Source organism: Hibiscus syriacus, unplaced genomic scaffold, assembly GCF_006381635.1.
Source record: "Hibiscus syriacus cultivar Baekdansim isolate YM2019G1 unplaced genomic scaffold, ASM638163v2 tig00110114_pilon, whole genome shotgun sequence".
NCBI lineage: Eukaryota > Viridiplantae > Streptophyta > Magnoliopsida > Malvales > Malvaceae > Hibiscus > Hibiscus syriacus.
In genome coordinates this window covers 831,510-903,598 of record NW_024062594.1, presented here as the reverse complement: position 1 = coordinate 903,598, position 72,089 = coordinate 831,510, and the positions used below count along the sequence as shown (strand labels likewise).

At 35.1% G+C, this 72,089-nt stretch overlaps 6 protein-coding genes across 8 annotated transcripts; 3 read left to right on the top strand and 3 right to left on the bottom strand.

Annotated features, from left to right (window-relative positions):
• Positions 1-17,201: 17,201 nt before the first annotated feature.
• LOC120215236 (dnaJ homolog subfamily B member 1-like) lies at positions 17,202-19,744 on the top strand. Its single transcript, XM_039212963.1, has 2 exons — positions 17,202-17,932; positions 19,001-19,744. The coding sequence occupies exons 1-2, from the start codon at positions 17,442-17,444 to the stop codon at positions 19,446-19,448; spliced, it is 939 nt and encodes a 312-aa protein (XP_039068894.1). The 5' UTR covers positions 17,202-17,441; the 3' UTR covers positions 19,449-19,744.
• A 2,447-nt stretch (positions 19,745-22,191) lies between these two features.
• On the top strand, positions 22,192-26,964 carry LOC120215235 (protein PTST homolog 2, chloroplastic-like). Of its 2 annotated transcripts, none has more exons than XM_039212961.1 (8): positions 22,192-22,917; positions 23,376-23,541; positions 23,798-23,978; positions 24,100-24,290; positions 24,937-25,082; positions 25,230-25,377; positions 26,540-26,608; positions 26,696-26,964. In XM_039212961.1, the coding sequence occupies exons 1-8, from the start codon at positions 22,349-22,351 to the stop codon at positions 26,789-26,791; spliced, it is 1,566 nt and encodes a 521-aa protein (XP_039068892.1). In that variant the 5' UTR covers positions 22,192-22,348; the 3' UTR covers positions 26,792-26,964. The 2 variants fall into 2 exon arrangements, with proteins under 2 accessions (XP_039068892.1, XP_039068893.1); XM_039212962.1 differs by having other exon boundaries at positions 22,193-22,917; positions 24,109-24,290.
• A 10,152-nt stretch (positions 26,965-37,116) lies between these two features.
• LOC120215395 lies at positions 37,117-40,461 on the top strand (the record flags this gene model as incomplete). Its single annotated transcript, XM_039213109.1, has 1 exon — positions 37,117-40,461. A coding segment is annotated over one exon (3,345 nt), but the record flags the coding sequence as incomplete, so codon positions are not given.
• Positions 40,462-48,307: 7,846 nt separating this feature from the next.
• On the bottom strand, positions 48,308-49,479 carry LOC120215231 (homeobox-leucine zipper protein HAT5-like). Of its 2 annotated transcripts, none has more exons than XM_039212957.1 (3): positions 49,262-49,479; positions 48,841-49,190; positions 48,308-48,718 (listed from the first exon to the last, which is right to left on the bottom strand). In XM_039212957.1, the coding sequence occupies exons 1-3, from the start codon at positions 49,302-49,304 to the stop codon at positions 48,362-48,364; spliced, it is 750 nt and encodes a 249-aa protein (XP_039068888.1). In that variant the 5' UTR covers positions 49,305-49,479; the 3' UTR covers positions 48,308-48,361. The 2 variants fall into 2 exon arrangements, with proteins under 2 accessions (XP_039068888.1, XP_039068889.1); XM_039212958.1 differs by having other exon boundaries at positions 48,841-49,148; positions 49,262-49,478.
• A 5,936-nt stretch (positions 49,480-55,415) lies between these two features.
• On the bottom strand, positions 55,416-57,138 carry LOC120215232. Its single transcript, XM_039212959.1, has 3 exons — positions 56,943-57,138; positions 56,089-56,294; positions 55,416-55,782 (listed from the first exon to the last, which is right to left on the bottom strand). The coding sequence occupies exons 1-3, from the start codon at positions 57,042-57,044 to the stop codon at positions 55,515-55,517; spliced, it is 576 nt and encodes a 191-aa protein (XP_039068890.1). The 5' UTR covers positions 57,045-57,138; the 3' UTR covers positions 55,416-55,514.
• Positions 57,139-59,322: 2,184 nt separating this feature from the next.
• LOC120215233 lies at positions 59,323-61,071 on the bottom strand. Its single transcript, XM_039212960.1, has 4 exons — positions 60,961-61,071; positions 60,371-60,606; positions 60,210-60,273; positions 59,323-60,042 (listed from the first exon to the last, which is right to left on the bottom strand). Exons 2-4 carry the CDS (start codon positions 60,556-60,558, stop codon positions 59,764-59,766), a joined length of 531 nt encoding a protein of 176 aa, XP_039068891.1. The 5' UTR covers positions 60,559-60,606; positions 60,961-61,071; the 3' UTR covers positions 59,323-59,763.
• Positions 61,072-72,089: the final 11,018 nt, after the last annotated feature.

Genomic DNA, 72,089 nt, shown 5'->3' with positions numbered 1-72,089 from the left:
CTAGTTGGCCCAAAAAGATCTAAATGGATCAATTATAAAACTCTACTAGTTGATACATCATTAATGGATTTAAAAGAAACTCGCTTTTGTTTTCCTTTAGCACAAGCATCACAGATTTTATCATTATTAAATTTAAGCTTAGGCAACCCTCTTACTAGGTCTCATTGAATTAATCGTTGCAAAACACTCATACTAGCATGTCTTAGTCTCCTATGTCATAACCAACTATCATGCTCATCCTTAGCAACTAGGCATAAATTAGTCATATCAAAAGAATCTAAATGCACCATGTATATGTTTCCTATTCTATGACCAACAAGCATAATCCGATTAGATGCAATGTCAATGACTTTACAACCATTAATTTCAAATAAGACATTGAATCCTTTATCGCATAATTGACTAATACTTAATAGATTATGCTTTAATCCATTCACATATAAAACATTTTTAATTTGTATGGAAGATGTATTACCTATTGTACCAATACCTTCAATGTGACCTTTTGAATTGTCTCTAAATATCACTTCTCCTCTATTTTTGGCATTAAGCTCAATGAACCGGCTTTTGTCTCCGGTCATGTGTCTTGAGCATCCACTATCAAGGTACCATGAATTTGAATTTGTTTCTCGTGCCTTGTAGCAATGCTCATTTCCCTACAAACATAGATTAATTTTTTATTTTTGGTACCCAAATTCTTTTGGGTCCATATTCATTAGTTTCCAAAATCCTAGTCCCCTTAGGTATCCATTTGTGTAGGATATCTTTATCTTTAGTACTAATGAGTTCTTTAGGAACCCACATGCTTCTAACGATTTTTCCATTAGAGGTTCTTTGGGGACCTCTATGATTGTAGTTTCTAAAACTTTTTGTAACAAAATTGGATTTTGAATTTCCACCTTTTTCAAAATGTTTTGTTCCAACTTTATCAAAAGAAATTTTAAGATCATCAATTTTCTTTTGATGATCATCATTGATCTTTGAAAATAAATTTTGCAAATCTAAATTTTTCTTTTCAAACTCTTCTAGTTTGATTTGTAAATCTTTGATTTTACTTTCAAGATCGTTGTTGGTTTTGGATATGAGTTTGTTTTCATTTTTCAATTTTTCAATTTTGAAACATCATTTTTATATTTTAAAAATAATTTCTCATAATCCGAAGCCAACCCATTATATTCCTCTAATAACTCATCATAGGATAAATCATCAAAATTGGATGAGTTAGAGGTTACCTTAGAATCTTCCCCGAATGCCATCAAGAACAAGTTAGCTACTTCTTGTTCCTTTTCATCGGAACATTCTTCATCGCTCCATGTAGCCACATGAGCCTTGTGCTTATTCTTTGATTGACCATTTTTCTTCAATTGTGGGCAATCATATTTGACATGCCCCGGCTTTTTGCATTCATAGCAAATGATTGGGTCATTCTCTTTCGGTTCATTTTTGAGGCCTTCATTTCGTTTGAATTTTCTTCCTCGATAAGGTCTCATCATTTTTCTGAACCGTTTGGCAAACAATGCCATTTCCTCGTCATCGTCATTCGAATCACTCTCATCTTTTGTGGATTTAAGAGCAACTCCAATGTTTTTCTTCTTCTCCTTCTCCTTTGGTGTCTCGTCAATCTTGTCGAGGTCCACCTCATCTTCGAGCATCATTTCATGAGTGAGGAGTGACCCAATTAGCTCTTCAAGAGTTAAGGACGTTAAGTCCTTAGACTCGATGATTGTCGTCTTCTTTGATTGCCACGATTTTGGGAGGGAGTAGACTAACTTCCTCACAAGCTTTTCATTTGAAATGATCTCTCCATATGATTTGAGACCATTGACAATCGTTGAAAATCTATCCGTCATAGCTTTGATATCTTCATTTGGTTTCATCCTGAAATTTTCATAGCTATGCGTTAGAATACTAATTTTAGATTTCTTTACCTCATCGGTACCTTCATGAGTGACTTTAAGTTTGTCCCATATTTCTTTGGCGGTTGTACACGATGAAACTCTTCCGTATTCATCTGGTCCAAGAGCACAAAAAATGATATGGATGGCTTTGGAATTGAGCTGGAACATTCTTGTCTCTCATTTACTCCACAACATTGGATGAGTGAGAGGTTTGATGTATCCTTCTTCTACGGCATTCCATGCTCCCATGTCACTTGCTTGAATAAAGTACATCATCCTATTCTTCCAATAGGCATAGTTAGCTCTATTGAAGAAATGAGGCTTGTTGACGGGCATCGAATCGAGACCGGAGTCAAAATTTGAAGCGGAGGCCATTGATGACTTAATAATCAATGTAACTCTTCCCGAATCGACTCAAGAGGCGATTAAACCTTCAAATGAGTGAGGCTCTGATACCAATTTTTGAGTTAATCGATCGACAGAATCGGCCAAGAGGGGGTGAATTGGCAATTAAAAATTTCGGTGGAAGCTTTTGCAGAAAATTGAAAAGATTTACACAGTGATTTAGAGTGATTCGACTTTCTCAATCAAAGTCTACGTCCACTACCTTAGCTATCCACACTAAGGATTTTCCACAAATTCACTAATTTGTCTTTCTTTTGAGGACCAAGAGTAACCTTACAAACCCTCAAGAATTATACCCCAAATTCTTGAGAAAAACTCTCTCCCAAAGAGAACAATACAAATTTGCAAACTTACAAGAAAATCCTCACAAGGTAGATTGTTTGCACAATTCTAGAACAAAGAAAAGAACACTCAAGAATAAATACAATTGAGCACAAAAGTGTTTTTGAAAGCAAAATGAATATTGAATGAAAAATAGGCTTGAAATGCTCAAACTTGAGGTTTGATGCTTTCTCTTTGATTCTCTCTTGATTCTAGTTGCTTGATGTTTCTTGTTATTAATCAATGGCTTCTAAACTTGTTTAAATACTCCTTGAATCAATTCTGAACGTTGGTGATAATTAGTGGAGTCAATAGAGCCGTTATTGTGTGAAAACAATTAATTTTCTGGGTGGGAGCGTCTCATGCATCGATGCATGACCATTATGCATCGGTGCATCAGTGTAAAATTTCAAATATTTTGACCATTGGACTCCTAGTGCATCGCTGTACTAAGAGTGCATCGATGCATGAAGTGCATTCGATGTTTGAAAAATAACCTGGTGCATCGATGCATGGATTGTGCATCGATGCATCAAATGCATTCGATGTTTTAATTAAATTAGAGTGCATCGATGCATGGAGAGCGCATCGGTGCATGGAATGCATTCGATGTTTCAATTTATTCATTGATGCATCGATGCATGGTATTGATGCATCGGTGCATGCCTTTGAAAAATTGATTTAAGGCTTGATTTTGGTTTAAAATACTTTGTGAAAATTGTTTAAAAAATAGTTTAAGTACAAATCACAATTTTACACATTTAGTAAGGATTAAAATTGATCTTCAAATACTTGGAGTAATAATTTGATATTCGATAAATTAAATCGAATATAAATTGTAAAATCATTTGTAAAAATCTTAAAATTCATTTAACTTAATTTGTTATATCGAAATATCAAAAATGTTTTTAACAAGCATGCCACATATCAATGTATTCAACAATATAAGCAGAAGAGGTAGCTTTATTTTCATTAAATTGAGTTTCTATGACAAATAAACCATTGCTTAAAAACCCTTTCCCAACATAATCACCATTTCGGGAAAGTACAAGTTTATCTACCTCAAAAACTAACTTAATGCCTACCTTATTCAGAAGCCCACCACTTATCAAATTTCTACGCAAGGCAGGTACATACAAAATATTATTTAAAGCCAGAGTTTTACCAGAGGTCAGCTTGAGTAAAACCTTACCTTTACCTAGCACTTCAGAGCTGCTAGAGTTCCCCATGTACACACGTTCACCTTCGTTCCCATCCTCAAATTTGGTGAAAAAATTCTTCCTTGCGCAGAAATGCTTTGAAGCGCCAGTGTCAACAACCCATTCCGAACTGTTTTCCACCAGATTGACTTCTGAGACCACCGCAGCAATGATCTCATCATATTCTTCTACAACGTGCATCTGTAGCTTGTTGTCATTCTGGCGATCTGAGCGGTGTTGGCATTGGTAAGCTTTGTGGCCGGGTAAACCGCAGACATAACACTTGAGCGTCTTTCCTTCAGGTTTGGCCTTTCCTGACTTTTTGAAGTTGGTAACCTTCTGAGGTTTCGTCTTCTTGTCTTGATTCTCACATTTCATGATCTTATTAAATTTAGACTCAACCAGGTTAGCTCTAAAAGATAAATTACTCATAGAATTAGTAAGCTTATCTTTTAAACGGTTGGCTTCTTCAATCTTTATATGGCCCACGAGCTCTTTAAGCAAAATTTATCTCTTCTTATGCTTAAGAGAGTTGCGGTAGTCGGACCAGGACTTGGGCAGCTTCTCAATGAGAACATTGGCTTGCAGCACCTCGCACATTTGCATCCCTTCGACGATGATGTCAGTGACTAGGTTCTCATAGTCATGAACTTGATCCATTATCGGCTTGTCATCAGTCATCTAGAATTTGAGCCATTCGTCGACAACGTACTTCTTGATTCCAGCATCGTCCACACCATACTTTTTATCGAGAGTATCCCATATTGTCTTGTCACTCCTTTCTCTAAGGAACATATTAAATAATTTATTTGACATGTGACTGAGCAGATGTCCTCGTACTGTTTTGTTGTCTTTCTCGTACTTCTCATAGGTAGCGAGTGCAGTACCGGTAGTTGCTAAGGCATCATCATTGAGGACCGCATCAGCATCATTACCGGTAGCTGGGGTTGGCGGCATGGTAGGTGGTGGCTTGAGCAGGACGTAGTCAAGATCAAGTTGCTCGAAGAATATCAGGATTCTTTGGGACCACCTTCTATAATTATTTCCATCAAGTGCATCAAGCTTGGAAAGATCGGGTATCAGTTTGCTCAAAGGTGTTGACATGATTGCAGTATATAGAATTCGTTTCTAAAATTGTTGGATATATGAACTATAAAACTACACCGTTAGCACTGACTGGAAATATAAAAAGTAATTAAAAAGAACAGATTCGTAAACCGTGTCGTGGTATAACCACTGCCTTAGAAACGAATTCGCCCTGATGTGTGTAATCGCTGCAGTAGGTGGACCGTCCCCCGAGGTTAACATGTTCGCTCTGAATTCCGTACACCCAAAATCAGAGTGGACTGTCGGTGGTATTGCTCTTCTTATCGGAAAGCACAAAGTGAGTTGAGAAGCTGAACACAGCCCTCTATTTATAGGTTAGAAATAAGGTTAAAATCGTCCATAAAATTTCAGGATTAAATCTCTTCTTTTGTAACAGCTGAAACGTCTAGATGAATCTGACTCAAAAATAGTTCAGGTTCATTGCATCATTGTTCAGCTATTATAACTCCCGAAATTATATCATGTAACCCATGGAATTAAATCAAATAACTCCTGTAACTCCTGATATTAACAGCTTGTCTCCTCTGTACAAAGCTGGAAATCAGTCCAGATACATCTTAACGTTTTTGATTTAATTTAGGAAAAGTTATTTAATTTCAGATAACTCTCATAAACCAGTTGTTATCATTTGAAATTAAACAGTCCTCAGCAGCCTATAAATATCAGTTGAAATCTTTCACATTTTTCCATTTGTTTCTTTCAAAGAGAAATTCCTCAAGAATTTTCTCTAAAACGATAGTATCCGCGCGGACGTGTCGAAGAAACGTATTACCACAACTACAACCACAACCACGACCACGACGGACGGACGACAGCGGCGGTGCGCGAGAGTCCCCATTGTTCTCTTTCACTCAACAAGGAAGTGGGAATTCCATACTATAAATACCCATTCCCAATAGTGTTTCCAATACTATGTGGGATTGAGCATTACCAACAGGAAATGTGGGCAGGATTAATATTGTAACATCCCAAATCAGGGTCAGTGACTAAATTGCAAATTTTAAAAATTATGTGCTCGATTTTGAAACAAGTTAAAAGTTTAAGGACTTAATTGAGAATGTTATTTAAGAGGATTATCTGGTAAATATGAAAAGAGTGGAAGGGTATTATGGTCTTTTTCCTTTAAAAGATATTTTTCCCCTTTTATAAGAGTGAAAAACGTGGGAAGAGAGCTATCTGGAAGCTTTCTTCTTCTTGCTTTCTCTTCTTCACGTGGGGCTTAGCTACAATAGGTAAGTTGGGTTTTTATAATTATTTACTTTAAATATTAAGTGGATTTTGATTCTTTGGGTATTAAATAAGCTTAAGGAAAGCTTATATGGGATTTAAACAATAAGATAAAGGAATTAAGAAGGAATTTGTAATATGAGTTTTAAGATGGAATTTTGATATGGTATGGTTGTTGAAGTTTTATGGATGAATTTGACTTGTCATCAATCTAATTAAGAAGTATGAAGTGTTAGAATTGGAATTAGAACACATTGAAAATTTAGTGTGATTCTTGAATGCCATGTAAATGATGGAATTTTGGGTTTAAAGAAGTGATTATGGAATAGAAATGAGTTTAAATATGTGTATAGAAGTTAGGAATATTAAAGGAAGTAAAATATGAAGGTTTAAGCTGAAATAAAGTGAATTTCGAGCTCAAAATAGGATTTCTGGGCTAGGGGAATCGATACCCATTCAAGGGGAATCGATACCCCCTCAAACGAACATGGAATTCTAGAATGCCAGAGGGGAACCGATACCCCCACAGTAGGGAATCGATACCCCCTAAAGGAAAATGGAAATGTTAATTTCTTAAAGTCGTTTAAGCTATTAATATCAAGTTATAAGGTTAGATTTTGATAGATTGCCTTAAATTATATATTTGTGTAGATACCGAGCCTAAATCAGTTCCGGAATATTTGGCAAATAAGATCGATCAAGGGGAAATATGAGAGATCGGTATTAACTCCGTGAGGCCCAGGTGAGTGTATCTTATTTTATAGGATTATAAGGAAATTGGACTTGTGATAAGTTTATTTCCGATAGTTATTTTGTTATGCATGAAGTGTTGATTATAAGTAGGTGAATGACATGAAATGTATGTATGATTGATTATATGAGCTGATATATTTGTATGTGTTATATAATTTATGTAAGTATAAAGAATATGTCATATGATAAGATCTACATGATATATAGAATTGGAAATATATGTCTATGAAGAGTTATAAGAGAATCTACATAATTCATATGATAAAGGGAGTATAGGATTATGAAATAAAATATGTAAAAATAAAAGAATATGATGAAAGTGAATCCACGAGAAACGATAGAAACTAGGTAATTATGTGGAAATGTTATATGAATAATAGGATTATGAGTTGTACATAGCGATATAATTAATTATGAGAATTTAATATAATAGCGTTATATGATTTAATGTGAATTGAAAGAAACTAAATAAGATTAAATTATAGAATGAAATGAGAATGATGTATCAATTAGGAAACTTGAATATGGAGTGATATGAGAAAATTATAGGAGTTATATGAAATTGAATTAAGTAAATTGATTAATTGGTATATAAAAGAAATAATAGAAGTAATATATATATATATATATATATATGTTTATCAGTATAAAATAGGTTATGTAATATAAGTGCATACCAAGGAATAAAGAATAAGATAGATGATGCGATGTAAATTATATTATGAATTAGTGATATATGAATGTGATATAAGTATGTAATAAAACTTATGTGGTGTATGATAAATATGAACATGTGAGAAGACGAGATAAGATAAGTGACTTGTAATAGGAACTATATGACCATAAATTATGTAAATTAGAAATGATTTATGTAAACATGTTTGATATGTATTACATGTATGTGAATATAAGAGAATAGAACATAAATCATATGAAAAGATATAAGTCCTATGATATTACCTATGTGAATATATGAGAATATGAGTGAGTTTATAGGTTATTGATAGGACATATAAGAATATATAAATGTATGATGATATGAAAAAGGGAACTAAGTTTAATGATGTTGAACCCTATGAGTAGAAGTTATGTGATTATAAGTAACATGATTTATATGATCACAAGATATGATACATGATATGAGATATATGAAAGAGAAAATATATGTTATATGAAATATTATATGACTATGTGATTATATGAAAATGTTCTACGCGTAGGTAAACCATGTGTTTATATGTATATGGAATATGTGATTTATATGACAATGAGCTATGTGAAAGGATTACATGACTATGTGTATATGTTAATGTATGTTAACATAAATATTAATGCCCATGTTATGTGTCATGAGAGCTAGGGGTATAGTTGGCATGCCAAGAGTCGAGGGTCTATGTGGTCCTTCGGGACATATATGTATTCTTTGAAACATGTGTAAAGTCTGGTGAGACACATACTTGATCCTTGGCATATATATATATGATTCTTAAGGAATGATATGTGGTCCTTCGGGACATATATGTATTCTTTGGAACATGTGTGAAGTCTGGTGAGACACATAATTGATCCCTAGTATATGTATATGATTCTTAAGGAATGATATGTGGTTCTTATGGACATTATTATATGGCACTACGGTGCAATTCTATGCGGCACTCCGATGCAATTATATGTGGCACTTCGGTGCAATTATATGAGCTGTGGTGACAGCATTAGTGCACAACCTCTATGTACTCGCATATCTTTAGTTCTCACATGTGTATCATGGGCTATTAAATATATAATATTAATAAAAATGAAGATTATATTATAGTTGCCTGGGTGTACATGCTTTATGATAGTATATATGGTATATATTATATGATATACATGAGTACATGTTAAGGTATATGTGAATGAGTATAATTGATTGAAATGATGATATAATAATAAGTTTATAAGATATATGATATGAACATAAGAGATCATAAGAACATGAGATAAGAGATATGAATGATAATGACATATATGTATGTATATATATTTGTTACATATAAAAGTATGAGTTGTATGAAATGATAGTAGTAATTGTTATGTATGATTATTAGTTACCGTTTACCTTATATGTTTATTGCCTCACTAAGTCTTCGACTTAGCGTGTGATTTAAATGTTTTTGGTTATTTTGAGTATAGTTGGCATGTACTAATTGGTTGAATTAAATATGCTCTGATTGATTTTGGTTATTGTGGTCAGTTTATATAACTAAACCGCTTTTACTTTAATGAAATGTTTAAAAATTCTTTGAATTTTGTTAAGAGTCAAAGTTTGAAAAGTCAATGTGACACCTCATACTCGTATCCGGGTCGGATACGGGTTGAGTGTGTTACAAACATGATCAGCTAAGGGACTCTTTCCAGGCATCTAGGAGTCAAATTAAAAGCTAGTACAACGACCATCACCAATTGACCAGCATCCGTTCTTGCGGATACAAGGCCAGACATGAGCTAGTGACTTCCAAACAAAAGAATCATTCCTTGCTTCGATGTGCATGGGGACGGTCTCCTTAACCTTATATTTAGCTCTCATGATTTGAGTCCAAAGAGTATCCGGTCGCATAAGCGTGTTGAAACCCAACTTAATGAGGAAGGCTTCGTTCTGAGAACGGAGTGAACAGATTCCAAGACCATCATGGTTAGTAGGTTAACAACACGTCTCCCACTTAACAAGGGATGTTTCCGGAGAGTCTGTCGTCCCACCCGAAATGAACCTCCTCATAATCTTCTCAACTTGATCACACCACCTCTAGGGATCGTCACAGTTTGTATGAAATAGTTAGGGATCACTAACAAAATATGCAAAATTGTTCCTAATTGATATTAAAGCCGATAGTAGCTTCGGGCTCCAATGTGGATTTTCTTACATACACTTCGGTGGATTTGGATAAATTACATATTTAGTCACCCAACTATCATTTTGGTGGATTATTTTTTTAATAAAAAATATTTTTTAAAAAATCATATTTAATATTGTGTTTTACTTTTATTTTGACAGTTCGTCATAAAAAAACAGAATTGTTGACATGATATTATTTTTATTTTTTTCAATTATAACATGATTTTATCTTACAGTGATATATCAATATTACCGTTAATTTTTTAACTGCAAATGAAGAAAATATAACATTAGGTATGATTTTAAAAACAGAAATAATTGGATGATCAAAACATAACCAAAAGAATAGTTGGGTGGCTAAATATGTAATTTACCTTAAACGAGAATTGAGAGGAAAATTCCCATCCCAACCAACCCTGTGGCAGAAGTGTACAAGCAACTTGGAGTCCATGATCATGTATGGATCGAGAAAGGTAGATGAGGGTAGTTCTCAAATAAAATTATAGGTTTAAACATATATCAAGTCAGAAGAGGACGGTAATAGTACCAAGACTCGAATTATTTTATTTAGTTTTTGTATGTTTAGTTTTTCTTAACGATAAAATCAAAAGATAATAAGCTTTTAACTAAAGATAGTTGTTTGATTCAAATTCGATGAATTTTAATTTAACCTGATTCTATAAAGTAATGTATTTTTTTCTAAATCCAAGTTCGAGTCAAATTGAGATTTTTTAAAGATAAAATCGTGTTGGATTCAGGTTTAATGTAAAAGATGTTCAACCCAAAAATAACATTACAATTAACTTTTATATTTATGTATAATTGTTATAATGCCCCTCTATTTATATATATATATATATATATATATATATTCAATTAGATCTCTATCCTATTTAATAAAAATAAAGATTTTATATGTATGTATACATGTATATGTGTACGTGTGATCAAGTACGAATTTTTACCTTAAAAATCAATTCAAATTTTTGATTTTCTAAATTCGGATTACATGTTGTAACACCCCAATTTAGGGGATAAAATTAATAAATTATAAAGTGGTGGATTTAATTGGTATTTTGAAAGAAACAGTAGATTAAATTGTAAAATTTCAAAGTTTGTAGACCGTTTTAAGAAGTGTATAAAGTTTAGTGACTAAACTCTTGGTTTACCCAATTTTTATATAGGTTGAGTTATAAAACTCTTCCCCGTGCGCAGTTCAGTATAATTTTCCAGTTTTGTCTTCTCCAACTACCCTCCTTTCAACTCCGATCTACTCGCCGTTCGACCTCCGATCGACGGGCCGAAACCACCATCGTGTTCATTGTCAACCGAGGAACAAAACCCCTCAAACCTTTCGTCGTGAATCGTCTCCGTTCATCGTTAATTTCAGTCGGAAGTATCGTCGGTAATAATTCGGTTTTAGTTGATTTTTCATCGATTCACGACGATCGGGTCACCCGTTTACAACAGCTCCCGCACCATCATGTTCGTTACATCGTTCCGATTCGCCGGTGTCATCCTTGGTCTCCGTCAACGGCGGCGCGTGAGGAGGTGAAGCAGTCAAAGTTTTCGATTTGTTGAAATCGAGCTCTCCATCGTTCAAAATTATGAACCGAGCTTTGTAAGTATCTCGAAATCGCTCAAAATAATTTTTAGAAATTTTTCCGGGATTTTATCACTGTTCACGCGCCCCCACGCGCAGCCACTGCGCGTGGGGAAGGAAAAAATGACCGGTTTTGGTGCATAGTTGACCGGTTTGACTGGTCATAACCCGACCCGACCTGACCTGTTGACCCGTTGATCGTTGACTCGTTGATCGTTGACTGACGTTGACCACTATTGACCAAAACTTTGACTGGCTTTGACCGGGCATTAAATGACCTTTGACTTCAACCGAGTATACCTATCCTTACATTTTTCGATGTTCCAAATCCGATTCCACTGTCCGTTTTTCGAAATTCGAACCCGAAGGCCTCAAAATTGCCGGTCAAACCCGTTGACCTTGATTTTGACCAAAAATTCCAAATTTCTGAAAAGTCATATTTTATGCTTTCGACGTCCTGAATCCGAATCCGAAGTCCGTTTCGCCAAATTCGAACCCGGTAAGCCGTATTTCACTGATTTATCACCCGATTCGATCCGTTTATCGTAATTAAGCTCCGTTTCTGATAAAATTTATGTTGATATGTATCTAAGGAATTATTGGAAGTTTGAATTGAAGATCAAAGGCGTTCGAATGGAATTTTTATGGTCGATCAGTATTGCACGAAAATCGAGGTAATATTTTACTACCTCTTTATGCTTTATAGAACATGTTGATATTGGTAAATGCATGAATAAGATAATGTTGGTCACTTTTATGGAGTTGAATAATTATACACTCGATATGAATGTGGTAGAAATTCGATAACTGATTACGGATCGAATGACTAATATAAGAGATTGAGGAATTGTTAGATTAAATTACAAGTTTGTGATTATTGATAAAGAAATCAGCCATGTATCTGCAACTTATAATTTATTTCAGCAAAGGTTAAATGTTAAAGGTACTTGGATGAGAAATTATGAGAATACTCTGGTAGGGTAAAATTACGAAAATACCCTTATGTTGTAGGATGACAAGAATTGTTCCTAGAAGTTGGTTAATAACTTTGAAAAAAGACATATTGATCCGATATAACTACTGATGTGCATAAGAAATGTTAGTTTTATTTGGAAATTATGGATAACCGGTTTTAATCCTAGGAGAGTTTGTGAATGATGCTAGAAGTCTGTTAAGAGAACCGTTTCAAGATCAGAGAGTGTTCAAGAAAGCAATTAATCATAGGATCTCTAAATTATATTATTTTTGTTAAGAGCTAATATCGAAATTATCTGGTTAAGAAATTACGAAAATACCCTTAAGAGGTAGAATAGTCTGAGTTGACTCTGAATAAGAAAATACTTAGAGGATTCGTACTTAACTCGATTAAGTACGGATTTAATTGTTAATATCCTGACTTAGTGCAGGAAAATTCCTGATATTCCGTTTGTAAAATCTGAGAAGGCACTTGACCCGGAAATATCCGAGTTATGAGTAAATACCTGAAGAACAATTTGTCGGGGGTGTTCTGTTGTCAGAATTGTTTGAAAGGACTGAAATAAATGATAAGATTGAATTTAATAGTAAGATCGGACGGAAGGAAAGGATTGAAATACACTGTTGTAAAATGACCAAAATACCCCCTGTAATGGAAATGACCCCAAGAATATCACCAAGCTCAGGAATGATTGAATATCCTCGAGCTCTGAAATGAATGGAATAAAACTGAACATCAAAATTACCAAAATACCCTCATGACCTATACCAAGTAAATGCCTTAGATTAATTAAGGAATCCAAATAAGCATAGGTATTGGCCTACCTTTAAAAGTAATGGAACATAATTTAAGTGAGTAGATTAACCCTAAGGCTATGTCAATAACTGAATGGCATAGATATTACTGGAATGCGTGTTTGTCTTCTTAAGTTTGACTCGATGATAAATTTTGGAAGTATTCAACTTAGTTCAACTCTGGATCGCATTCAGTACTAAGAATTAGACGTTTGTTCGACAAATCAACCACAAAGACCAAATTCAATGGAACAGAAGTGAAGCATGTGTCTAAAAATCAGGAACGCTTGAATTACTCTGGAAAATCGCGAAGTATCTGGAATGGACTTGAATGCTAAATAAATTAAGTAACCACAAGGACTGAGGATTGAATAAGTGAGTTGGATAAGTCTGGAAACTCTGATGAGTTTACGTAGTGTACAATTACAATGGGTTATGAACAAATTAATCAAGTACGTCAGTATTTCATGATATGATGAAAGAGTGAACATGAAATAAAGACATTGCAAGATTTATTCAATGTTAATTTCGAAAATGATATATGAACAATAATTTGTGGTATTAAAGAGTAAATACCCTGGAAGAAAAATGAATTGACCAGTCGACATAGATTGTTAAGGTTCTGAATCTTCGTTGTTAAGTTGTTCGATTATCCGCTCAATTGATATGGATGTAAAAGATCCTGAATACCCTTATGATTACGTACAACTTCTGAAAACAGTCCGAATAAGATATGATCCTGATAATTCACATTCTGAATAACTGATGATTCCGTCAGTTATTGAACTTTTCCAACAGTGATTCTAAATTCTGACATTCTATCGGTATACTGAAGATCCGTGTTTCTCTACTTGCTAAGATTATCCAGTACCTCCGAAAAATAATTGTAAACTCTGGTGTGTTCCCTAATCATATAATTATTTTATCTGATTTTCGACTTGAATTCTGTTCTGATACATGACCTGAATTCTGTTCTGATTTCTTATATGGATTCTGTTCTAATATCTGTTCTGAATTCTGTTTTTGATTTTTGATATCTCCGTTTAATGACGGAAAAATGTTTTAATTGGGGGGTATTGTTGAAGGAAGAATTTTCGCAGGTTCCTCGGCTTTGTGCTCAGGGCCTTATATGTTGTGTTGGGTTGGGTGTATGGTTCTGGGGAACCTACACATTATGTTGTATTGGGACAGGGGTATATATAAATATATATATATATGTTTTAAAAAGATCTGAAAAGTTACATGGTTTTTGGGAATACACTAGAAAACCTATTCTGATCTCCTGAACCTAGACATCCGAAATATTTCCATCTGAAATGAATACTATTTGTTACTACCTGAAATATCCGTAGAATCTCTGCTCAGTATAAAGATCTGTAAATGTCTGAATCGATAAAGAAAAATATGTTTATCTGTATCTGCACGTTCTTCAGCATCATCTGGTAATTCTGTATTACTGAGCTTTCCAAAGCTCACTCTATTACTCACCTTTTCAGGTTAAAAGAATTGTACCAGTGCATCTATCGACTTCAGTAAGGGAGTTCGTCCGGCGTTGTTGCAGAGTATGGTACATGTGATTAGGGGGAATGTAATTGTATTTTGATTTATATACGTGTTTGGAAATCTGTTTTATTTTTAAATAGTGAAAACTGATTTTATAAGTTTACATGTTCTGATAAAAAGTTTTAAATTTTCCGCTATTTTTACAGTGGGTCACTCCGGTGGCCCTAATGTGACACCCCGGATCGGATCGAGCTACCCGCATAGGTCTGTGGGGTTACACGAGTGAAGAAATATTATACTTGAATCGAGTTTAGGTGGGCCAAAACCTTAGCCCGAAATGGACCAATGCATTGACTTATCAGAGGTGGTGTGGTTGACCAAGATCTTCTGTATCCAGTGGGGTAATTGAAATGGACTCGGAATTGATGGACCAATGCGTACGACCATAAATTAAAGCAGAATAGTCGGCAGCAATGATAATCTCCACATATAGCAACGGAAGCCACAAACGCCACCGTTTCCCATCCTTTTCTGCTAATACCTATCATCTCATGACTTATCAGAGGTGTCCCTATTTGCTACAACTTAAGTACACGCATCATTTCAATTTCATGTATATTCAAATATCAACATTTAATTTCGTTAAAAATATCCATCTACACCACACCAGTGGTAACTAAATAATTCAAACTCATCCAATTTTGTTTATATTTTTCACAAATATATTTTATTAATAAGAAACGTATCTTATTTAGTTGTTAATTATAAAATAAATGATGTAATGGGTTGGCCTTATTGCTGGGTCCTACCACATGGGGGTTTGCCTCAAAGCTGAATCATCGAATCCCTGTTTCCGTCACCTTTCGTCTTACATGCTTATCTCTAACACCACCAATTGGTCGGTCTTATTAGCTTGCACGTTGCCACTTATACTTCTCCTAATTTTTTATTTCCCTTTATATATGTTAATTAAGAGCAAAGTTAAAGAACCAAATTAAAGAAGTATCTTAATATTTTTAATACTCCGATTTGTCTCTTCTAGAATTATATTTGTCGATAATATAAATATTAAATAAACTTTTAAATTCGTATATTAATTTTGATATTCAAGAGAGAAATTGAAGGTTACACGTGTACTTTAATGAGGATAAAGTGTATGTAATTTAAATTTAATCAAAAATCAAATTGAATTGAATTAAAAAATGATAAAAATAAAAGAATTAAAGATCAAATCAAATCATAAAATAAAACAATTACTTTATTAAAAAAGGAAATGACGTGGTTTTACTTTTTACTTTTTAATTATTTAAACTTTATAAATTTAAGTTAGCCTCGAACTTAAAATCTAAATAAAATTTTAAATTAAACCAAATAACTTAATTTAAATTTCAAATTAAAAAAAATCAATTTGAAAATTTACTCACCTACTGTAGAATTTATATGAAAGAAATTCTTTTACTTGCACCCACCTTAATATTCATTGTAGATCGTCAATGATTATTAGTTATATGATTTTTTTTATATTATTTTTTTATATTATTTTTAATTTTGAATAATAATATATGTTCTTGTGACATGTTTTTCTCTGTTTTTATAGCATACGTTTTTTATGCTATTGTGGTATGATTCTTATGATTTTTAATACATTTTTCGCATACATTTGTGATCGTTTTGGTGCTCGACAAAAGCTCTCGGGACATTTGTTTTTGATCGGTTTGTCGATGATCACGTATAATTAGATCTCATCTTTGATAAGAGGTTGTTTATTGATATAATCAGAATTGTACAACGGAGGAGCCAACCAAATAGTTTGATTTGTTTATCACTCATTTTATCACTTTGTAAAAAGTATTTCGTTCGACATAGAGAAAAAGTTTTATGAAGTTTACTGGATTTTTTAAAAGTTGGCCGGCATTCTTAAGAGAATGTATTGTTTTTCTTTGTATATTTGAGTTTAATATTTTTTTATATGATTTTTTTATTATTGTTCATATTTTTTTATATTTAATTGGATTGTAATTTTGATTCTTTTAATTATTTTTATTAATAAAATCTAGTTAAAAAAATACACCCCGAAAATGCACACAATGTTGATTTTTTATATTTTAAAGGAATAAATTTGAATCTCATATTAAGGTAGTTCTGGCATATAACAGTCTAATTTAAGGCTACGAAAAAGTGTGACCGAAAATGTTAAATCCAAAATGTTAATTCTTTTAACTTTTTGATTGATAATCGAAAATGTTATATTATTTATAACATTTTTTAATTAAAACAAAAAATGTTAAAAAATTAACATATTAAGTTTCACTTAACCTAAAATGTTAAGATTTTTTAACATTCTTGGCATTTTAACTCAATAATTAATAGTTAAAGTAAAAATTAATATATTTAATATATTTTTACCATATTAAAATTATTAAACTTTTTTGTGGACTACAGTATATAAACGTGGGAAATCTTATTGGTTATTGAAGTTGTTACCCTAAACTAAAATCTTGACAGAAAAAATAACAAATACTATAAAATAAAAACAAAGGAATCAAAGAAAATCAAAGGAGCGCGATTACAGCATTAAATCCAGCTATCTCGTTACCTGCTTCCTTTTCCTGTTCCTTAACTCGGCAGACTCGCTTCTCCTACCTTTTAATTACTTTTTTTTTACTTTTCCCACAACATTACATTCCCCTTTAGCACTCAAACTCAGACAAAAATTATTATTTTTCTTCTTTAAATCTTGTTTTTTCCCCCCTAAAAGTGAAGAGGCGAAGAGGGTGAAAAAAATGGGAGTCGACTACTACAACATTCTGAAAGTCAGCCGTAACGCTACGGAGGAGGACCTGAAGAAGTCCTACAAACGGCTGGCCATGAAGTGGCACCCGGACAAGAACCCCATCAACAAGAAAGAAGCGGAGGCGAAATTCAAGCAGATTTCTGAAGCCTACGACGTCCTCAGCGACCCGCAGAAGCGGCAGATCTATGACCTCTACGGCGAAGAAGGACTCCAGTCGGCTGAATTATCGAGTCCCAATGGGTTTAGTGGCGGTGTCGGTGGTGGTAGGGCCTACAGGTTTAATCCCAGGAATGCTGAGGATGTATTTGCGGAGTTTTTTGGAGGGTCGGAGAAGAGATATAGTGGGGATGGTGGTGTTGGGAGTCAAGGGAACAAGAAGGCGGAGCCGGTTGAAAGCAAATTGGTTTGTAGTTTGGAGGAGCTTTATAAAGGTGGTAGGCGCAAAATGCGAATTTCCCGCACCATGGCTGATGAATTTGGGTCAGTGCATGCAATTTTCTCTGGGTTTATTCTTTCATGCTGAAAGCTTTAAACTTTTTCTATTCAATTTTGGATATGATAATTTTGCATGTTGATTTTTTGTTTGTTTGTTGCTTATGTGATCTGGATTTTGCGATAGGAGGAAACAATCTGTGAATAGGTGTTGATTATTCTTCAATTCTCTGGATAGTCCAGGAAAATTCTTAAGATGATTAGAGATTAAGCACTAAAATCCTTTTAGAATTTGCAATTGCAGAGAAATTATTGATGTTGAAAGATGGTTTTCTTTTTTTGAAAAGGATTTGAGGGGTTGACTTCTACTCATGGGTACTTCTTTTTGAAGTTGAATTATGGGTTTTGGTTTACCAATTCTTTTGAAAGTTGATACTTTGTGCATCTTTTGTAAATTGATCGGTATTTGGGAATTTATCGATCCAAAGCTTTATATGTATTCAATTCAAGTTCTTTCATTCCCTGTTTTTGATCAAATTTGCATTGATAATATCAGAATTTGATTGCTGAAATAGATCAGTTGACCTCTGTAGAATTTACTGCATATCGGATTATCCGGAAAATGAAATCGCCGTCGCTTCCTCGGATTTCTTTTAGGTTATCCTAATACTCTAGAAGTGATTGTTACCATCACATGCCAATGATTAGAGAATGGATATTAGGTGTTGTCTTTTGTTTTCTGGAAATGATCTTCAGTCCTAGAATATTAAGCCAGTTTGTTTGTTTGCCAATTTAGTTTCATTTGTTCATATCCGATCCTCGTTTTAGAACATTCTTGTTTGTTTATATATTTCAAGTTTCCGGGCTTGAAAGTAAGAAGAATATATGTGCATTCATGTTTACATCACTTAAACTATTGGTTGGAGCAACATCTTATCCTATCATCGTTTTGGAACATTCTTGTTAATTTATAAGGGTTTTTCGGGCTTGAAAGTAACGTAGAATGTACGTGCATTCATGTTTTCATCACTTGAACTATTGGTTGGAGCAACAACTTGGAGTGATTTGTACTAATGTTTTTCCCCTTTGTTTGATGTATAATTAACTTTCTTGCAGTAAGCCGAAGACGGTGGACGAAATATTGAAAATAGATATCAAACCTGGCTGGAAAAAGGGCACAAAAATCACTTTCCCGGAGAAAGGAAACCATGAACCTGGTTTCATTCCTTCTGATCTCATCTTTGTGATAGACGAGAAACCGCATGCTGTTTTCGAGAGGGACAGGAATGATCTGATTGTCAATCAGAAAATCTCACTTCTCGAAGCCCTCACCGGGATTACCTTCAGTTTGACAACCTTGGATGGAAGGAACCTTGCCATCCCAGTTACGGAAATCGTGAAACCAGGTCACGTGGTGGTTATCCCGAACGAAGGGATGCCGATCTCGAAAGAACCTAGCAAGAAAGGACACCTCAAAATCAAATTTGATATCATCTTTCCCTCGAGGCTCAATGCAGAGCAGAAGTCTGATCTGAAGAGGGCATTGGGGAGAGCCGAGAAATAGTGAAACAGACCGATGCCTGAGACCACAATCATCTATTAACACCGATCGATGTCGATTGTCAAGTTGACGTAAATAGGTTTAATTTTGTATCTCTCGAGTACTAAATGATTAAGGATTGTGCATAAGTAGGAAAGTAAGTGTATGATAGAGAGTGCCTATCTGCTGCTTTGGTCTAATTGGAAAAATTTACACTTGTATTTATTTCTAGTTGTGTTGGAAGTTGAAGGAAAGACCTTTCTGTGTTGCTATATATCTTGAAAATGACTGATTTTATAGTATTTTCTGTGTTTCTGTAAGCATGAAAAATTACATACAATATGATAGAAAAATAAATATTTGGTCCCCTTCAAAACTTTCATGTTCCTTTTCATCCCTTATAAGCTCTATTAAAAAAGGAATATTTATGTTTGGACCCGTACAATTTCTTTAGTTTCTTTAAATACCATGGACTTTTTGAGAATAAGATAAATTTATCTGTCCTAAAATTTTATTTGGATCCTTGGGAAATTTTATAATTTGGTATAATAAGTTTGGTAGCACTAGATTCTCCCTAATTAATATTGTTTTAATTTTTTGAATTTACTATTTCAATTAATCAAATACTATTTTCATTCATTATTGAAAATTATTTTTATTCTCGAGCTCATAAGAAAGAAAAATAAAATTAAACTATTAGAATATTTAATACAATTTATACAATAATATTTTTTTTCTAAACATACTGTATATAATCTTCACTTTTTCTTTTGGATCATTAAATAATTGATGATAATTGCAGCTTAGTTATAATCATCTTCAAAATACTTAATTATATAATCCAAATACATATTTACATTAATTGCAGCTTTTTAGAGTGAATTTTCTTCAATTGTAGCCGTGGGCTTGCGTCTTCTTTGTTACAGGCACTGGGTCCTGTTTCAGCCTATATTCGTGACCCAATTAGTGGGGATATCAATACCAAAATTAATGAGTCTACAATTAGTGTCACATATTGAAATAAATCACTAGCTTTATCGAAACACATCATTAATTAAATTATTATTATTAAATAAATATTAAAAGGGTAAACTACAGGTTTATTAATTAAATGATCACTTTTATTTCGTTTTAGTATCTAAATTTTTTCTTCTTCTTAAAATCAATCCTAATGTTTAGTTTAAGTTTCAAGTTGGTGACTCGCCACTAAAAACTTAATGGTAATATCGAGGTTGACATGTCAAATTTTTTTAATTTCCAAATCACCTTTCTCTTTCTTCATCAACATTTTTAATTAATTTTATTTAACTAATTAGGTATTGAGACACCACCAATAAGGATAAAATGAAAAATATCATTCTTGCTTCTAACATGAATTAAATAAATTATTCTTTTAATTTAATAATAATATAAGTAAGTATTAATCTCAATATAATAAAAAAACACACTATAATTGAGTAATTAAGCTTTTAAAATGTCTCATATTTGAATCTTATAATCATAAAAAAATATTTATTTTGTAGTGATACTGTTATATAAGTAAAATATAAAATGTAATGAAATTAACTCAAATGGCTAGCTTAGCTCAATGATTGACTTCATCTCATGCAAGTGCTTGTAGGGATAGGCACGGGACCCAAACTTGACGGTTTCTGACCCAATAAGCTCGAGTTTTTTTAATAAAAAATTCAGGTTCGAAACGGATCAGGTCGGATTTTTAAGAGGATGAGTTCAGGTCGGATTCAAATCCGAGTTCGTGTTTAGAGTGAAAAATAATTGACCTAACTCTACCCTACCTGACTTGAAAAATAATATAATTATACTTTATATATTTATGAATAATTGTAATAATATTTGTCTTTATATTATTTATTTTCAATTTAGTCCTTATTTTATTAAATAAAGTTAATAATTTTATATAATTTCGAATCGGGCCGATCGAGTTGGAATCGGGTTTGATCTCAAAAGTCAGGTCGAATTTCAGGTAAATTCAAATTTTCGAATGGAGATTATAAAATTTTCGGGTCAGGTCGAGTTGGCCGGAAACCCAACCCATGCCCATTTGTAAGTGCGTGCCCTAGATTCAATTCATGTTAAGAGCAAGAATGATTTCTTTCATTTTATACTCATAGGCGATGACACGTATCACCACCTAATTGGTTGAATAAAATTAATTAAAAAATGATCACTGAGAAAGAGAAAGATGATATGAAAATTAAAAATATACTTAGAACTTGACAAGCCATACAACATCAATATTATTATTAAATTTTTAACGGTTGGATATCAAATTAAAATTTAATCTAAATATTATATATGATTCTGAAGAAAAAAATAAATTTTAGATATTTAAACGGAATAAAAATAATAATTTAAGTATTAAATGTATACTTTATTTTTTTAATATTTACTTAAAAAGAATAATTTAATTAATGAGGTATTTTAGTATATTATGTACAACTGAAGAACTTTTCCTAAGAATATAAATTGTTTTATCTTTTTATGTGTGCTGGATGTAAAATGTAACCTAAGAATATAAAATATGTAAATGCAGTAAGTTTTTAAATTTCTATCAGTTCTGGATCTGAATTAAAACATTTTTAAAATCAAGCTGCAACTGGGACTGACCGATCATGATGGAGTTTAGTAAATAAATATTAATAATCAGAGAAAATTTGCCCGCCCAAAATGTATCTAAAACGGTGCTCCCTCCACCTCCACATTTAATGAGGGTTACGCTTTTCGGTAGTATTGTTCGTTACTTAAACTCTCCAACTCTATCTCTTTCTTTTTCCTTTCCTTTGTTTTTTTTTCTCCTATAATTTCCCTCCCTCTCTATCCACGCCTTTAAAATAGCTGAAGATGGAATCTTTTTGATTTACTCTTTTACCCGTCTGCAAAGTGTTCGGAGAAATGCCTGAACCATGGCCACCTTCACCTCCTCCAGCCATACTTTCATCTCGCCCCATTCGTTCCTAACGCACTTCCGTGCTCGGGTTATCCCCTCCTGTTTCTGCAGGATTACCGCCGGCAACAAAGGGAATTCGGTGTCTCTGAATCTGAATCCTGTTCGTGGTTTGGTGCTCGGGGAAGAGAAGAGAAGGGTTTCTTGTTGGTCTTGTTGGTGCAAGAAAGGGTGGGACAGTGACGGGGATTTGGCGTTGGAGACTGAGATATTGGAGTTCATGAGAAATAGTGACAAACCCGAGGCTTTTCCTAGCAAGAAAGAGCTGATTGATGCTGGGAGGATGGATCTGGTTGAGGGGATTAAGAGACAAGGAGGGTGGCTTTCTATGGGCTGGGACTTGGATAATGATATTGATAACCAACACGGGTTTCAAGAAAATAGTATCAAGGATTGGGACTTTATGGAGAATGAGAAGAAATGGGATAACCAGAACCAAGAAAGGGCTCAATTTGAAGTTGAAAGTAATGGGACTCCTAATTTGGCCTTTAATTATTCTAGCTCAACTTCCTCGTCTGGTAGATCATTGTGAGATATTTAACTCTTCGGGATTTTGCTTCCTTAATGTACTTTAGCCTTTTGACAGAAAACTTATTTTTTGCAGTTGTTATTCGAATGCCTTATTGAATTTTGTTATTTGTAGTTTTACCAGTCTCGTGTTTGGAATAAATAATTACAAATGTTTAATCTTTCTTTCTCGTGGAATAGTGATTTGCTTGGACTTGCTGTTACTTGTGAGATGTTTTTTTGAATTTGAATGTGTTATGTTGTTAGAAGAATCAACCTTGTGGAGTTTCTTTGTAGTTATATTTTTTCTTTCATGTTTGGAATAATCGTAAAGCTATATGCGTTGCTTCAAATGAATTTATAGTTTTTCCTGCAAATCAGTTAATCTCCTTTTGAACTTAGAGCAAAGGGGAGAATGCTGGAGCCTGGGGAGATTTGTGTCCTGGGTAGGTTTTTGACAAATGCTCTTGTTTGTTTAGAGAAGCTGCGGCTGAGAATGATTGGGGCATTAACGGTATTCTGAGTCATTTGGAGAAAGAAAGGAATATGAATTTTGGGATTGGTTTCAGAGACAAAGGTGACAATACCTGTTCCCATACTAAATGTACTGAAGAAGAATATCTTGTCCAAGCCTCAACAGATGTGGTATGTTGGATTTATTAGTTCCGAAATCATTCTTACATCCTTGTATCACTTTTCAGCTTTTATTGGTTACATATTTTACTTATGTGAATAAAGATATTTTATTTACTTCTTTAGGATAATCATATTTTTTTACAACTGTTATCGATGTCTCATCCATTTTAAGCTTGATTCTTCATTTTCTTCCATTTGATCATCAGCTTTCTGGTGTGAAATTTAATCATAATCATAATTTTTTGCATTTGTTATGTTGTAAAAGACAGTTGGTGGTCCTCATAGAAAAGTGTTTGCATCATTCAGCGATAATCCTGGCCTAGTCAATGATACCAATGCCAATTTTTGTCTGAACCAGTCTCTATCAGGCATTGATGGTTTAAGAAATCCAACATGGAGAGAGTGGAGCTTTCAAAGAGCAGGATTTTCTGGCAAGGAATTTGAAGGTAGCCCGTCTACTGTTTTCAGATGTTTCATATCTGAAATTTTAATATTAGATACTAATATTTGCACTAGTGCAACTTACAATTGTTGAAATTATCTCCAACAAAATGAATTGATCAACAGATATTTCAGGGTATGAGTCACTTGAAATAAGAAATAAATCCAAGGAACTAGACAGAAGAAAGGAGTCACGTGCTTCTGGAAAAGATGTTAATCACAATGAAATACGAAGCCGTCTTGAGCACTTGAAGTTGGAGCTTTCATCTGTATTACAGACATTGAGGTCTAACGTTGCTGAGGTTTCATCACGGGAGGTGAGCAAATGATCTCTGTTCCATTTTTATGTTAGATTTTTTGTTCCCCCCCCCCCCCCCCTTGAAATGGAAGCCAAATCAAAGTATTTTTGTGGCTTTGCTTGAGAATTAGGTAATTGAAAGAAAGTATAGCTCTATTTGTAGTTCAGTTTTTCTCTTCCAGATAGTTTCTTTACAAGTTGAACAAGACCTCCTTTCATATTTATTACTTTAGAAAATACAAATAGAAAGAATTGGGTAGAACAAACGAAAAACCAGAGGATGGAGGGAGAGCATTAGAGGTGGAGGCAGCTAGTTCTATTCCAGGTTTATGTTCTGAAGGAAGAGTGATCAAGTGATATTATGCCAGTGCTAAGAATGGAGCTTTTATGTTAATCTCCTTCTCGGGGATCAGTAATTTATGAATTATAGTTATGAGATTTTCTTATGTTATCTTTCTGTTTAGGATCTGTTTGTTTATGGCGTAATTGAACCTAGAGAAGTGCTTTGAAAAAGATGAAGAGAATTGAAGCTTTGTTTTGTCAATATGTGCCGACTCAAGATTTAATTGGACTTCTGGATTAGTTAGAAACCTTCTATTGTGCAGTTACTGCGTATTTATTTTGAGTTATTGATTAACTTTTAACCCTGATATCATAATGTCTAGGGTGATGGAAGCACCACTGAAGATTTCCATAAGCTTTCTGATGCCTGGGAGTTCCAAGAAACTGAGATATTGAATGCCCAGGACAATTTGCGATCACTACGGGCAAGGTTGGCAGTTTTAGAAGGGAAGATGGCATTGGCAATAATGTAAGCACTACTTATGCTAGTTTAAGCAAATATCAACCTTATTTTACTTCAAAATCTGAAAGCACAATTTGTGATTGTTTAAGAAAATACCTACCTTATTTTAATTCAAAAGCATCATATATACATATATATACGTCCCTTTGACAGAGATGCACGGAGGACTGTGGAAGAGAAACAGAAAAAGATTGATCATGCTCGTAGAGCTTTACAACTTCTTCGTACTGCTTGCATAGTGTGGCCTAATTCTGGATCAGTGGTGCTGTTAGCAGGATCATTTGATGGGTGGGCAACCAAGGTTTGCTTGCACCTCAAACTGAGTAGACATAGTTGATAATTACATATTTTTCTTGCTTAGTACATTCATTAATGGTAAAGCATGTACGTAAACTACCTGTTTTTTTTTTTTGCATTTCTCTCGAGTTTATAGTCTTGTTCTATCCATAATTATGTTGATAGACTTTAGGGGAAAACGTTTTGTGATGCTTTGTAGAAAAAGATAAAGGCAATTAAATTGTTGAGGAGAATAAAACATTGAACAAAAGAAGCAACTAAGCAGATTGTTATATGTTTAGTCCCAGAATTCCTTTTAACTTCAGAGTGCTCGAAATACATGCATCGTTTCCCAAAATGGAGCTGTGAATCCTGCATTGGTCATGTACCACAGTTCAAATAGATATATAAGTGTTGACAATGATTATCAAGCTATGAGGCTCCCTGTGTAGATAAAACTGTTGGTGTCAATGGATTGAAGCAGACATACTATGGGCATATCTTTAAATTATGAAGCATTTTGAAGGAAACTGTTAGTCCCTATGGGCTGAGACAGATGACACGTTACATAGTGTGGACTGACATATTATTTACCTGTAATGGTCCTTGCTTTTTGGTAAAGCAAAACAGCGCCTGTTTTATTTACTTTGTCTGTCTCTTGGAGTGCTCTATACCGTATGCCGGCTGTCTGCAATAAACTTTCTTGCAGCTTCTGCTTCATGCTTGGTGGGTTGAGTGCATACTCCCTTGCTTTAAAAATGTGTTCTATGCCATTGTCAACAGGAAGTACCACATAAGTTCTCAAGTTCCGGTGTTTATATTTTCCTTAAGAGAGGAAAGTGTGTTTTCTATACTTTCAGCTCTAGTTTAGCAGTGGAGATGCCAAGAATTCATTCTTTCAGTTCTAATTTTGCAGTAGGATTCTGTAGTGTTCTATAATTTGCATATTTGACGACATCATTTTCACCAGTTTTGTTGTGTTAATTTTATTCAGACAAGTGGTTAGCGTCCACTATAATATTCATGAATCTCACACGATGGTTTTCATTACATCTCCCTTCATGATAATCTTTTTGTATTCTGCACTTAAGCTCACCCATGAGGCAAATTAGTGATTCAACATGCGTGTAAATATGGTTTCTTCTCATTGTTAGGTAGCTTATGAATTATATGATCATATCTTGCAGAGAAAGATGGAGAAATCGAGTGGTGGTGTTTTTTCTGTGCACTTGAAGTTGTATCCAGGGAAATACGAGGTGCGTATTTACGTCAACTTGGTTTCAATTCTAAATTGTTAACATTTACTTACATGATGGACAGCTCAGCACGGTTGCCTCGTGTAGATTAAATTCATCGTCGATGGTGAATGGAAGCTTGATCCCTTGCGCCCTATCGTTAACTACGATGGATTCGAGAATAATCTACTTATCATCACATAAGGAGGCCAGACTTCTAGGGGCATACAGTGGGCACGGCAAGATCATTCATCGCAAAAATGATAGGACATGGGAGTAAATGCATTTGATTTTTCTTTTTAGTTTCCTTACTGTAAACAAGTAGAATAGAGCTGGTAGAAGGTTGATTTTAATGATTCTTTTTCGAGGGGTTCGTATAACGTACGTAAAAAAACCGTATCGGACTACCATCCGATACCCTTTTTCCGTTAAATGTTCTATTTTCCACCTTGTCGATAATGCAAACATCTAGGCGAATAACGAGATTGTTTTTGGACGGTTCACTTTATGAAAGCTTTCATTTTTCAATGTTATAATTATGCAACACGAACAACTCGTCTCTTTCCCTTTCTGAAGACATAGCTGCGCCCTTAGCTATGGATAAACTGACAATGGAGACATGGTGCGCACGTGCTCATCATGGTCCACGAAAATGAACTGCACGTGTGACTTCCTCGTGAGAATAATTTCATTTTTTAAGGAGACAACAAACATCTACAAACAAAGAAAATAGAAGAGAAATGTACATTTTAACAATTATATTAAGTTAAACTCTTTATTATTAAAGGGATTAAAATCCAAGTAAACCATTATTAGATAATTCCAATTAATTCACTGTTCGTCCCTTTGCAGCAAAAACGTCCCAAATTCAAATATTGGAGAGATTTGATATACCCGACTAAGCCAAATCAGTCCCATCCACCGAATTAAAATATAATGTTATCAACTGTATATATGGAAAGTTGGTCGAAAATGACAGTTTGGCACTTGGAAATGGGAAAGCAGACAGGCAATACCCCACTCTTACCTTTCTCTTTAATCTCACCACCCATCGCCTGCCACGTTGCATCGCTCCATTTGATTGATCAAAGCTGGAAACCTGTTGCTTGCTTTCAAGTTTGGGTGCTCGTTTTTCTTTGAACAGGGACCGCACACGTGGATGATTCAAACCTAACCATCACCATGAATACGACCGTGGACTGCGATGGTCGGCAGGGGGAAAAATATCATTCATCCCCCCCCCCCCAATCCTCCATCTTTATAATCTTCATTCTTGGTCAATTTTAACTTTAAATCTCTTTTAAAAAAATAATATTTATTGTTTTTTATTTCATTATTCATTTGTAGCAATATTGAATAATCATTTTTTTAATAATAAAGAAGTGATTAATTTTTTTTCTCCCATTGAGTTTTGAAAAAAAACGTTAATTGAATACACTAAATTTCATCCTTATATTATATAATATATATATTTATTATAAATTATATTTACATTTTTTTTTTCTTCAGGGCCCAACAGTGGACCAAATCCGTCTCCCACGTAACCCTAGCACGCCCCTCATTCCTTGTTCCCAGCCGCTCGAGGACACCACAGCTTGCACGCCTCTCCAACGGTCCCCGAGTCATCCGGCGCAAGAGTCACAACCGTCCTCAACAACCAAAGCAATAATCCAGCATTAGAGTTCCATTAGGATTCAAAAGTGTAATCAAAAATAGGTTTTTTTTATTATTATAAATAGATGTAAACATCCATTGTAAAAGGGGGATTACGAGGAATTTGGTGAGAAAAACACACAATATATTACGAGAGATCAGGGGAAATATAACATTTTTGGAAGCTTTATTTTGTAACCAGTTCAGAAAGAAATAAAGGTAGCATTTTTTACCTCTTTTTTTTGGTTCTTTTCGCCGTTGCATGGTAGTATTCCTCTGCGATTTGTACAAAAACAAAAGAAAGCGTTTTCAGCCGATGAACGGAGGGGCTTGGTCGGGATCTTCTTTTATAGATCTAGCCCCCGAGGCTCGTTTTTTATAAAAAATATTTCGTTTTTCTGAAACTAGATTTAAAAACCTTTGGAAAACAAAAAAAAGAACGGGTTTTGCCGCCGATGAACGGCGGCCGTCGCCGTTCAACGGCGGCGGCGAGGCGGCGCGAGGAGGCCAACGGTCGGCTTCTGGAAAAGGTCGCCTGTGTTCTTCATTACTGAAGAACAAGGCAGAGAAAAGAGAAAGGGGGGGGGATCCCTCGGCTTGAAGAAGAAGAGAAAATGAAATAAAAACAAACATTTGATCTGTTTATATCAGACCCACGTGTTTCTAAATAAATTAGGGTAAACTACCCTTTTGGTCCCTCGTATCTTTTGGAGAGTTATTTCACCCCCCAAATTGAAATTAACCCTTAATATTGCTTTAGAATTTCGACCTCAAACCTGCAGTTCTTTCATTTTAGTCCTTTCTCTGGATTTTAATTTTAATTATCTTTTATATTACATTATAATATTATATATATATATTATATTATTAGTGTTTTACACTCGTATATATGTATTATTAGTATAGTATTATGTCACTTATACGTTTTATTATATATATATATTATTATTGTTATTATTATTATTATACGTATATATGTATATATTTTATTTCTTTTATACTCTTTTACCATTTTTATTTTATTATTATTATTCTTTATATTATCCTTATTATTTCTATTATTACTATTCTTTATTTATTCATGTAATTATATATATATACGTATTTTCTATACATTTCATCTATATACTTAGTGTTAATACATATATATTATTTTAATTAACTTTTTGGTCATTTCTTTATCTAGCTACTACATCTTATAATTTTATACGTTATATGTGTATTTTTTTTATTATTTACCAACCTTACTCATTTTGTCTTATAATTATATTTCTATTAACATTTTTTTGTATTTATGTATATACATATATATATATATATTCATTTTACCTATTATTGATATTTTTCCTTTTTAATACTTTAATATATATATATTTCTCGTTTCATTCATTAATTATTTATTCCACGTTTATTTTATTTATTTCTCCCTTTTACTTTTTACTATTATTATTTATTTATTTATGCTATTATATTATATTTTATTATTACATTCGTGTATGTATTACCTTTTTTTTACCTTTTATTTTTATATATCTTTCATGTATTTTTCATATTTTACATATATATGTATATATATTTTATTTATTATTTTCATCATTATTATTTCATTACTATTTTTACTATTATAACTGTTATTTTTTATTTATATATTACGCATATTTTTTTCTCTTTTCATTATTCATTGTTTTATATTTTATTTTACTCTGTGTAATTTTTTTTTTTGTATGTTTTATTATATTTTCTTCTTTTTCTTTATTTGTATTTTCGTTTGTATTTCTCTTCTGCATATCTTATTTTGTATTTAGTCATATTTCATTCTTTCCTTTTTGTATACATTGTTTTTTATATTATTTCGTTTGTCCGCCTTATTTTTCTATTTTTATTACTTTCATTACCTAACCCTTTCCTTGCCTTTTTGAGAGAACTTCAAACAATCAGTGGTAAGCAATTTGGATCAATATTTTACCTTTTAACTTAACTTTCAATTTTCTTAATTAAAGACAACTGGAAATTACACAGTACCGAAAGGGCAGTTCAAGGGTGCTAGCCCTTCCTTGACTGTAACCGACTCCCGAATCCGACACATCTCTGGTAAGACGCAGATCAGGTAAGAAATAGGATATCCGATCAACCCATTTATTTTTAAATAAATGATCGGTGGCGACTCCAATCCACATTTTTCAAGTTGAAGCCCAATTTCGGGGCCCAACCGAAAGGCGGTTCCGACAGCTTGGCGACTCCGCTGGGGACACAGGTAAGTGAGTCAGGCTAAGGTAATTTCCAGTTGTCTTTTTAACGAAAAAGGTAAGTTTAAATTTTAAGGTAATATTTCGATCCTTATTACTTATTTTTGATTATATTTTTCGAGTAAATAGTTGGACTGACCGTTTTCTAATGATTTCAGCTTTCCAAACATTTTCATCTAAGGCTCTAAACCCGAGCTCCGAACCCTATTTTAAGTGGGGGTGAAAGCGACGCCTTCGTGTGAATTTATTCACCGTGCGGGCCTAGCAAGTAGCCTTCGGGATTCATATACCTTATGTCTTCGTGTGAATTTATTCACCGTGCGGGCATAAGGGAATGTGTCCCCTCGAGTTTAACTTAGTCCATACAAGCCTGTGATGGGTTTAGGACTAAGGGTCTGGCAAGCCCAAGGGGGCACCGACAAGGAAAACTCGGGTACCGTTTTTAAAACCTAAACCGGGAGACCATGAAGAATTAGAGCCTACCCCAAAACCACGTTCCAAAACTTAGGATTTTTTTACCCTAACCATGTTTTTGTTGCGTTTTTTTTCTTCCGTCATTTTTTATTTGTATTCTTATTTTACTAACGTTTTTGCCTTTGTGTTTGTTTTCTAGCATTTGCATCATTACAAGAGGCTATTGATCCCTAAAAAGCGTTTGTTATACACAAAATAATTCGAATTAATGGACAAAGGTGTTGTAATACAAGAGATTGAAAACGCTGAGGCACGACTATGGTCCGAGAAGGCTCAGAAGGAGAAGGGAGACAGTCTTCAGGGAAACTATGTGTCAGAACTGGTTAGTTATGCCGCTGTCAGCCTGAAACAGAATAATGTCCAAGAGCTGCGAAACATTTGGGACAGTTGGAAGAATGACAGAAAGCAGAAGTTCAGCCAACGATATGGTGATATCGCCCTCTTGCTCCATGTCAAGACTGATGAGCCCTTGCTCCGAGCATTAATTCAATTCTGGAACCCGGGATATAGTTGTTTCACCTTTAACCAGGAAGACATGGTGCCTACTATCGAAGAGTATACTACTCTATTGCACTGCGAAAGCATCAAACTAGAGAGGGCATATATTAAACATATCAAGAGTCAGCCCTTCAAGAACGGACTGGCCAAGATTGCAGGGGTTGATGAAAAGTGGGTGACTGATCGACTCCGGCACAAAGGTAGCGGGGAAGGAATCGAGTGGATCCATATAAAGCAACTAATGAAAAACCACCCTGATGAGTGGAAGACTATAGACCTTTTGCACTGGGTCTGTACGGTTTAATCATATTTCCGAAGGCTTTGGGGTGCATTGACGCTGCCGTGGTGGAATTATTTGAGCAACTTTCTAAACGAGTTAACCCAGCACCAGCCATCTTGGCTGAGACCTTTCGATCGCTCAACCATTGCCGAAGAACTGGCGGAGGAAGATTCACCGGGTGCATTCAGCTCCTTCAGGTCTGGATTCACAGCCACTTCTGGAAGACTGACGGGGTTGCCTACCGCCGTTTCAGCACCACCTATTCACCTCTAGGTGAATTTATTACCTTAAAATGGCATGAAGGCGCTTCAAAAGAAAAATGGATGAAGGTCTTTACGCATCTTCAAGACCGAGATATTGTCTGGAGAGCCCCTTGGTTATTCCTCAGTGATGTTCTTTTTCGGTGTGGTGACTCTGACACTGTGACCTTACTTGGACTCTGGGGAGCAGTCGGGTATGCTCCGCTATTAGCACTTAGACAGTATGGAGCACGTCAGTTTGTCCCAGCAACATGCGGTTTAGCTAGGTCAGAGTTTGAGTATCACGGCGACAGCTATAAGAAGATGATCAAAGAAGCAGCCGATTCGTGGAGGAAAGTATTCCGAATGGATGTTGTAGCTGCCAGAAGCATGCTCACTCCAGATTATATGGAGTGGCGAAGATTGAGAAAGAATGACAATGTCCCGGTGCCAGACTGTGATGACACCCGGACCATGGAAGAACATCTCAGGCATGTCCCTTCTGAACTCGAGATAGCCAAGACCGAGTTTGAAGCCGTGAATAATGAGCTGAAGCAAAGAATAAAGGAACTTGAAGCTGAACGTTATCAGTGGAAGCTTGATGCTGACTCTCAGAAAGATCGGGCAGAAAAACTAGAAAAAGAACAAAAAAGAGTCCGTTTTGAGCTCGAAGACTTGAGAAAGGGGTATCAAGATAAGGTCAAAGATAACTCCAAGTTGAAGGTAACCTCTGAATACTGGAAAGACGAAGCTCATAGCCTGAAAAGGAAGTTTGAGGGGCCTGATGAGAAAGCTTGGAAGGAACAGATGAAGACTGCCCAAAGACGCTTGGCAGATAGTCAATATCAGAACCAGCGCTTGAGAGTTCGGATAGCTGACTTAGAAAAAAGACATGAGAAAGATGACAAGACAATAGCTGAGTTAGAAGCTATTATAGATGGGTTCAAGGGGCAAGCAAACGAGCTTCAGATAGTGCCTTTCGACGGAGGATTACAATGGCGTTTCCGTTGGGAACAAGCACAGCGAAGGGTGAGGGCCCGAGACGCAACCATCAGAGATTTCCTGGATCAAGTGCAAAAAGCAGCCCGTCATCTTCACGGCCTAGCAAGGGAAGCTGGTGTGGTTCGACAAGGCATTCTACCAGTGACAGAGGAAGGCAGAAGACTTGTCAACCTACTGGAAGCTGTTCGGGGTCTAGAGGACTTAGTCCGAATGTACCTTTAATCTGTTTTTATGTCTCTTAAAAGATAAGAAATTTTTGTCTGAACAAGGGTTATTTATAATAATGAACACTTTTCTGGATCAATGCCTCCAATTGCATACATCATGCATTGCATTTCTTGCATTTTATATTTCATGTCTGTTATTTTATATTCTTTCCATGTTTTTACATTCGTATTAACTAACAGAACATGTCTCAGACACCGAGCTTACCACCGCAAGCATCAGATACACATCACCCGCACAATACTCGAGCAAAAAAGAGACAAATGGAAGCCAGAATGGAAAAGATCGAAGAGCACATGGCAAGACTTCAAAAGGAGCTAGAAGATAAGATGGCTCAGAACAGTGAAAGTACTCTTGAGTCCATCAAGAAAAATCAGGAGTCCTTGGTCGACCAAATCGTAGCCAAGTTGTCAGGTCTACAGCAAGCTAGTGCATCAGGGGGCATCTCTTCCGAGGGGGTGGCCATACCACCAACCCCGCAAGTGGTTCTCTCACCCGGAACATTACCCGGGGACGCATCTGCTACTAAAGGGAAAATAGCACTACCCGGGGACTCACTCGTTACCAAAGCGAAAGTTGCACCTGCTGCGAAGATGCAAACTTCTACAAGCGTCCCTGATGATCATCCGGATGATTATCATGTCCCAGACTTTGATGAAGAAGATAAAGCTAAAAAGATGGAAGAAAAGATAAAAATATTAGAAGATCAAATAAAGATGGTCCAGGGAGACCATGATTATTATGGAGTGGACGCAATGGAGCTGAGCCTAGTTCCAGACTTGGTGCTTCCACCAAAGTTTAAAGTTCCTGAGTTTGAGAAGTTCGACGGGAACAGTTGCCCTTCAGCCCATATTACTATGTTCTGTCGAAAGATGACAGGATATGGCGGGAATGACCAACTCCTGATCCATTGTTTTCAAGAGAGCCTGTCCGGTTCAGCTATTCGGTGGTACAACCAGCTTAGTCGAACTCATATCAAGACATGGAAAGACTTAGCCAAGTCTTTCTTGGAGCAGTATAAGCATATCAACGATATGAGACCAGACCGGGTCATGTTACAAAGCCTAGAGAAGAAACACAATGAGAGTTTCCGACAGTATGCACAGAGATGGAGGGATTTATCTGTGCAAGTTCATCCGCCCTTGGATGAAAAGGAAACAAGAAAGCTGTTTGTACAGACCTTGAAGGCACCTTACTTCGGGCACTTGGTAGCAATCACGTCGGGAAGTTTCTCAGATTTAGTCATGGCCGGCGAAATGATCGAGTTGGCCATTAAACAAGGAAAGATTGAGGGAGGAGACTCCAGTAAAAAGCCTCCCACGAAAACAAGGAGCGAGAGATCAACAATGTGAACACCTACAACGTCAACAAGGGGGTTACGATCTCAAGCTCAAATTCCACAGCAGCTGTACCATCCGGTACTTCTAGACAGAACCAGAGAGAACCAAGAAGAGAAAGGGAAAGGGAACAGTTTGACCCCATTCCCATGACGTATAAAGAATTATACCAACAGCTCTTCGACACTCATGCAGTGTCGCCTTATCCTATGAATCCAATAAATCCTCCTTACCCGAAATGGTATGACGAGAGCGCTCACTGTGAATACCATGGCGGTGTGCAGGGGCATTCGATTGAAAGCTGTCTCGCATTCAAGAGACTTGTGCAACGAATGAGAAACAAGAATTGGATCACTTTCAATTCCGGGGCACCAAACGTCGCCCAGAATCCCTTGCCCAATCATCAGGAGACAGGAATTAATGCCATTACTACTGAAGGGGGAAGGAGAATTAAATCAAGGGTTTCGGAAATTGAATCTCCTTTGGCTTGGGTATGGAGCCAAATGGTAAAAGCAGGATTTCTTGCACCATGTTCAGATACGATAGAAAATGAAGATGGTAACCATTGTTGTTACCACAAAAAACAAGGGCATAAAGTGCAAGATTGCCCAGAATTCAGATTGTTAGTCCAGCTCATGATGGATCGAAAGGAGTTGGAATTTTACGAAGAAATTCAAGATTCTTGGGAAGCAGATGTTTGTGCCACCGGAGAATCATCAGATAGAAAATTTGGTAGGGGTAGTCCTTTGATAATTACCCCTAAGGCAAGTATGACAGTGACAACACCAGCCAAGGTGGTAATCTCCGCACCGCGGCCTTTTCAATATAAGGACAATCGGCAAGTGCCATGGAAGTACGAATGTCGGGTGAGTACTTCCGGAGGAGGTAATAGTAAAGTGGGGCAAAGACCACTGGAGCCATTCAAAGAAGATGTGCTAGTCGTCAATGAACCTATAAAGGAGGAAGAAGCTAAAGAGTTCCTCAAGATCTTGAAGCACAGCGAGTACAACATTGTAGAACAGCTCCACAACTTACCTACACGTACTTCATTGCTAGCACTATTTTTAAGCTCGGAAGCACACCGAGAAGCGTTGTTGAATGTCCTTAATCAAACGTTCGTGCCTCAAGACATACCAGTCAGCAAGATGGATCGACTGGTAAACAATATTCAAGCTGATAATCTCATCTCGTTTTCAGATGATGAGATTCCATCAGGAGGAAGGGGCCGAACGAAGGCGTTACACATTACCACCTACTGTAAGGGGCACGCTTTACCAAGTATCTTAATCGATAATGGTTCAGCCTTGAACGTGATGCCTTTGATTACATTGAAGAGGCTACCAATAGATACCTCTCATATGAGAGCTTGTCAGAATGTGGTCCGAGCATTTGATGGGACCAAAAGAGAGGTAATCGGAAAGATTGAGGTACCATTGACCATCGGACCAGCCACCTATAATGTCGAGTTCCTTGTGATGGATATCATGCCGTCCTATAGCTGTCTTTTGGGAAGGCCGTGGATTCATCAGGCAGGTGCAGTACCCTCCACGTTGCACCAGAAAGTTAAATTTGTCATTGACGGGGCCTTAGTAATCATCAACGCTGAGGAGGATATTGTGGCAAGCGTGACCACGGAGGCTCCATACATCGAAGTAGACGAGGAAGCGGTAGAATGTTCGTTCCGCTCTTTGGAGTTCGTGAATGCCACATTTGTGGCAGAAGGAAAGAGAATCCCAAAACCTCGACTCTCCAAATGCACAAGGATGGAGATAAAGCAAACCCTAGGCCGAGGCGCCAGAACCGGGAGAGGTTTTGGGAAATATTTGCAAGGGATGATCAATCCTGTCATTCCTATCCCAAAATCAGACCAATTTGGGCTCGGTTTTCAGCCCGGTTATCATGAAAAGAGAAAGGAAATCCAAAAGAACCGGGAGAGAAGGTTAGCCAGATTAACCGGAAACGAACTCCAATGGAAGCCTATGACATTCCCGCCGCTCTTCAGAACATTCAAGTCAGGTGGTTATGTGTTTAAGACCACCACATCCGAGTTAGAAACGGCTCTGGAAGATCTGAACGTTAATGCCGTGACCACAGAAGATGTTGACAACGGAGATAGATCCGGGATATGCCTTCTGCCACATGGGTTCGTGCCTAGCAGTTGGTCGGTGGAAGAACTACCTGTGGTTTACAAGAATCTTTCAGAGTAATATTCGAACTATCCCTATTTGCCTATACCCGGGGCAATAGGTGATCTTTTGTAAGGGTGAATAAATGTTTTGTTTAAGTTTAATAAAGGATGCGTTTTTTTTTTCTTCTTTTCCATGGCAAACAAATTTTTCTTTTATTTATTATCTATCTCCCTCATTCCAGTACTTCATTTCCAGTTACTCTCAAAGTTAGTTCTTGACCATTCCGTGTGGGATATTATCCTCTCACACATACACATCTTCTTCCTTTCAGGTTCCCAGATAACGATAATGTGGGCACTAATGACCCTGATCCGGAGGTGGATTTTGAATCAACCATTTGTCTTGGGGAATTTGAAGAAGGCGATAATGAAGAAGAGTATAACTTGCCTACCGAATTGTTGAGAATGATAGAAAAAGAAGAAAAGCAAATACTGCCACATGAGGAGGCGATCGAAATCTTAAATTTGGGCACTGAGGAAGATCGAAAAGAGGTTAAAATCGGCACAACTCTTTCGACTGAAGCAAGAAAAAACCTGATAGCCTTACTTCAGGAGTACGAAGATGTGTTTGCTTGGTCGTATCAAGACATGCCGGGACTAGACACAGATATGGTAGTTCACAAACTACCAATCAAACCAGAATTCAAACCAGTGCAGCAAAAATTGAGAAGAATGCGACCAGAAATGCTTCTTAAGATCAAGGAAGAAGTCAAGAAGCAATTTGATGCCGGTTTTCTCCAAGTGGCCAAATACCCTGAGTGGGTGGCCAACATAGTGCCCGTGCCGAAAAAGGACGGGAAAGTACGCATGTGTGTCGATTACCGGGACCTTAATAAGGCCAGTCCCAAGGACAACTTTCCTCTGCCACACATAGACACTCTGGTGGACAATACGGCCGGGAACGCCTACTTTTCATTCATGGATGGATTTTCGGGGTACAATCAGATCAAGATGCATCCCGAAGACATGGAGAAGACCACTTTCGTCACAATGTGGGGAACTTTCTGTTACAAAGTGATGCCTTTCGGATTAAAGAATGCTGGGGCAACATATCAGAGAGCTATGGTGACCCTGTTCCATGACATGATGCACAAAGAAATCGAGGTTTATGTCGACGACATGATTGTCAAGGCAGAGACCGAGAGTGAACATGTCAAGAATCTGAGGAAGCTCTTCCAGAGATTGAGAAAGTTCCAGCTGAGACTAAACCCTAGCAAGTGTACCTTCGGGGCAACATCTGGAAAACTACTAGGCTTTATAGTCAGCAGAAGGGGCATACAGGTCGATCCTGATAAGGTTAAGGCTATCCAGAATCTACCTCCACCACGAACCCAAAAAGAAGTCCGAGGTTTTCTGGGCAGACTAAACTACATAGCTCGGTTCATCTCTCAGTTAACCGACAAATGTGACCCCATCTTTCGTCTCCTCCGAAAGAATAGCCCTGGAGCATGGGATAAAAACTGTCAGATTGCATTTGAGAAGGTAAAAGAGTACTTGTCTCACACTCCTGTCCTGATGTCCCCTATCCCAGGAAAACCTTTGTTTTTGTATCTCTCCATATTCGAGAACTCCATGGGGTGTGTTCTGGGCCAACACGACGAATCTGGGAAGAAGGAAAGAGCCATCTACTACTTAAGCAAGAAGTTCACCGATTGCGAGGTCCGATATCCTCCTATTGAGAAGGTCTGTTGTGCCCTGGTATGGGCTACAAAAAGACTTCGACAATACATGTTGTATCACACCACTTTGCTGATTTCCAAGTTAGACCCTCTAAAATACATGATGGGTGTACCTGCTCTATCCGGAAGGTTAGCCCGATGGCAGATGCTTTTGTCTGAATTTGACATCGAATACGTGAGCCAAAAAGCCGTAAAAGGCAGTGCCATATCCGATTTTTTGGCAAGCAGAACTGATGAGAGCTATGAGCCGCTGGACTTCGATTTCCCAGACGAGGACTTAATGGCCATATCTTTAGAGGAAGCAAGCATTTCAACGGACGGTTCATGGAGAATGCACTTCGATGGGGCATCAAATGCACTAGGACATGGCATCGGGGCAATTCTAGTCTCCCCAGAAGGGAGTCACTACCCATTTACCAGCAGACTGAACTTTGATTGTACCAATAACATGGCAGAATATGAAGCCTGTGTCTTGGGAATTCGGGCTGCACTGGGGCAAAATATAAAGACTTTGCGGGTGTATGGAGACTCAGCCTTAGTAATCTATCAGCTCCGAGGAGAGTGGGAAACCAAGGATATAAAGCTGTTAGAGTACCGAAAACTAGTGTTGGATCTGCTCGAAGAGTTCGACGAAGTCACCTTCCACTACGTGCCTAGAGAAGAAAATCAAATGGCTGACGCTTTAGCTACCTTGGCTGCCACGTTCAAGACTGGCGGGGGGTCTGAAATGATGCCAATTAACATGCAGTCGTATGAGTATCCAGCTCATTGTTACCAAATTGAAGAAGTGAAAGATACTAAGCCGTGGTACTATGACATTCTGCAGTATATCAAGCAGCGGTGTTATCCAGAAAAAGCCACCGAAACCGATAAGAGAACCCTTAGAAGGTTGGCAGCTGGATATGTCCTTGACGGAGAGGTTTTATACAAGAAAAGCCATAACCAAATTCTGTTAAGGTGCGTCGATGCTGAAGAGGCAAAAATGATAGTGGAAGAAGTACATGATGGGGTTTGTGGAGCACATGCAAATGGGCATATGATGTCAAGACAAATAATGAGATGCGGATATTTTTGGTCTACACTGGAAAGTGATTGCATCAACTATGCTAGGAGATGTCATAAATGTCAGATTTATGGAGACAAGATAAATGTTCCACCCCATCCACTTCATGTAATGACGTCACCATGGCCTTTTTCTGTGTGGGGCATGGACGTTATCGGGCAAATCCATCCGAAGGCTTCGAATGGTCACCGTTTCATTCTCGTAGCAATTGATTATTTCACGAAATGGGTAGAAGCTGCGTCATACGCCAGTGTCACTCAATCCACTATTTGCAAGTTTCTGAAGAAAGAAATTATATGTCGGTATGGTCTACCTGAAAGGATTATCACCGATAACGCAACAAACTTGAACAACAAGATGATGAGTGCTGCGTGCGAACAGTTCAACATAAAACATCACAATTCCACTGCTTACAGACCAAAGATGAACGGAGCAGTAGAAGCAGCAAACAAAAATATTAAGAAGATAGTGGAGAAAACAACTGAAACCTACAAGGACTGGCATGAGAAGTTGCCTTTTGCTTTGTTCGCTTATCGAACCTCGGTACGTACATCGACTGGGGCAACTCCATTTTCACTAGCCTATGGAATGGAAGCAGTGCTACCCATTGAAGTCGAGATTCCGTCTCTCAGGGTCTTGTCAGAAGTCAAACTAGATGATGCAGAGTGGGCACAATCCAGATATGATCAGCTTAATCTGATAGATGAAAAAAGACTGAAAGCCATTCATCATGGTCAAATCTATCAGAAACGAATGATCAGAGCACACGACAAAAAGGTGCGCCCGAGAATATTCCGTGAAGGGGATCTAGTGCTGAAAAGAATTTGGCCCGTCCAGAAAGATTTCCGAGGAAAATGGACGCCAAATTGGGAAGGACCTTATGTCGTGAAGAAGGCTTTCTCCGGAGGAGCCCTTATCCTGGCTGAAATGGACGGACCTGAGCTGCCACATCCCATTAACTCGGACGCCGTCAAGAAATACTTCGCTTAGGATGAAAACCCGAGAGGGCGTCCTAAGTTGAAAAAAAAAAAAAAAAAAAAAAAAGGTGAAAACCCGAAAGGGCACCCTAAATTGAAAAAGAAAAAAGAGAAAAAAGAAGAGAAAATAAGGTGGGTTCAAGATGAAAACCCGCAAAGGGCGTCTTGCAACTAAGGATGGGTCCAAATTGAAAACCCGGAAAGGGCGATTTGGATATCAACAGTGGAAACATCCCGGCACATGAATCTTCTACGAACTCAACAAATCGGAGAAATGTTGTACCCTCCCAAACGTTGTCGCATCTTCAAAGATCCTTTGGCAAAGGCTACATTCAAGATCACCAAACGGCTTTTCAACTCAGAAGTGCCCACGTTATCGAGATCTAAGACATTCATTTACACATCATTGTGTATTCATTTTCTAGAATGTTTGCCGTGTATTATTTGTTCTTCTCCTCTCTTATGAATAAAGACCATCTTTCCTCCAATTCCTTTTGAGCATCGTGAATTAGATTTAAACCTAATGGTTTATTTATTTTTATGGAAGATAATCGCATATTACTGTACAAAGATTCATTGAAAAGTACAGGTACCCAGAAGCCGATCAAGGCTCATGCACATGCTTGAGATGGTTGAGGAGCATCTTCAAAAAAAAAAAAAAAAAAAAAAAAATCATCAAACATTTGAAGAATTCAAGATCAGAGATCGGAACTTCAAGCTCAAGAATCAACAACGACAGGCCACCGGAGATCGAGATTACTCTCCAGAGCTCAGAATAACATATGTTGCATATGCATTTTAGGCATAACTAAGAGCATGACATCCATAACATCACATATATGCATATCTTTGCAGGTTTTACCCAGAGCCAATTTCAACTTCACAACGAAGGATATTGGACTCCAGACAACGCAAGTTCAACTTCACGACGAAGGGACCGCTGGTTGTCACCAAACATTTCTCAAATTTAGAGCCAATTTCAACTTCACAACGAAGGATATTGGACTCCAGACAACGCAAGTTCAACTTCACGACGAAGGGACCGCTGGTTGTCACCAAACATTTCTCAAATTTAGAGCCAATTTCAACTTCACAACGAAGGATATTGGACTCCAGACAACGCAAGTTCAACTTCACGACGAAGGGACCGCTGGTTGTCACCAAACATTTCTCAAATTTAGAGCCAATTTCAACTTCACAGCGAAGGATATTGGACTCCAGACAACGCAAGTTCAACTTCACGACGAAGGGACCGCTGGTTGTCACTAAACATTTCTCAAATTTAGAGTCAATTTCAACTTCACAGCAAAGGATATTGGACTCCAGACAACGCAAGTTCAACTTCACGACGAAGGGACCGCTGGTTGTCACCAAACATTTCTCAAATTTAGAGCCAATTTCAACTTCACAGCGAAGGATATTGGACTCCAGACAACGCAAGTTCAACTTCACGACGAAGGGACCGCTGGTTGTCACCAAACATTTCTCAAATTTAGAGCCAATTTCAACTTCACAGCGAAGGATATTGGACTCCAGACAACGCAAGTTCAACTTCACGACGAAGGGACCGCTGGTTGTCACCAAACATTTCTCAAATTTAGAGCCAATTTCAACTTCACAGCGAAGGATATTGGACTCCAGACAACGCAAGTTCAACTTCACGACGAAGGGACCGCTGGTTGTCACCAAACATTTCTCAAATTTAGAGCCAATTTCAACTTCACAACGAAGGATATTGGACTCCAGACAACGCAGGTTCAACTTCATGACGAAGGGACCGCTGGTTGTCGATAAACAATTTCCCAATTTCAGCTTCACAACAAAGTATCTTTGGCTAGAAGACGATCCATGAACTACCTCCAGAACTCTGAGTTCGACTTCAACTTCACGAGTTCGATTTCAATTTCACGACGAAGGATTCAGGCTCAGAATCTTCCAGTTTTAACTCAACCTCACGACGAGGGAGCCATCTCGTGTTTTAAAACCAGACTCAACATCGAATTTCAACTCTACGACAGAGGATATTCGATATGGACGAAATTTATGTCTTTTAATCTTTGCTCTATTTTCGTTACACAACAATGAGCAAAGAGGGGCAGCTGAATACACTAAATTTCATCCTTATATTATATAATATATATATTTATTATAAATTATATTTACATTTTTTTTTTCTTCAGGGCCCAACAGTGGACCAAATCCGTCTCCCACGTAACCCTAGCACGCCCCTCATTCCTTGTTCCCAGCCGCTCGAGGACACCACAGCTTGCACGCCTCTCCAACGGTCCCCGAGTCATCCGGCGCAAGAGTCACAACCGTCCTCAACAACCAAAGCAATAATCCAGCATTAGAGTTCCATTAGGATTCAAAAGTGTAATCAAAAATAGGTTTTTTTTATTATTATAAATAGATGTAAACATCCATTGTAAAAGGGGGATTACGAGGAATTTGGTGAGAAAAACACACAATATATTACGAGAGATCAGGGGAAATATAACATTTTTGGAAGCTTTATTTTGTAACCAGTTCAGAAAGAAATAAAGGTAGCATTTTTTACCTCTTTTTTTTTGGTTCTTTTCGCCGTTGCATGGTAGTATTCCTCTGCGATTTGTACAAAAACAAAAGAAAGCGTTTTCAGCCGATGAACGGAGGGGCTTGGTCGGGATCTTCTTTTATAGATCTAGCCCCCGAGGCTCGTTTTTTATAAAAAATATTTCGTTTTTCTGAAACTAGATTTAAAAACCTTTGGAAAACAAAAAAAAGAACGGGTTTTGCCGCCGATGAACGGCGGCCGTCGCCGTTCAACGGCGGCGGCGAGGCGGCGCGAGGAGGCCAACGGTCGGCTTCTGGAAAAGGTCGCCTGTGTTCTTCATTACTGAAGAACAAGGCAGAGAAAAGAGAAAGGGGGGGGGATCCCTCGGCTTGAAGAAGAAGAGAAAATGAAATAAAAACAAACATTTGATCTGTTTATATCAGACCCACGTGTTTCTAAATAAATTAGGGTAAACTACCCTTTTGGTCCCTCGTATCTTTTGGAGAGTTATTTCACCCCCCAAATTGAAATTAACCCTTAATATTGCTTTAGAATTTCGACCTCAAACCTGCAGTTCTTTCATTTTAGTCCTTTCTCTGGATTTTAATTTTAATTATCTTTTTATATTACATTATAATATTTATATATATATTATATTATTATTAGTGTTTTACACTCGTATATATGTATTATTAGTATAGTATTATGTCACTTATACGTTTTATTATATATATATATATTATTATTGTTATTATTATTATTATACGTATATATATGTATATATTTTATTTCTTTTTATACTCTTTTACCATTTTTATTTTTATTATTATTATTCTTTATATTATCCTTATTATTTCTATTATTACTATTCTTTATTTATTCATGTAATATATATATATACGTATTTTCTATACATTTCATCTATATACTTAGTGTTAATACATATATTATTTTAATTAACTTTTTGGTCATTTCTTTATCTAGCTACTACATCTTATAATTTTATACGTTATATGTGTATTTTTTTTATTATTTACCAACCTTACTCATTTTGTCTTATAATTATATTTCTATTAACATTTTTTTGTATTTATGTATATACATATATATATATATATTCATTTTACCTATTATTGATATTTTTCCTTTTTAATACTTTAATATATATATTTCTCGTTTCATTCATTAATTATTTATTCCACGTTTATTTTATTTATTTCTCCCTTTTACTTTTTACTATTATTATTATTTATTTATTTATGCTATTATATTATATTTTTATTATTACATTCGTGTATGTATTACCTTTTTTTTTACCTTTTATTTTTATATATCTTTCATGTATTTTTCATATTTTACATATATATGTATATATATTTTATTTATTATTTTCATCATTATTATTTCATTACTATTTTTACTATTATAACTGTTATTTTTTATTTATATATTACGCATATTTTTTTCTCTTTTCATTATTCATTGTTTTATATTTTATTTTACTCTGTGTAATTTTTTTTTTTTTTGTATGTTTTATTATATTTTCTTCTTTTTCTTTATTTGTATTTTCGTTTGTATTTCTCTTCTGCATATCTTATTTTGTATTTAGTCATATTTCATTCTTTCCTTTTTGTATACATTGTTTTTTATATTATTTCGTTTGTCCGCCTTATTTTTCTATTTTTATTACTTTCATTACCTAACCCTTTCCTTGCCTTTTTGAGAGAACTTCAAACAATCAGTGGTAAGCAATTTGGATCAATATTTTACCTTTTAACTTAACTTTCAATTTTCTTAATTAAAGACAACTGGAAATTACACAGTACCGAAAGGGCAGTTCAAGGGTGCTAGCCCTTCCTTGACTGTAACCGACTCCCGAATCCGACACATCTCTGGTAAGACGCAGATCAGGTAAGAAATAGGGTATCCGATCAACCCATTTATTTTTAAATAAATGATCGGTGGCGACTCCAATCCACATTTTTCAAGTTGAAGCCCAATTTCGGGGCCCAACCGAAAGGCGGTTCCGACATTAATAAAATTTTTATTGACATAAAAAATCGGGAAAGAAATTTGATGCATTAATGGTGGAAATTTAGAAAGATCAAAATTAAACAGATTTAATTGGATTTTTTATTGAATTTTGGAAAAAAATATTGAATTAGAGTTTTATGGGAAATGGAACAATTTATTAATATTTTTAACAATTGATACCTTAACAAACTTATTTTACACTTTTTTTAATTTATTATAAAAAAAAATAAGGAAAAATATTATACTGACATTTTTTTAATATGGGGTCTCGACGAATGCCCCTCCTGCCCTGGCCCAGACCTGAGTTGGTCGTCGGTTACAAAAATGATGAAGAAAAAAAGACTAACAACGGCACAAGAAAAAAAAATCAGGGTTGAAAACTCTAAAATTTTATTTTAGAGCTGTTAAAAATGAAAACAGAGATTTTTTGTGAGACTCAATACAAGAATTATGTTCATTTCAAAAGACAACGTCTACTTCACTAATTATATTGATTAAAATAAATTTATTTTAAAATGATAATTCTTTCGCGACATGATTTATTTCTTTAATCATTGTTAATATTTTATTTCATAACAATCTTATTCCCAATACGTATATACGCGCTATTGGTTTGAATTTGATAATATTTGTAACGATAGACTATATTTTTAAATATATTTTATACCCTTAAATCTTAAATTAAAAAATATTATATGTTTAAACGTATTTAAACCGTATTAAATTAGAGTTGCTTTCAGAATAACATTTAGGGCAGTGAAGTTTTTCCTGAACGAGATGTCGGCCTACATGAATTGAATAAGATTAGCTTTAGAGGAATAGCAACATAACCAAGCCAATGAAAACATGTTTGACTAATTAAACCTTGTTATGAGAAAATGCCCATCCATGGTGGTGCAATACTGCAATGTATCGACTATGAGTTATATTACTCGCTTTTTAAGTGCAGCAACCAACGAGTTGAAATTCATTGTTTTAGGCACATTTAGTTAATGTAAGATCATACCTTTTACGTCAAGAAATTTTAAATTATCATATAATTTAATTTCACAATCAACTCGTATAAAATATATAAATATTGGATGGAGCCTAAATCTTGAGGGACCGTTTGATTCACGGAATGTATGATTATTTTTTAGAATAAGATTATTAGAATGCTACATTACTTAACATATTATTGAGAATATTGTATTATCTTGTTTGATTTGTTTAGTGAAAATGTAAGATTACAATGTTTGGTTGAAGAAATATAAGATAGAAACAGTATATGCTTTACTAAATTGTCTTTGAGATATATATATTAACAAGTTGATTTCTCAATATTAAAATCAAAATATGTACATGAAAGTTTATGGAAAATATATCGACAACCAATTTGTTTAGTGGGATGAGGCACTAGATCCCGGGTTTGAATCATAACATTTACGAATGGAGCAAACTGGGTTGAGAGGGTCGCCGTTGCCTCTATAATACCTGATTCGAATTAGTCGATTAATAAATAAGAAATCGGTGGTTATACAAAAAGAAATCATAGAAAATATAATTTTTTATTATTTCTATTTTATATAGTTTTAATAAAATTTATACAAAAATAACTTAATATATGGTTTTTATTATTTTTTATTTTTTGAAAATATAGAAACATAATTATACCAATATAATTAAGTGTTTATTTTTAGATACTGAGATATTAGGAGATGTACATACTTACACCGATGTAAGTATGTGTTAATTGCTATACTTTTTTATTTTATTCATGCTACGTGTATTAGTTGTGCAACAAATTATCATATCAAATTATTTGACAAAGTTAATATAAAACATAAAATTATAATATAGAAATTCTTTTATGAAAAATAATTTTAAAAAATAAACGTAATAAAACACATAAAAAAATTAAACTTGAATCAAACACTCTTAAACTAAATGTGGAATAAATAATTTTGAAAAATGATTATTCTCTTAATAATAATATTTTTCGAAAATCAAACTGCTTTGCCCAAAGTCGTCTTCCATTGAAAATGAGTTTTCTATTTATATCCAAACCTAAATTTCTGTCGAAATTCTTCATTAAAAAGGAGCAATCGTTGTAGCTTCATGAAAATATATACACTAATATAGAAATAGTATACTAACCTCCAAATTTTAACAAAAAATTGTCCTTCTTTGGTAATTCTTAGAAAAAAACTGAATGTATTATGTAAAAATAAAGGCTGGAAAATATTTTTATCAATATATAGAGAAGAAACGAACTAATTTTTACCTAAATCTAACTCTCATCCGATCTTAAAAAAATTAATAAAAAATTTATCTCATTCTATTCTAAAACTTGGACAATTTTTTCTGAATAATATATTGACCAATTATTGGCATAATGACAAAGTTATGACTCAATGTTTTATAAATAATTATTTTGTCTTCTATAATTTTCTTTTAAAACATTTTAGTCTCTAACATTTCAATTTTTTTTAATCAAAACATACTTTATTAGATAAAAATCGTTACTTGACTAATAGTTCATCGAATGTTATAATCATTTACACACCAATTTTATCAATATTATACATTAATTTATGGAGTATTAATGTTATGCACTAATGTTTATGACTTTATTAAGACGTTTAATTTTTTAAAATTATGACATCGTAATTTAAAATTTCTGACTCTGTCCCTGATATAGGGATAATTGGTGATGCTCCAAAAGTCACGGCATGATATAGGGTTCTTTAAAAAACTATCGTGTGATCTAAACGACTTTCACCATATAATATAACAAACATTCTACTTGAAAAAATATTTTTTTATCCTACATGAACAATTTTTTAAAACATATTATTGGAACAATTTCGCCCTAGAACCCGATTTAAAAAAATCGATCCTACGCATCAAAACTCATAGATTTTAGTGTTGTTTAAAATGCATTTAAAATAATTTTGCATGAGCAAGCATTGGACAAATTACAGCATGACACATTGTGAACAAATTAGCTCCACCAGCATTAATTCACATGATCCATTCCCTGCAAGCATCAGCCAATGAGATCAGATTTTCTGATGATCCCATCAGATCTCTGCAGCTGAATGAATGCCTTGGGAAATTGGAATGACGCAATCAAATAATTTCAATATTTCATTTCTTTTTTAATTAAAGAAGATACTTTTTAACGTAGAGACTAGGAAGGAATTTTTGTCTATTTGCATCATCAAGATTCTGTTTATTAACGGACACCATCTTTTATCAATGAACAAATATGGATAATATCATAAAAGATAAATATATGGTAATTTCGTAAATTAATATTGCTTACAATCAGATGCAGTACTAAGAACATAGTAAAAGATTTGACTTAGTAAAGTGATGACCAAAACGACTGATCTTCCACCGGTAACGAAAAGTTATAAGAAACGAGAGGTGCATCATAGTAAAATCTCGGGGACAACAATGGTAGGTTGGGATCATCCTCTTCTTCTTGTGAGAATTCCGATCGATCATGTTCGAAAACGTTGGACGAATCTGCAGGCTCATTGAAATGTGGGCTGTCGGTCTCGAAGACATCAGTTTTAGTTGAACAAGCTTCTTCCTGTTTACAAGCCAGCAGTGGCACATGTGATGCTGTGTCCGAATTGAGGTTTTGAGGTCCATAGTCGGATGAATCCCCGGTCCCTTTCTCCCTAATAAACAGCTTCTCTTTGAGTGCTAGCACCTGTTGCATAAAAATCGAACCATCATCCAGCACAATCATTGAGCCGTGTTATGAATTTATAATATTTTAAAACATAAAAATAAATTATAAATAAAAAGTAAATAAAATTTTGAAATTTTAACCTCGTTTTGCAAACCATCTTTCTCCTTGATGAGATCGTGGAAGTCAGTCTTGAGCTTATCAAAGCTAGCTCTCAATGAATCATAGTCCTTTTCGAGCTGTTTGTTCTTAGATCGAGCACGCCGATTTTGAAACCAAATGGCAACTTGCCGGGGCTGTAGCCCCAGTTGTTTCGCTAGTTGCAACTTCCTCTCGGAATCAAGCTTGTTTTCCACCTCGAAGCTTCTCTCAAGAAGCTCAACTTGTGCCGCCGTGAGCCGCCTTTTCTTTCCAGCGGGTTGACGGCGGCAACATCCATCGAAGTCCTCGTCTGCTCCATTAACACTCCCGTGCTCCGTCACAGGCTTCTCACCTGACAAAACAAAGCCCATAAATGAAGAAGAAAATTGCAAGTAAAGAGAATAGAAAGGAAAATAGAATCACCCTGGAGAGAAGAGGAAGAAGAAGGTATCCATAAAGACTCCATAGGTGCAGAGGAAGAAGAAAGATGTTCAGTTTGAAGCAAAACGCAGATGTTTAGAAACCACCACAAGATTTGCTGCCTACTAATACACTTATCTTTTGCTTTATTTCTTGTGGGATCACCCAAAAGCCTCAAAAGGTTATGTCTTTGGGAGGAGGAATATGAGTCATGAGTTTAGAGTTTTGTGATTGGAAACAGTGTAATGTGTAAAGTCTGAAAGCAACAAATCCTTAAACCCATAACCCCGAAAAGAAAAGGAGAAAGAATTACTGGTATTTGTTTGGTTTGAAATGCAGTGAAAGTTTTTAGGTTATTTTTTTGGGCAGCTTCAAAGTAGTGTTGATGCCTTGATGCTGGTAAGGGCACAGCGCATTGAGTTTATATCAAAGCTTTGACCGACAGGAAGTGGGGAGCCTTACTGTTTTCTCGGGGATAGTGGACAGCCTTAAAAAATGTTACGTATTACCGTATTTTCGGCAATTTTACCGAAATATCACCTGACAGTAAATAATTACCTTTTAAGCACATTAGCATATGATAAAAAAGATGTTAGATCGATAAAATTAGAAAAAAAATTACCTGACAGGTAATTATTTTTGAATTAATATATTATTTTTTTTGAGTTACTTGCGAGTTTTTCGAGTCGAGTCAAGTAGCTCGTTTCGGCTCGTTAAGAATTTGAATCGAGTTCAAATTCGAATGGAGTCTATTCGATTCAAGTATTGTTCAAACTTTAACCTAATCGAATTTGAATAGCTCATAATCTGTCTCGTCTCATTTACGACTTTAATTGTTTGTAATTTAATATTGATATAAAACTACTCCCATATAATGATAAAAAAAATAAAACATATGCAATAACAATACTACAAAGTCAGTTAATTTAAAGTCAATCCAACTTTACTTTAAACTTTTCGATTGTGTGATTCGAACTTAATCTGAACTTGATTTGATTAACATATAATTATGATAAAAGAGGATAGTTATAAAATTTTCACATGAAATATTACTTAATTTGGAGTAATATTTTTTTCGGTTAACTTAAAAGGTTTATTTAGAAAAATAATATCATTTTAATAAAAACGCTCCACATAAGAATAATATAAAAATATTAATTATGAGTCTAACATATATATATATATATATATGGGACAATCCACCTATATAACATAAAAATAAAAAAGTTTTATATTGATTTAGAATTATTAAATAAATAAAAATTAATGATTGAAGTTATATATTTATTTTTTTTAGATAAATATCCTGATTTTTTTTTATTTTTTTTATTTCAAATGTGGAGTTATTATACTCATCTAATGGTTTTAAATTTATATAAACACAACAACAACAACAACAACAACAACAACAACAACAACAACAACAACAACAACAACAACAAAACCCTATTCCCATATGCAATGGGGTAAGGGGGAGATAGGGTAGTAGGCTGTATTCAACGCCAGGTTGAGAGCAGCTTCCGTGGAAGACCTCCGGTAGTCAGAAAATTAAAAATAAAGATAGAATGCAATGCATGTATAAATAAATAAATACATAGTTGAAACAACCTTCATATGCAATCTACATATGCGCGTCTGTAATGAGAAGTAATCCCTGCAAATAAATCCCTGCGTAAAAAGGCTCTGCATATAGACAGAAACATAAGACCCGACTAAAATTAAAAAGAGGAAACCTGAAGAGAATGATACACAAAAGTCAACGATAGCAAGCAACGAGAATGAATAAAGTCAAATGGGTTAAAACCTAAACTAAGGTAACATTTCTCCGCTACTTAGTTCTAAGCCTTCAAAAATTCCAATGACAAACGTATAAAAAGTATAAGTCATTGAAATTTCTACAAAGACATTAAAAGAAGACATAGATGATACACCCTATGGATGTAACCCGCACTCCTCGACTACCATAGTCTTAAGTCTCCATACTTTCATATCAGAGGTCATGTCCTCGGTAAGGGCTAAATCCTTCAAATCAGATCTCAAGATGTCTTCCCACTTCCGCCTTGGTCGTCCTCTCCTTCTGGCACCGTTGACTGTAATCGACTCTACCCTCCTGACCACATCTGACGGTTGTCGCCTAAGGACATGCCCAAACCATCGTAGTCTTCCCTCCCTCAATTTTTCGGATACAGACACCCCCAAGGACATCCTAATAGCAGAGTTTGGTGTCATGTCCCACAGAGTCCTACCACATGCCCATCGAAGCATTCTCATTTCTACGGCCTCCATCCTCCTTACGGGATCCTTCTTGATTGCCCAGCATTCTGATCCATACAGCAGCGCTGGTCTTATTACCATTCTATAAAATTTTCCCTATATATTTCACTATATAACAGAATGAGAACATTATAATCTAAAATGACTAAAATTATGAAATCTCACCATTTTGAGAAAAAAACACTATTACTGATAATAATATATTAACATTGTTATTGTACAATCCTTACAAATCAATAGTGAAATATATATTTTTTTGAAAAAGACTATTATCCTCGATAATATTTTTGCCGTGAACCAAATGGTTCAAAAACCTTCTTGCATTGCAAAAACATATTAACTACATACCTTGTTGATGTCGTTGTTCAAATCTAAAACTTATGGATGTAATTTGGATGTGGCACTGACTTTGATAGAGAGATTTGATTCTTATTAATGAACAAAAACATATTATCTCCAAGTTCTAAAACTGTCGTGCTTGAGACACAAGTATTGAAATAGAAATAGGATCGCATCCTAGTTGAAAAGAGGCAAGAGCAGGACGAACTTGGGCTATGCCTAGTCTTACTAAACCACAAAAATGAAGCCTTTTTGATTAAGCATACTTCAGTTTTGGCCCATTTTCACTCCACGAAACGAGCATTTGATTTCAAGTGTAGACATGATTATTTAAGTTCCAGTTGACATATTATTATTATTATTATATTAATATTAAAATTAAATATTATTATAATTAATTTTAAAATGTCATTGTCTTATTCTACCCAACCATGAATAAATCTACTTACTACGAAACACTGGTTGGGCGGCCTAATGTTGGGGTGGAGGGTGGCAAACGTGTAAAGCCATTAGCCCCACGCCCAACACATTTGGTTCAGTGTGTCATATCCATCAATTCACAACATTCCTGCGTATAAGCATATATGTATATATAGCAGAGACGTAGTTATTTGAATCTGAAATATTTATATGTATCATAATTGACCTCGAAATTAATGCAGCTTGATGGATAGGTATCCAATCGAGTCGGCTTGGATTTAAATTTGGAGCCTGACAATAATTAAATATCACAATCATCTTCTTCTTTGTTTTGAAATATTCTCATATTCCATATTCACATCTCCATGCATTAAGTGAGTTGAACAACCAGAGAGACATTCCAAATCCAAAGCACTAGCAAACAAATCACCTCGGCTATGATATCAATTGCAGCTTTTTCAACTTCTTTGGCCCATAATACGTGGCCGTTTCGCCCTTCCAAAAACATCTATTTCCATGCTTTGTTTTTATTCATTCTGTCACTTGCTCCTCTTTGTTAAAATATATGCCTTTTTTATTTTCTTTCTGAAGTTTAAAAAACAACGCTAACTATATGGTTATAAACTGTATCACGAACATGGTGCACATGGTGAAAAATTGCATGCCAAAGAAGAAAACTTTGGTTGTAAGCTATGACAGCGAAATTCCACATGGTGCACAAAGAATTAGAGAGAGCTTTGTAACTTTTGAAAGATCCTCTGTTAGTGGGGAGTCAACGGTTGGCTTCTGAATTAAAATTAGTCAATAGATCAGACGGCTAGAAAGCTTTCTTTTTTTTTTTATAATTTCTTCCTGTTTCTGGGGAAAAGGTGAGAAACATGCAACTGCATAAAAAGGAAGATAACTTGCCATATTCATCAAAGCAAGCACCCATTGCAACAAAACGTGTTTGATCATGATGATATTCTTTAGAGAAAAAGGATTCAAATGGAAGTAGATAAAGAAATTCCAAAATACCATCGTTTTTTCCCACCAAAATCTTTGAAAAACACCAGCAAGGTCACGATGAGAAAAAAACAAGGGTATTTTGGATACAATTTAATCAGCAAAATTCAAAAGAAAATGAAGGAGATGTAGGTTAGAAGAATTGTCTACTAGTTGTGGAGAGGGTCTGGGCAACTGGGAACTCTTCGTTTGCTTTCTTCAAATTTTTCATCGGTTCTTCCCTTGAAATCAAAAGATGATGTTCCATTGAAGTAGTTTTGAATATCTTCCCTGTTTTCGACCTTGCTTTCCATCATCTTTCTCATTCCATTTTCCCGGAAAATCCTGATTGCTCCAGCTCGGCAGCAATCAAAGCAAACCCAAATCTGTAACACAGAGATCACCAATACCACAACCATTGAAGAATTCAAAACACTCCTGCTGCTGCTCAAAATTCTCATAAAGATTTGCTTGCCCTACCCTTTCCTTCCCTTACCTGGGAGAGAAAAGTAGAAGAAAAAAACACTCTATCTCTAACAACAATCCGACACTGCTTTTTTCTTCTGGGATTTCGATGGGGAGGAGAAGTATGAGAGAAAGAATTGCAACGGGTTATTGTCATATGCTGATAGAGTTTCAGCCATGGAGAGAGTATTAAAACAATATTATTGTTCCTTTGACTTCGGTCTGTCATCCTGATTAAACTATTTATCCTTCTAGGCCCCAATATGAACCAAACACATAATTAAAAAATGGTAGCCATGAGGCCATTGTGTTTAAAAAATCTGCACCTCGGTGATTAAGTTTGAGGAATCTTTCCTTTTATTAGTAGAAGATTTTTATTGATATTTTTCTATATTTTTTGAACAGATTTTTTTTTAACACAAATAGAATCAATTAATTTTATTAAAAAAATAAATTATAATATAGGTTTAGGACCATAAACATATAGTTAAGATGCTTTTTATAGTAATTGATACAAAAAATTAATCACTTGAGATTGCACAAGAATCTTATAAGGAAAACATACAAAATCCATAAAACTAGAACAAACTACAAATATGAATATACCCGACTATATCGACAAACAAATTAATAAAATGAATCAAATTACTGAAAGATTATCGACAATTATAAATCAGAGTCGAGCGTCGTGAGAAAATTATATCCGAACGCATCCGCTTATACAAATTCAATTTGAGGGTCTAAAGTAAGACATATAAACAGAATTAAAAATAAACGTCATCTCGATCAGTTGAAAAATATATCAAATCCAACAATGAGAATATTAAACGAAGAGAACAACCAAGATAAAAAAGATCGAAAAATATCAAAAGACAAAAAAAAAGTGTCATAAATATAAAGATAAACATGCTATGAAAATAAAGTTAATAAAAACTAAAAAAAAATAAAGATGTAATAAAAGAAAAATAAAGATGTAATAAAAGAAAAATAAAGAATACTAATGATCGGTGATGAAATCCAAAACTAATATCGTCATCAACCAACAAAAATACAGATAAAAGACAAACGACGCAAAGAAAACTAAGAATAAAAAAAATCCACTATTAATATTTGTCATCTAAACCATACTAGTTTCTAAATTTTGAAATTTAATTTTAATTAAAAAAATACTTTAGAGATATATAGATAGAAGATAATATAATTTAAATAATTGTTTTTAAAATAAATCAAAATAAAAGCCCAATGTGCATGATTGAACTAGTTCCCTTAATAAATATCATCAGGTGCCAACAATTAGGTGAGTTGTTCATAGAATGTCAGAGCCTTATCATTGAAAATTAAATTCTATCTGAATATTGATTAAGAGCATATGAAAGTAAATTAAAGTTATTTATAAAAAATATTATTTAATAATATAAACAATATATATAACAAATATAAAACCATAAATTATTTTTTGATTAATATACAAATTATTAAGATTTGATTAAAAAAACTCATGGACAAATTAATTAGTGAAAACATAGGAGAAGCCGATGAAATTGAGAGCGAATCTCGCCAAGGTGTTGAAGTAGGTATGTCTGAATATTGTCCGTACACTGTCCCCGACAAACCTATTGCTTCATTGCTGTCCTTCCATCGACACTGAACATACCGTCACCAGAAAAACACGAGCATAACAAGTACAGTTTTTTATTATAACGTCAATCAAGCTCAAACAATAACAATAAGCCAAACTCATCTGCCTAAATTATGTAATCGTGTAAATTTAATATTATGCATAACCGGTCATCCCAACAGTTAGATTTGCGCGATTCGCCTTGTGAGCGGGTGTCGCGGTGGTTGCCTTGGAGAAGAATATGTAGTAGTATATGTTGAGAACCATTGTCGCAACCACAAAAACTGCTCCGGCGATAAAGACGCCTTTCCTCAATGTTTCACAGGAGAAATTCTGGGCGTAAATCATCCCACGGTATTTGGTGTGATAGGCATTCCTTGTTGCACCCGCTATTAGACATGCTTCGGCAACCAAGAAAGTCAGCCTGCAAGCACAGGTGCACCAACAATTGAAATCTCGAAACAAGCAGGATAAACGGAAGATAAATATATATGTGTGTGATATGATATGAGCAGAATGCCACATAGAAAACGAGCAAGGAAGACGATCAACAAGATTCAAACATAAATCACATTGGTCTATTGGTAGAGAAGGAAGTATTATGGCATATAGATGTTCAGATTCCGGCATGGAGTGAAAAATTAGGAGAGTGACCAATCAGAGATTAGAAGCTCCTTAAAGTGTGATGGATGATGAACATGACGCGTTATGCGGATCAGAAATACTTTACCATGATGAAACAAAATAGATGATAGACCAAGCTCGGTCACCACCCGGTGCCAATGGTCTCCCGAAGCACATGCACTTCGTAACTCCCATCAACAGGGATTCACCTGAAAGAAGAAACAAGAAAGCACCTACTCCATAGCCAGTGGCAACATCCGAGTTGTAGACACAATATGTCTCATTTGATATGTTATCTTTAACAACCGTTCCCTGCAGTGAGGCAAAGTAAAGGTTAGAAGGTCATAAAACAATGCACTTGGTCGAGCCATAGCCCGACGGCCGGGCATAAGGTATCCCCAAAAAGGGGGTCGAGAAGTCGTCAATTACAAAGTCATATCCAACCCCATACAGCCTTGCAAAATAAATAACTACACAAGTAAAACTAACCCTAAACAAAACCTACCAACAACCCAAATTCCTACCATTTCAAATTAAACAAAGAATTCAGCTACATATTAAGAACACAGACATAGACCACAGAACACCTTATTCTTTCACTCTTCTATTAAGGATATGAGAGATGCCAGCATGTATACGTCTTTAGCTTAACATTTTTTAAGAGTAAATTGATGAGCTTTAATTAAATAACCTTAAATGCAGATCTTCAATAAAAAAAACAATAGAAAAACAGAATTTAATAACATATTCTACATGTGGAATCCTACAATAAATAAATAGTTGCAGAGAATCTGAGACTTCAAATATTCCATGCTAACAAAACCCAGCAAAAATTCCCTCTCAAACCCCACAGATCTCTACATATATCACAACTCAAAAACCCTAATTTCCCAGAATAAACAAAGGTGGATTTTTTAGGTATGTGAAGTAGAGCTGAAAAAGAGAGAAAAATGGGCTTACAACGCTTCTTCTTCTCTCAGCAGCAATGGCGAAGCCGAAAGCGACCAAGCTAAGGACTACCACCAGAAGGTGGACGAGGGTGGAGCCCTTTCCTTCTCCCATCTCTGGTTTGTGTTCAGGCGGAAGATTGAAAAGTGGGGGGCAAAGAGAACTGCCTTGTTTGTGTTGCAAAGCAAAATAGCGAAGAAAACCAGTGTTTTAACTTGAAAACAGTGAGTAGACGATAGTGAAAGGGTGGCTATTTTGTTTCTCTAAAAGTCTCCAACTTTAGATCCCACGCCTTTTCTCCTCGTCGATAAAGCACGCGCCATTCAGTACCCATGAATGATTACCATTTACCGCTCAAGTAAAAAACTTTCTTATATTAATTTTCATTTTTTTAATCATAGTAGCCATATATTTTTTAAAAAATAGATTATTTTAAAAATTTTGAGACCACAGATTATCTAGTAAAATAGTTATTTTTAATTTTTATAGAAAAATAAAAAAAGCAGTTAGCGGTGAGAAAGATGTGTGTTCGATAGTTGGGAAGTGGTACAAATCTGCACCCCGCCCCGCGGAGAAAGCGGTTCTAGAATTGTTTGCTCTTCTCGTAGGAAATCCTATTTACAAGGGTAGATTCCCAAGCTCTTAAATGGATGATTATTGTCAATTGAGATGAGACTGAATCCACATACACATATATATACAGGCAAAATGACTAAATTATTGTTTTGGGAAAACTATTTTTTTTAGAGAATGATTATTTTAATTTATTGTTTAAATAGGATAATCTTTATAGTACTGTAAGGAAATTGTATAGCATGTTCGACTTCCTCAGGAAGATGTGTTGAAGTTATGACGTTTTCAACCCTTACATAAGCAGATCTGAGCCTCATTATGTAATAAAATTTAGAGAAAATAATCTCATTGACCAAAAATATCTTAAAATATACGATTTTAATCAAATTATTTTTGAATTTGTCAAAATGACCAACTAAATCGCAATGCGATCGATAATTCGCAACGCGATCTCCGGTATCGCAAATCAGTTTCCAGATTCGCAACGCGAACTTCGACTATCGCAATGCGAACTTGGACCACGACCACGACCCCGGCCACGGCCACGGCCCGTGACGAGACGGGCGGCGGCGCGCGAGAGTCTCCCTTGTTCTCTATCACTCAACAAGGAAGTGGGAAAGCCAAACCTTAAATACCATTCTCAATAGTGTTTCCAATACTATGTGGGATTGAGCATTACCAACACTTGTTTCCAATACAATGTGATTATTCAGGAAACAATTAACAATCATGCACCTTAAAACAACTGAATCAGCAACCAATTGCATTAGTATTATACGATTAAATATGTCATAATTAAAAGTCAATCTACAATCAATCGCGATTATTGCAATTTTAAGCAAAACATTCAAAAATAATATCACTATTTAAGGCTCGATCCCACATAGTATTGGGAACAAGTGTTGGTAATGCTCAATCCCACATAGTATTGAAAACACTATTGGGAATGGTATTTAAGGCTTGCCTTTCCCACTTCCTTGTTGAGTGATAGAGAACAAGGGGGACTCTCACTCGTGGTCGTGATCGTGGTAATACGTGTCTTCGACACGTCCGTGCGAATACTATCTTTTTAGAGAAAATTCTTAAGAAACAAATACAATACCGTCGTTGCGATTTTGGACTATCGCAACGAACTTGGAATAAATCGCAATGCAAACTTGGACTATCGCAACGAATTTGGAATAAATCGCAACGCGAACTTCGACTATCGTAACGAACTTGGAATAAATCGCAACACGAACTTGGACTATCGCAATGCGAATATGTAAATCGCAACGCGAACTTGGACTATCATAATGCGAATATGTAAATCGCAATGCGATAGTCGAAGTTCGCGTTGCGAATCTGAAAACTGATTTACGATACTGGAGATCGCGTTGCGAATTATCGATTGCATTACGATTTAGTTGGTCATTTTTGCAAATCCAAAAAAAATTAGTTAAAATCGTATATTATAAGATATTTTTGGTCACTGAGGTTATTTTATCTAAAATTTATCATATAGAATAAGATACAGGGTCTATATTAAATTTTCTAAAAGTAAAAACAACATTAGATATTTTATTAAGAAAGTACTAAATATGATTTATAAAGACCTCTTCGTTACTCACGTCGACAGGATAAAAACCCTGGAAGTGGCTTGGTGCCACTGACAATAAGCAAATGTGGGTTTCAGCACTTTCATCTTTCAAGCACCACCTTCGAGCCATAAGAGCGTGATTCGTAAGCAAACATCAACAAGTGGAGGCATTCCCCAATTAATTTTAACAACCAAAACGATGAATACGGCACAATACAAATACAATGACAGAGAAACAGAACCAGAAACAACACAAAAGAAGATTCATTATACAAATTGTCGAATGTCTAGCATAAATTATGCTCAATTACCAGCTTCAAAATTTGTACAGATTTTCTCTCCATAAGCCGCTCATCATTAAAACTTCAAACGACCCACCAAAAACAAAAAAAAATAAACAGTAGGAAAAGATCATCTCTCCCCACATGATTCATGGCGTTTTTTACAACTACCCTAAGCAAACGCGCCTCTCCCCTTATTTTTGTTGAAGAAACTCCTTTACTTACAAGACAAGACACCATCACTTACATTGAAAGGATTAAAGGAACCCCTTACAAACATATTTACATACCAACAAAAGAGTTCCTCTCATTTTTCTCTCTCTCCCTTGTCTGTTTTAAAAGTGGCATTATTAAGAACCTTCCGGTTTATATCTATGTACTGTTTTTTTAGAATGGGGTTCTATGCCAGTGCAGAGATGCGACAATTTCGACCATCTCTATCGAGACAATCAAACCCCTCGACTCTCACTGCTGGTTTGTTACCAAAATTTGCCCGGACACAGCTGCCTTTCCTTGAATTGGATGATGGAGACGACGGTGGCAGCGGAGTCATAGCCTTCTCGTCCCCAAATCGGGCATCCTGTATTAGCGGGTTAGATACTCTGCTGGGTGGCGACCCACAAAAAAATGGGGGCGACGACCCTATGTCTGTACAAGTTTGTTCCACTCCACTTCCATCCTGTTGAATTTCAAAACCAATAATCACATCATATAATATAATGATAATTCCAGAAACTCAGCGGAATCGTAGATTCGAATACGTTTAAATACATTAGATTATGATTTAAAAATTATGGTTAATTCAGGTATTGTATTAACAAAGATATTACGAGAAAAAATGCATACCTTCATAAGAATCATATCCAAAACATCACTCCCTCCTTTTGAATCACAAACCTCCGCTTGATGGCTGGAAAGCATTTAAAAAACGTTGTTTATCAGATCTATTTATTGAAAAAAGAAAACGATAGTGAAAAATGAAGGGCGTATAAAGAAGAGAAAATTACCAAAGTTGCCATCTGGGGGACCTAACACGGTAGTCGTTGAAGGGAGTGTTCAAGAGACCCAGACGACGTGGTTTCGGGCAAACCATGGTCTCTTTCCGATCCACAACCATAACCGAAACGGAAATGGAGCTCCGCATCTCGCCACGGCTGCTTCCAATTTCGCTTTGTTGGATTGCACACTGGTTCATCTTTCCTTTTTTGCTTTCTTTTTTTAATGTTAATAGTAATCAGTTCCCCTATTTAACACATAAACAGATGCTTAATCAAACATCGTATTTGAACATATAACAAGTATTACAACTATTCCAGAAAAAGAAAGCTTGAGATCAACAGATCTACTCAAACAAAAAATTAAATAAACAAAGTGGGTATTTAATATCTTCGTAGATCTACCAAGCTTAAGACAAGTTATGTAAAAATAGAAAAAAGCTCTAATTTTCTAAAATTAGATTTCGCTACAGACATGATTCAGATTACAGATGGAGGGGAAAACAAAGGAAATCTCGGAAAAAGCGTTGTTTGAAGAGCCGAAATAGTGGAAAGGGGGGAAACTGAGGCAAAGAGAGGAGCTATAAAGAAACAAGTAATACCTTAGCTTTTAACTGTACAGCTACTTGGATTGGGGAGTAATTACGAACAACGCACCATGGAAATGAAGAATAAGAAATTGGGCGAGAAAAGAGAGGAGGATGGTAAAAGAGAGGTCCCGTGTGATTTATTGAAGATAGAGAAAGAAGAAGAGAGGGACAGGAGAATCACAAAAATTGAAGAAATATAATAAAAAGAAAAGTCGTAATGCAGTTGGGCTAACATCACACCTCTGAGTATATATAGGCACGATCGCCACATATCTATACCGTCTATCATCACTCAACTTTTTAAAATATATTTTGTTTTAAATTAAATAATTTAATGAAATCTTCGTATAATTATTATATAATCGAGTTAAAATTAAATGCATTTTTATTAAAAATAAATCAAATGACTAAAATATAATTAATTAGATTTGATGATATTTGAGACCCATTTTTTTAAAAAAAGAATATAATATAACTCAAGCTTTTTTACATTCAATATAGAAAAAAATTATTTGACTCGTTGACTAATAAAATCGAATATTAACCGTTACGATATTAACATAATGATTCAAATAAGTGGTGTAGCATTTATATTACTTACATGATAGTTCAGGTAGTTGATGATGTGATAGAGGGATTAATTTGATTTTTATGGTCTAGTTTGAGGGTAAAATTATCTTTTAGAAATCTTGAGTGCTTGTTTAATTTGTTTAAAAATAAAATATATTTAAATTTTTAAATTAAAAATATTCAAATATTTAAAAAACTAAAACTAAAAAATAATTATTAAAAAATTAAAACATATAATAAAAATATTAGAAATTATTTTTTATAAAAATATCAAAATCTATTAAACTATAAATTATTAGAAACTAATATATTTAAAAATATTAAAAAGACATATATTATACATAATATATACATATACTATAAATGCACAAAAGTAAATTAATCATATTTATATAATTAAATTAATAAAGTCAATATATTTTTAATTTCATATACATATCGTTCATCACTACAAATGTCATATAGTTTTATATTATACATGTATGAATACTAAACATTATTTCATTATCATACAATCAAATAATCAACACTTATAAAAAGTATTATTATTGAATTGGTCGAGACATGCAAAATTTTTATTTAAATATAATTAGAAAATCATAAGTTATTCGTATCAATACACATATATAATCATATTTTAGACAATTTTATAAAGACTGTATAACAAATGCAACCGTATCGTTTGGCAATGACTCGTTTTTATGTACATACGTTTTCAATAGTAGGCATAATGACAAAAAATATCTCTAATGTTTGATTAAATAGTCGTTATGATCATATTTTTGTTTAGAGCATTTTGGCCCCTAACGTTTCATTTTGGGATGAAAATGTCACTCCGTAGATGAAAATCGTTAGTCAATAAACGATCAACAATTCAAAATAAGGATTCTTTACCCTAAACTTTGAAGGCTAAAATGTTAAAAAAATAAGAAGAATAAGCGACTACTTATTTTTTATATTATTATATATTAATATTATATATTTATTTTGGATTAAAATTTAAAATTTTGATATTAAAATTTAAAATTTAATGTTTAGAATTTTAAAGTTTCAAATTGTCAACACACATTTTCGTCCTACTAGGATTCAAACTCCTAAAAATAGGATACAATTTTGCTAGGATTCAAACTCCTAAAAATAGGATAGAGTTCTACTAAGATTTAAAATCCTAAAGATAGGATCCACAAGCACTATAAATAGCCATTGTAACTCACCATTGTAACACAGGATTTACACACAAAACATAGAGGAAAGCACGGGAAGATACAAAGGCAAAAACTATTGTAAAGGATTCGAAAAGGAAATAAAATGTAGCATTTTCTTTTTTCTTTCTTTTGCATGTGCACGTTATTTTTCTTGAGATTTGGTTCGAATAACCCAAAACGTGGGTTGCACCGATGACCAAAATGGGTGGGATTTCAAAGTTTCGAACCTAGATCTACCTCGAGGCTTATTTTTAAAAACCGGTTTGATTTTCAGTTAAAGGAGAAGAAGAGCTTTTTAAAAATCTATATTAGTCCTTTTATTTATTATATGGATATTTTATTCATTTATTTTTATTATTCATGTTATTATTATTATATGTATATATATATATTAAATTATTTTCATTTATTTTTTTACTATATTTTATTATTATATATATATATCTTTAATATTTTACTTATAAGTCTAATATTACTATATATATATTGTAATTATCTTTATCTAATCGTATATATTTTTTATACTTTTAATAGTTTATTTATATTAAATATATATATTCTTAATTATTTTATTTGATTATTTCTTTATTTATGTAATATATCTTATAACTTTATATATTTATATTATTTTTTATTATTTTCGTTTTTTTATTCATTATTATTATATTATTATTTAAAAAAAACATTGTGTCTTTATCATTATTATTATTAAACATTATATTATATACTACTAACCTAGAGGGCCAATTTTTTTGTCTTATTTCTTACTAAAGCCCCCCACTTTCGGTGAATTGGGAGGGTAACTTTTTTATTTTTAAGTATTTAGTGTATATATATAGCTTATTTATTTTATTAATACTTTGATATATATATATATATATATATATTTATATTTTTTTCCTTTTTTCAAATATTACTATATATAATTATTACTTTACTATTTTTTTCTTATCTTACTTATTTATTTTATTTATTTTATTTTTCCCTTATATCTTATTTGTTTTCTTTACCTTGTTTATCTAACACATTTCTCGATTTTTTTAAAGGATATTTTCAAATCAATCAAGGGTAAGTAATTAGGATCGAAACTTTACCTTTTAATTTAACTTGTTATTTTTCTTTATTAAGACAACTGGAAATTACGTAGTACCGAAAGGGCGGTTCAAGGGTGCTAATCCTTCCTTGACCATAACCGACTCCCGAGCCCGACATATTTCTGGTAAGACGCAGATCAGGTAAGAAATAGGGTATCCGATCAACCCATTTAGTTTTAAATAAATGATCGGTGGCGACTCCCAATCTACATTTTTCAAGTCGAAGCCCAATTCCGGGGCCCAACCGAAAGACGGTTACGACAGCTTGGCGACTCCACTGGGGACGGTAAGTGAGTCAGGCTAAGGTAATTTCCAATTGTCTTTTTAACGAAAAGTGTAAGTTTAAATTTTAAGGTAATATTTCGATCATTTTTACTTACTTTTGATTATTTTCGAGTAAATAGTTGGACTAATTGTTTTTTCATGATTTCAGCCTTCAAAGTTTTCTTTTTTTTCATCTAAAGGCTCTATACCCGAGCTCCGAACCCGTTTTAAGTGGGGGTGAAAGCGACGTCTTCGTGTGAATTTATTCATCGTATGGGCCTAGCAAGTAACCTTCGGGATTCATATACCTTATGCCTTCATGTGAATTTATTCTCCGTATGGGCATAAGGGAATGTGTCCTCTCGAGTTTAACTTAGTCCACACAAGCCTGTGATGGGTTTAGGACTAAGGGTCTGGTAAGCCCAAGGGGGCACCAGCAAGGAGAACTCGGGTACTTTTTTTTAGAACCTAAACCCGGAGACTACAAGGAGTTAGAGCCCACCCCAAAACCTCATTCCAAACCCTAGGATACCGGAATTATTTCCTACTTTACTTTCTGTTCAAAGCATGTGAACTAGAAATTTATGCGGTTAGGACTTGTTAAAAATCAACTTGCGGGATAGAGATCATGTTTGGGTATGAATAATAAGCATGTGAGGTAGATATCATGTGGGGTAGGACTTTCATTTTTATGATCATTTTTTATTATTTTTCACCTCACTAACTCTTTTAATCTTTCTTTTATTTTATTTTATTTACATCACTTACATCATTCAAAAGAGGTCATTGATCCACTAAAACGTGTTTGTTAAAACTCAAATAATCTGAATCCATGGACAAAGGTGTTGTAATACAAGAGATGAAAATACAGAGGATAGTCTACAAGGCGACTATGTGTCACATTCAATCCAGAAGACGTGGTGCCCACAATTGAAGAGTATATCACTCTGTTGCATTATAAAGGACTCATAATGAACCGGGTCTACATCAAGCACAATGAAAGCTTATCTTTGAAGAACTGACTGGCAGATGTTGCAGGGGCAGGATGAAGGTTATGTATCTTGGAAGTTCCTTTGAACACGACAATGGTAAAATGATAGCTGAAAATGGAGACCATTGCTGGCGAATTCAAGAAACAGATTAATGAACTTCACATAGTTCCTATCAATTAAGGGCTCCAATGACGAATTCGTTGGGAACAGGCTCAACAAAAGTAAATGCTCGAGATGCGATCATTCGAGACTTCTTGGACCAGTACGAAAAACAACTCAACATTTTCACGGTTCATCCAGAGAGGCCGGAGCGGTTCGACAAGTTATTCAATCGGTGAAAGACGAAAGCAGAAGACTAGTCAACATGTCAGAAGCTGTCAGGATATTTTTGTCTCTTAAAAGATAAAACATTTTTGTCCCCAATTAGGATTATTCATAATAACAGTCACATTTTTTGGATCAATGACTCGGATATTTCATGTATCATGCATTTAGACATATTTTGCATTTCGTTATTTTCTTTGCATTCACATCAACTAACGGAAGAATGTCTCAATGAAGGAATAAATACTGGATACACCGCCTCAAGCGTTGGACACACCTCATCCGCATAACACCCGCTTGAAAAAGAAAAAAACAAATGGAGGCCAGAATGGCTCAAATCGAGGAGAACATGGCAAAATTGCAGAAAGAACTTGAAGATAAGATAAACTAGATTAGTCTGAGTACTCTGAATACAATCATGAAGAACCAAGAATCTTTGGTTGATCAGATCGTTGCCAAGTTAGTTGGCCTACAACAGACCAGTGCGCTTGGGGAAGGTTCACCGGAAGGGGTAACTATACTACCTACCCCACAAGGGGTTGTCTCACCTGAAATCTTACCCGGATTACAAGAGGACTCATATGCTATCAAGGGGAAAGCTATATCTGGTGCAAATATACAAGCTTCCACGACCAACACTCATTCGGAAGACTATCATGTCCCGGATTTTGACGAGGAGGATAAGGAAAAGAAGATGGAAAAGAAGATCAAGATGTTAGAAGATCAAATGAAGATGGTCCAAGGGGACCATGATTATTATGGAGTGGATGCAATGGAGCTGAGCCTGGTTTCAGATTTTGTGCTTCCACCAAAGTTTAAAGTTCCTGAGTTTGAGAAGTTCGACGAGAACAGCTGCCCTTCAGCCATATCACTATGTTCTGTCGGAAGATGACAGAATATGTAGGGAATGACCAACTCCTGATCTACTGTTTCCAGGAGAACATGTCCGGTTCAGCTATCCGGTGGTACAACCAGCTCAGCCGAACTCATATCAAGACATGGAAAGACTTAGCCAAGTCTTTCTTGGAACAATACAAGCATATCAACGATATGAGACCAGACCAAGTTATGCTACAAAGCCTGGAGAAAAAGCACAATGAAAGTTTCCGACAATACGCACAGCGTTGGTGGGATTTGTCTGTCCAAGTTCATCCACCCTTGGATGAAAATGAAACTAAAAAGTTGTTTTTACAGACCCTGAAGGCACCTTACTTTGGGCACCTGGTGGCAATTACATCGGGAACTTTCTCAGATCTAGTTATGGCTGGTGAGATGATCGAGCTAGCTATAAAACAAGGAAAAATTGAGGGAGATATCAACAATGTCAGTACCTACAACGCCAACAAAGGTGTTACGGTCTCAAGTCCAAAATCTGTTGCAGTTGTACTGTCTAGTACTTCTAAACAAACTCAGAGAGGACCAAGGAAAGAAAAGATTTGCATCAGTCTAATCCCAATGACATATGAGGAGTTACTCCCAACGCTAGTTGATAAAAATCTTGTGACTCTAGTTCAATCCAAACCTAGAGAGGCCCCATATCCTGAAGGTCATGATATTAACGCCGTATGCAGCTATCATATTGGGAGCTCAGGGCACACCACTGAGAATTGTGGGGCATTGAAACGTAAGGTCCAAGATCTGATCGATTCAGGGGCATTCACTTTCAATATGTAATGGGGCATTCTGATCGAGAGTCATATGGGGCATCCATTAGGAATTTTGTTGCATTATCAAGTATATCATCTTGTTTGAACTTTTTTTTCTTTCGTACTTCTTATGCGTGAACATTTTTAAGTCACTTGACGTTTAAACATTTTAAATAAAATGCTTCCTTCTTAAGAGATGAGCAAATTTTAATCTTGAATTCCTTGAATATCACCTCAATTAAAAACTGTTTAATAATTGAGGTTGTAAATCTTTGACAAATGACAAGATTAAACCCTGCAAAACAAAGACCCCTTGGTCCTAATTTAAAAGATACATCAGACTACATATTTTTCTCTTACCGAACTAAGTTTTCTCTTCTCATGAAGAGTCCATCCAAGGTTTGGTATTCAGACACGTATTAAGAGCGAACAGAATAGGGCAACTAGCACATGAGATTGCAAAACTAATTGGTTTATACCCTTGTTTATGATATTCAGGGATGATAATGATCTTCACAGATGGAATAGTCGAGTAAGCAAATCTAGTTTAGGTCAGTTGTTTGGAAATTGAACTCTAAAGATGAGATCCCTTGACTTTCAAAAACACCTAGACTATAACAGGTTCTTCTTGACAATCATAAGAAATTAAATCCGTAAAGCTGAGCTATTCCACTAAGGCAATTGGTTATAGAGGAAACTCGAAAGCCCTGGCTTTATGAATATATTATGTTCAAACTATGACACTGCTCGGACACTTGGCAATTCATTGTTTGCTCCACTATTTTTGTCAGGCCAAAGACTTTGTGATGAGATGAACCATTCAGTGATTTGTCCCTCTAAAGCTGAGCTATTCCACTAAGGCAATTAGTTATAGAGGAAACTCGAAAGCCCTAGCTTTATGAATAGATTATGTTCAAACTATGACACTGCTCGAACACTTGGCAATTCGGTGTTTGCTCCACTGCTTTTGTTAGGCCAAAGACTTTGTGATGAGACGAACCCTTCAGTGATTTGTCCCTCTAAAGCTGAGCTATTCCACTAAGGCAATTGGTTATAGAGGAAACTCGAAAGCCCTAGCTTTATGAATAGATTACATTCAAATCATGACATTGCTCGGACACTTGGCAATTCGGTGTTTGCTCCACTGCTTTTGTCAGGTCAAAGACTTTGTGATGAGATGAACCCTTCAGTTAAACCTGATAAAAGTGATTATAAGCTGTCCCTCTAAAGAGATTGGTTGAACGCCCCAACTTTATGGATTCGGCTAGCCAGACAATGGCAAAATAAATCAAATTCATCTAAAAAGAATTTTTCGGTAATAATAGACTAAGGGAGTTGAGAAACACCTGTTATAGTCAAATTCACACGAGCACTCAAGAATTTCATTTTTAGACCAATATTTATGCACTACCTTTGTTAGAAGAGCTTATGAAACTTGAAAAAATGGAAGATTTCAGAGAACTGAAACAGAAGTGTTCTGAAAGGTCTAGTCATTGATTATGCTAGTTGTGCCATTTTGTTCGCCTCTGATCAAAATACCAAATCTATAAAGAGTGGCATGCTATGATCTTCACGATAACCAAATCGATGAAACAAACCCACCTCTAGACCAACTTTTCGATCTTGATATTTGTCAAAGATTTGCAGCTATCAAAGATTAAAAGAGTGTTTGATTCTTTTGATATCCAATGAACTCATGTTTTATGATTTGCTTCAATTGTGAAACCTAGAAAGAGGTAACTATTTCAAAAGTTCTTTTTGATATTTTTTTTTATATTTTGAAAATAAGAAGAAGAAAAACATTTTCAAACAAGATAAGTTCTCTGGAAGCATATCTTGGAATTCAACAAATATCGCTCCGAAGCTCAAGGTTGAAGCTGAAGCAAAGGAAGCCATTTTTTGGGAAAAATTTGATAGGGGAAGGAAAAATTCTCTTGAGGACTGCAAGAGTACACCCTGGTGGAAATGAAGACAAATTAAGTCAGAATGAAGACTGCACACGCAGCCATTCCCCTCACATCTCAACATATACATCAACACGTACATATATGACGTATGAAATTTGCATCTTTGAATTCATCATCATGAGCAATAAAAACCTTGATTTTTCCTCCCTCGAGGGCAAATTCAACAGCAAATAAATTTCATTTGGGCATACATCAAGCATACATCATCAGGATAGTTACATCCATATACATTTTACAGATCTTTCAGGAGAAGATGAGATTAAAAGCCAACTCGACAGATTGAAAGATCGACATTCATCTCCAGATTCAACATTTTCAATATAAACTTTGTCTCACTTAAGACAGTCTCATTTAATGCAGATGATTATCTCACTCAAATTTGTTTTTCTTAAAACATACTTTGTCTCACTTGAGACTGTTTTTCTCGAAAGAATATTTATTTCACTCAAGATTGTTTTTCTTAAAACAAGATTTGTCTCGCTTGAGACCGTTTTCACTCGAAAGAAGGTATTTCATTTCACTCAAGGCTGTTTTTTTAAGAAGATTTTATATTGCTTGAGATAGTTTCCCTCGAAACAGAAAATTTTGTCTACCTTGAGACAGTTTCTCTTGAAAACATTTCCCTTGAAATTAATTGTTTCTCTCCTGAGATAGTTTCCCTCGAATCAAAAAATTTTATCTCCCTTTAGACAGTTTCTCTTGAAACATAAACATTGAGAACATTTCCCTTGAAATGATTTTTTTCTCTCTCTTGAGATAGTTTCCCTCGAAACAGAAAATTTTGTCTCCCTTGAGACAGTTTCTCTTGAAACATAAACATTGAAAACATTTCCCTTGAAATGAATTTTATCTCGCTTGAGATAGTTTCCCTTGAAACGAATTTTGTCTCCCTTGAGACAGTTTCTCTCCAAACATAAACTTTGAAAACAATTTAACGAAATCTTTGAATATGTTTTCCTTCAAACAAATTTTGCCTCCCTTGAGACAGTTTCTCTTGAAACGACACAATTTGCTCGAGAATAGATTTCAACTTCACGACGAAGGATGTCTAGCTCGAAGCCAAACATCCGTGATTTCAACTCCACGACGAAGGATATCGTGACACTCGAGACAACACAAGTTCAACTTCACAACGAAGGGACGGCTGGTTGTCAACAAACAACTTCTCAATTTCAGAGCCAATTTCAACTTCACAACGAAGGATATTGGACTCCAGACAACGCAAGTTCAACTTCACGACGAAGGGACCGCTGCTTGTCAACAACAACTTATCAATTTCAGAGCCAATTTCAACTTCACAACGAAGGATATTGGACTTCAGACAACGCAAGTTCAACTTCACGACGAAGGGACCGCTGCTTGTCAACAACAACTTCCCAATATCAGAGCCAATTTCAACTTCACAACGAAGGATATTGGACTCCAGACAACGCAAGTTCAACTTCACGATGAAGGGACCGCTGCTTGTCAACAACAACTTCTCAATCTCAGAGCCAATTTCAACTTCACAACGAAGGATATTGGACTCCAGACAACGCAAGTTCAACTCCACGACGAAGGGACAACTGCTTGTTAACAAAATTTCATTCAGAGTCAATTTCAACTTCACAGCGAAGGATATTGGACTAGAGACAACACAAGTTCAACTTCACAACGAAGGGACGGCTGGTTGTCAACAAACAATTTCCCGGTTCCAGAGCCAATTTCAACTTCACGACGGAGGATATTGGACTCGGAACAATGCTACTTACTTGGATTTCAACTTCACGACGAAGGATATCCAACTCAAAGAAGGATTATATGCCATCAAAATTGTCGAGTTCGACTCTATTCAGCTCGATGACACATCAATCGCACTACTTTTCGGTTGCAGTCGAGGTTTTCAAGTCGAGAAGATGACCTGGGTTAGCCGTGCCTTAGTGACAAGCAACCATTTTCAAACAACATAGCTTAAGTCAAGAAAAAGCTATCTGTCAATGAAGATTTCTGAGTTCGATTCCGATCCAAGGTCTTTAAACCGAGAAGAAGACCGAAGGGTAACGGGAAGCCACGTGTTGATTCAAATTCCGAACTACGGCTTCAATTTCATATCATTTCAAGATGAACTCGACTTAACGATGGAGGAGTCATCCGTAACTCAATTCGACAGGGAGTTATTGAAACATCAGAGTTAATTTTCAACTCCACTGAACGAAAAGTGTGTCTTTTAATCTTTGCCCTATCCCCGTTATATGACTATGGGCAAAGAGGGGCAGCTGTCAACACACATTTTCGTCCTACTAGGATTCAAACTCCTAAAAATATGATAAAATTTTGCTAGGATTCAAACTCCTAAAAATAGGATAGAGTTCTACTAAGATTTAAAATCCTAAAGATAAGATCCACAAGCACTATAAATAGCCATTGTAACTCACCATTGTAACATAGGATTTACACACAAAACATAGAGGAAAGCACGGGAAGATACAAAGGCAAAACTATTGTAAAGGATTCGAAAAGGAAATAAAACGTAGCATTCTCTTTTTTCTTTCTTTTGCATGTGCACGTTATTTTTCTTGAGATTTGGTTCGAATAACCCAAAACGTGGGTTGCACCGATGACCAAAATGGGTGGGATTTCAAAGTTTCGAACCTAGATCTACCATGAGGCTTATTTTTAAAAACCGGTTTGATTTTCGGTTAAAGGAGGAGAAGAGCTTTTTAAAAATCTATATTAGTCCTTTTATTTATTATATGCATATTTTATTCATTTATTTTTATTATTCATGTTATTATTATTATATGTATATATATATATATATATATATATATATATAATTATTTTCATTTATTTTTTACTATATTTTATTATTATATATATATTTCTTTAATATTTTACTTATAAGTCTAATATTACTATATATATATTTTAATTATCTTTATCTAATCGTATATATTTTTTATACTTTTAATAGTTTATTTATATACCTATTATTAAATATATATATTCTTAATTATTTTATTTGATTATTTCTTTATTTATGTAATATATCTTATAACTTTATATATTTAAATTATTTTTTATTATTTTCATTTTTTTA

Coding starts and splice junctions, on each gene's coding strand:
- LOC120215232 (XM_039212959.1), bottom strand. CDS start 57,044: ATGGGAGAAGGAAAGGGCTCCACCCTCGTCCACCTTCTGGTGGTAGTC. Junction 56,295..56,942: donor CTGAGAGAAGAAGAAGCGTT/GTAAGCCCATTT, acceptor GCCTCACTGCAG/GGAACGGTTGTTAAAGATAA. Junction 55,783..56,088: donor ATCTATTTTGTTTCATCATG/GTAAAGTATTTC, acceptor CTGTGCTTGCAG/GCTGACTTTCTTGGTTGCCG.
- LOC120215233 (XM_039212960.1), bottom strand. CDS start 60,558: ATGAACCAGTGTGCAATCCAACAAAGCGAAATTGGAAGCAGCCGTGGC. Junction 60,274..60,370: donor TCCCCCAGATGGCAACTTTG/GTAATTTTCTCT, acceptor AATGCTTTCCAG/CCATCAAGCGGAGGTTTGTG. Junction 60,043..60,209: donor TGGATATGATTCTTATGAAG/GTATGCATTTTT, acceptor GAAATTCAACAG/GATGGAAGTGGAGTGGAACA.
- LOC120215231 (XM_039212957.1), bottom strand. CDS start 49,304: ATGGAGTCTTTATGGATACCTTCTTCTTCCTCTTCTCTCCAGG. Junction 49,191..49,261: donor TTCTTCCTCTTCTCTCCAGG/GTGATTCTATTT, acceptor TTGTTTTGTCAG/GTGAGAAGCCTGTGACGGAG. Junction 48,719..48,840: donor AAGATGGTTTGCAAAACGAG/GTTAAAATTTCA, acceptor TTTATGCAACAG/GTGCTAGCACTCAAAGAGAA.
- LOC120215235 (XM_039212961.1), top strand. CDS start 22,349: ATGGCCACCTTCACCTCCTCCAGCCATACTTTCATCTCGCCCCATTCG. Junction 25,083..25,229: donor AAGATGGCATTGGCAATAAT/GTAAGCACTACT, acceptor TCCCTTTGACAG/AGATGCACGGAGGACTGTGG. Junction 26,609..26,695: donor TGTATCCAGGGAAATACGAG/GTGCGTATTTAC, acceptor TGCCTCGTGTAG/ATTAAATTCATCGTCGATGG.
- LOC120215236 (XM_039212963.1), top strand. CDS start 17,442: ATGGGAGTCGACTACTACAACATTCTGAAAGTCAGCCGTAACGCTACG. Junction 17,933..19,000: donor ACCATGGCTGATGAATTTGG/GTCAGTGCATGC, acceptor ACTTTCTTGCAG/TAAGCCGAAGACGGTGGACG.